The 72089-nt window shown below is 39.8% G+C and overlaps 3 protein-coding genes across 7 annotated transcripts in view; 1 reads left to right on the top strand and 2 right to left on the bottom strand.

Moving 5' to 3' along the window:
- LOC121884480 (keratin, type I cytoskeletal 13-like) overlaps positions 1 to 8608 on the bottom strand; it is an 8826-nt gene extending 218 nt beyond the window's left edge. The window contains exons 1-8 of one of the 4 annotated variants that reach the window (XM_042393323.1): positions 8382 to 8608; positions 6054 to 6340; positions 3962 to 4044; positions 3269 to 3425; positions 1978 to 2139; positions 1162 to 1287; positions 835 to 1058; positions 1 to 137 (exon numbers count right to left, since the gene is read on the bottom strand). The exon at positions 1 to 137 is cut by the window's left edge and continues 218 nt beyond it. In XM_042393323.1, the coding sequence (XP_042249257.1) occupies positions 1 to 137; positions 835 to 1058; positions 1162 to 1287; positions 1978 to 2139; positions 3269 to 3425; positions 3962 to 4044; positions 6054 to 6224 (1060 nt within the window). In that variant the 5' untranslated portion in view covers positions 6225 to 6340; positions 8382 to 8608. Of the gene's footprint in view, positions 138 to 834; positions 1059 to 1161; positions 1288 to 1977; positions 2140 to 3268; positions 3426 to 3961; positions 4045 to 6053; positions 6524 to 7800; positions 8116 to 8203; positions 8320 to 8381 lie in introns of those variants that run through there. The other 3 variants (XM_042393322.1, XM_042393321.1, XM_042393324.1) reach the window with 3 other exon arrangements.
- A 14924-nt stretch (positions 8609 to 23532) lies between these two features.
- LOC121884722 lies at positions 23533 to 39950 on the bottom strand. The gene is made up of 9 exons (XM_042393694.1): positions 39753 to 39950; positions 38914 to 39042; positions 36285 to 36367; positions 35907 to 36066; positions 33999 to 34154; positions 33705 to 33821; positions 32587 to 32810; positions 23972 to 31647; positions 23533 to 23881 (listed from the first exon to the last, which is right to left on the bottom strand). Exons 1-9 carry the CDS (start codon positions 39948 to 39950, stop codon positions 23793 to 23795), a joined length of 8832 nt encoding a protein of 2943 aa, XP_042249628.1. The 3' UTR covers positions 23533 to 23792.
- A 6162-nt stretch (positions 39951 to 46112) lies between these two features.
- On the top strand, positions 46113 to 67418 carry LOC121884459 (MBT domain-containing protein 1-like). 2 transcript variants are annotated; one of them, XM_042393294.1, is made up of 18 exons: positions 46113 to 46300; positions 48826 to 49087; positions 49525 to 49658; positions 52107 to 52218; positions 53579 to 53658; positions 53750 to 53867; positions 54489 to 54623; positions 55316 to 55404; positions 55930 to 56022; positions 56941 to 57076; positions 59417 to 59472; positions 59841 to 59945; positions 60073 to 60220; positions 61168 to 61250; positions 61977 to 62214; positions 64591 to 64662; positions 65400 to 65588; positions 66283 to 67418. In XM_042393294.1, the coding sequence occupies exons 1-18, from the start codon at positions 46280 to 46282 to the stop codon at positions 66390 to 66392; spliced, it is 2181 nt and encodes a 726-aa protein (XP_042249228.1). In that variant the 5' UTR covers positions 46113 to 46279; the 3' UTR covers positions 66393 to 67418. The 2 variants fall into 2 exon arrangements, with proteins under 2 accessions (XP_042249228.1, XP_042249227.1); XM_042393293.1 differs by having other exon boundaries at positions 46114 to 46300; positions 55924 to 56022.
- The last annotated feature ends 4671 nt before the right edge of the window (positions 67419 to 72089 follow it).

The following is a 72089-nucleotide window of genomic DNA, read 5'->3' as shown; positions in this document are numbered from 1 at the left end:
CGGAGGCAGCAGAAGCGGCAGAGGCGGCGGAGGCGGCGGAGACGGCGGAGGTGGCCGAGACAGCGGAGGAGGCGGAGGAGGACAATGCGGAGGATAAGTTGGAGGATATGTTGGAGGATATGTTGGATATGGAGATACTGCAGGACAAAAACAAAAAGAGGGCGTTCAGTCACAAGAATCCAAACCTCATCTGTTTGATCTCATACTAAAAAATTCCCTTCAGAGACAAACATTTAAAGCATCATGGGACACTAAAACTCCCAGCTGATACCCAAGAAAATCATGTTCTTCTGGGTTTTATGAATAATAAATAATATATATTTAAAAAATAACTGAATTGCCCAAAAAATAAACATGATCTTGTTGCAGGTTTCATAACCTGGCTAAATTATTTATTTACAGAATTTAACACCTAAAGAACTTTTTTCTTGATGTTGTTTCAGAGGTTTTTCCAACCTGATAAAAATACAATCCTGTCAGAACACTAAACATCTATACTGTGCTTTATGTTTATAAGTATGTTCACGATGTTACGCACTTTGTAAACAATGTTTTATTAGATTATAATTACTTTTGAAAATATATGTCACCCATTCAGAAATGCCATCATTTTGCATGTGAGTAGAACTATACATGCTCTAGGAGACTTTTTACGAACACAAAAAACACACAAAAAAATTCTTATGTGCACATGTTCTCAATCCAGCACAAATATCCGTATATGAGTGGATAGAGGAGATTAACAAACGCTGGGCCTAAATATTTTCTGCAGTTTTGTTTTTATCTACTTCCAGCACATTTTCCTTCCTGTAAATAATCTTGTCATTCTCTCACCTGCCGCTGGCCTCTCCGTCCAGCAGCCTCCTGTACTCAGCGATCTCCATCTCCAGCCTGGTCTTGATGTCCAGCAGCATCTGGTACTCATATCCCTGACGCTCCAGGTCGGCTCTCAGCTGGGCCAGCTGCTCCTCCAGCATGCCCACCTGACTCTGGAAGCTCGACAGCTGCATGCCGTAGCGGTTCTGAGTCTCAGCCAACGTGGACTCCAACGACGCTTTCTGCAGGAGAGAAGAGAGAAGAGAAGAGAGGGTTCAGCTTCTTTATCACCTCAAAAGAAGAACAAAAAACGCTGGATATAAAAGCAGCAGATGTGATGATGACCATGCTGATCTGTGACTGCAGCTCGATCTCCAGGCCCTGCAGTGTTCGTTTGATCTCTGAGATCTCGGATCTGGACGTCTGGAGGGTTTCTGTGCTGACGGCGACTTCTTTGTTTAGTGTTTCTGTCTGTGGAGAACAAAAAAACATCATGATCACAACATATTAACCTGCAGACGGGAAATAATACATGGAAATACACATTTAGTAATCCAGAAATGAAAAGTAGTTACACCAGCTTCATTTTTACTTTTTACCCCCCTACTTTATGTATTAGAAGCTGTAATTACTTGATATATTTTTAGACAGCATACAAAACGTACAGCGGAAAAACAAATACAATAAAGCTAATTTCTTTCTTTCTTTTTCCTTTAATTGTATTTCCTTCATTTCCTCCTTCAGTTTATCTGAAAGCATAATTTTCATATTTGCTAATACTCTTTTTTTTTTTTTTTTACACATAATGGAACAGAATAATAGATTCCACCTGCAAAAAAACACCACAAAACAGACAAAATTAAACTTTTGTAATTTGACTATTTGCCCTTTTTGAAATAAACTCATAAAATAAAATCTTCATAAAATCATATAAAAATAAAATGATACCATGATACAACATTTGAAATGTAGTCACCATCTTTGTGGTTATTAAAGTCAAAAATAAATATATAACAAAAAGTTCTGAGAAGAGTCAAATTCACCCTGATTTGACCCAACGCCACTTTTTTCCTGAACTGACTCTACTGAATTAATAGTTAACTGTAATCCTCCGGCCTCTTTGGACAAAATTTGTAAAAATTCTTTTGTCCGTGTCCTCACCTTGGCCTGGAACCACGCCTCCAAGTCTTTGCGGCTTTTGGTGGTGATGCCTTCGTAGTGTTCTCTGATTTCCTCCATGACCTTGTTGAGGTCGACCTGAGGAGCAGCGTCCACCTCCACGTTCACCTGGCCGGTCATCTGACCCCTCATCGCCAGCAGCTCCTACGAAAAAACAACGAGACACAAGAAAAGTGAAGATTCGCCTCCCTGCAGCTGCAGCAAGTTTAACTTTCATTTAAGAAAGACAACACAGACGTGCATTATAAGCCTGTGTTGTATAGTTAATGTTGCTGTTGACTCCACAACAAGAACTAGTTTGACGTTTCAGCCGCTAATCGATGCTACAAATGCAGAAAGCAGCAAATACAGAAGCAGTGAAGTTCAGCACGGATGGAAAACTGTAACAAATAGAAAAGTTGTAATGTTTCATTTTATAGGACACAGGATTATTTGACCACAAATGACCTACATAACACCTAAAACCTTTAATCTTTGTTTTTGTGAATGTTTTCAAGAGAATATTCAGGATCCACCGACAACATGTGTTCTTTCAGCTTTCTGCTCCATATTTACAACTTTGTTTATGAAAAACTTGAATTAGATTATATAGAGGTGTGTCAGTCAGTCTACTATTTATATTTTTATTGAAATCGATATTTAAAGCGACCTTAACCACCAAATCACATTAATTCCACTGGAGTCAAAAGCTGAGCTAGCATGCTAGGCTAATTAGCATTAGCAGGAGTTTGGCTTTATTTGTATTCTCCATCGTGATTGGATTTAGCCTTTTTGTGGAGTAGTTGACTGATTTACCAAGATTACAACAGCTGGGAAAAATCAATAACTAATACAATTAGTTTTAGTTTAAGCTAAGGTTAGCTGTAGCTATCTCAACAACTAGCTTCCACTTGATTGAGCTCTGTTGTTTTAGAGCGCAGAAAATGCATAGTTACTGCTGTTAAACATCAGAACATCAGATTTTGGTCTTAACTCAGTTTTGAGTTAAATATGTAGCTACTGTGTTGTGTTTTTGTAGGACTTTAATCTCTTCACATTGCCTGAAATCTGTGTTGCAGATATTGTTTGGACTAGACAGGCACCAATTCTCCTGATACAGATTCTGATTCCTCAGCTCAGGATATCTGCTGATATTGATTATTGATCTGATACCAGTACTTTTTCACAAATTTAAAATCTGTGACTTGAACACAGAAATGTAATCGATGTGGATTGGTGACTTCTTGTTAATACCCGATCTGCTTATTAAGATCAGGATCGATAGCCCACTGACCTCCTCGTGGTTCTTCTTGAGGAAGATCAGCTCCTCCTTCAGGCCCTCAATCTGCATCTCCAGGTCGGCTCTGGACAGCGTCAGCTCGTCCAGGACTTTCCTCAGCCCGGCAATGTCAGCCTCCACCGACTGACGCATGGCCAGCTCATTCTCAAACCTGCAGCACAGCACAAAGCATTTGTCTCAAAACTGTTTTTTACAGAAATAAAACTGATTTAAGCAGGCAACAGAGAGGGGGAAATGGTGAAAATGTGCTTGAAATATTTCATGAAAAGAAGCTTATTCACTGAAATAATAGAAACTTGATGCCATTGCCTGAATTTGTTAAACAAAATAAGGGGCATCAGGCAGGGATGACGGTTGGTGTCAAAGCTGTAGTGCTTCAAGCTGCACTTCCTCCAACTGCCACTAGGTGCTGGCTGGTAAACTCTTTACTGAAGTAAACTTTCATCATAAAAGAACTGTTTTTCCTCAGTAAAGTACAGTTTCGGACATATTTTAAATGCAGCCTGTCCTCTTACTTTTGATGACTTTTGCCTAAAGTCAGATTTTGTTTTGGTTTCCGTGTGAATACTGCCATGTCAGACTCTAACTAACTCTAACTCTAAATCTTTTGTTTTCTCAGATGTCGACATGCATGCTTATTTCTGTTTCTTTAAATTTTAACTCTACTAATCAAATTCATTCACTCACTTGAGCCTGAAGTCGTCGGCGGCCAGCTTGGCATTGTCGATGGCGAGGTAGATGCCGCCGCTCATTCTGGTGGCATCTTGGATCTGAAAGAAAAAAATGACATAAACGTGGTGAGTGTTTTATGTTTTATGCATTTGTTTAATCTAATATTTTAAGTAGTAGCTAAAGGTGTTAGTAATAGTAGATTTATCAGAGATAGATTTGTATTTGTTCTCAGTCAGCTTGTGATGCTGATTTGTCGACTGCTGGTGATTTTTTGTGAATTCTCCAGGATTATTTTGGTGACTTTCTCTGCGTTCATTTTTGTCTTTATTTAAAGGTTTACTACGCAGGATTTTCCTAAAAAACAAAGTATAGACTCATACAACAGTAATCCCTCTCGATCATCACTAATCACCCACTAGAAGTGTGTGGTGGTGTATATATCTACAGACTCTGCCCTCTGCCTTTATTTTCTTATTTTCTCTTTTTTTTTTGCTGTGTTCGGGACATTTCTGGGCGTCAACCTTTGAGCAGTGGGTGTGTAGCTCCCAGCCAATAACAGCCCTGTAACCACCCTGTGTGCTGTCTCCGTGTCTCTCCTCTGCTCCGCTCTGCTCTCTGTATCTGTGTCATAGATGTATAAAGAGCAGCAGGTCTGTGTGCCTGTTGACCGAGGGCGGGGCTGAGATACACACACACACAGAGCAGAGAGGCCACAGCGGACAGGATGAAGCTCTGCATTCACACAAAATCTGGCAACGCAGTGTTGTGCAGAGGTGTGGGCGTGTTTATTTGTGCTTTAGAGCGTAACCGCCATGAAACAATCAGAAAATAATGTTTTATTTATCTCATTCACAGCTTTGTTCTCTCTCTGAGTCGCGGAGGAGAGGCCAACTTTGAATGCTGAGTTTACAAACACCAACTGACAAATCCTGCGCAGTGCACCTTTAACATTTTGCACGTGCATGGTGCCCTTTTTTTCAGTACAAACTCAGCTATCAGTCTAACTTATAATTTTATCAATTGTCAGTGTCACAAAGTATGAAGCTACCAGGAACACAAATTATAAGAAAAATGACACAGTTGCCTATAAAAATGTAAAATATTATTATAGAACAGCTCAAGGTTGTAAAAAGTTTTTTTCACCGTTCAAACACACAAATAAAGCAGCAAAAATGAAAGAAATATAACTATAATAGAGTAGAGCTGCAACAATTAGTGGATCAACTGAAAATTAATCAGCAACTATTTTGCGTATCAATTAATTGTTATAGTTGATTTTATGTTTTCTTTTGTTAAATTTGCCAATGAACTGAATATTTTGGGGTTTTGAACTGTGAGTACATTATCTTGGGCTGTTCATAATGGGCATCAATTTCAACAGTCTATTTACATCATTCAAGTCTTTTTCATTAAAAGAATGTGTGTCTTTAAATCACTGAAAATATTAAGTTTTATTTTAGTTTTATGTTCTACCAACTTTCTCAGTTTGTCCCTACATGACGTATAAATATTATTATTATAAATTCTTTTCTTGCAAGCTTTCATCTCTTGTTCTTTTTGCTTAAAGTGGAATATTTGTATGATGACTTTGTGCAGATTAAAGCATGTTTATATGATCCAGTTACATGACTGCTTCAAATTTTAATTTGTTTTGTTAATATTTATCAGCCATGTACAAATATTTCCTTGATGACCTCTGACCAAACTTCTGCTGTCTCCTCAAAATAACGTTCATATTTTAATAAAAAACATTTTCCAATTACTTTGTGTTGGCATCGTGAGTCCTGTGTGTGTTTTAAGGTTTGGTTAAGGTCAGTGAAAGATGGTGGTTTCATTTAAATGTTAATAGTCAAAAAGTCACTGCAGACTTTTTTTGTGTTAAGCAGAGACGGTGATCTTTCTGTGACCTTAACCAATTCAGTCTTTACATAAGTGTTTTTGTGTGAAATCATAACTTGAAAAGTAACTACTAAAGCTGAATGTAGTGGAGTAGAAGTATAAAGTACATGTATCTTAAAACTGAGTGAATGGGCTTTTTGTTTTCCATCACTGCAGGTGAATCATGTGCTTCCTGCTGCAGAGGTCACGTGAGTAAACGTGAGCTTACCTTGGCCTGCAGCTCTGTGATGGTGGCACAGAAGGCGCTGTAGTCTCTGGCGGCGGGGGAGGCCTTGCTCTCCAGGAACAGTCTGATCTTCAGCTCCAGGTCGGCGTTGGCCGTCTCCAGCTTGCGCACCTTCTCCAGGTAGGAGGCCAGACGGTCGTTCAGGTTCTGCATGGTGGCCTTCTCGCTGGCTGAGATGTCCAAGCTATCGCCACCGCCGAAGCTGAACCCTGCACCGCCAGCGCCGCCGCCGTAGCTGAAGCCATAACCACCTCCACCGCCACCACCTGCTGACATGGACATGGAGGAGCCACCGGAGGAAATTTTGACATGGGAGCCACCGGCGCCGCCATACATGGACCTGCTGCTGCTCATGTAGGCTCCGCCACCCATTGACCTGGAGCTTCTGGAGCTAAAGCTCATCATTTTGTCAGTTTACAGATGCTGCGGTAAAGGAGGCTGTTCTGCTTCAGCTGGAGAGGAGAGAGTGAGGAGCTCAGAGAGAGTCTGATAATTTATACTGTTAGATGAGGAGGAGGAGGAGGAGGAGGAGGGGGAGGGGGAGCTCATGCCAAGCCTGGGAGGAGACACCTGCTTTGTTTAACTCACAACTCGCAGTAATGAACCTGTGATGTGGGTGTGTCTGAGAAATTTGCTACAGCGTACTTGCACCTGCAGAGGCATCATCACGCCACTCTTACTTTACAATAAATATCAGAGTACCGCAGGACGAGTCCAGACCTGTGTGACATTTAATGAAAATGAAAAAAGTTCCTTCCCAGCAGGAATTAAAAATCAATCAGAAGCGTAAAACTATGGTCATGCTTAGAATCATCTGTTAGGTAACTGTTGGCCGCAGATCTATTGTGCTGTGAAGCAGGAGCCAAACTGGTTTAAAGAGTAAACTACTTGTTTGACTAGGATGAGTCCTCGTCAGCTGCTTAATCTTGAGTAAACAGATTAGAGTATTAGAGGCTAGTTTGACAGAATTAAATCATTACATGAATCGTTTTGAAACAACTAAATGATTCCTGCTGCAGCTGACAATGATCTTAATTCTTTTTTTTTTTTAATCAATCTATTAACCGTTTAGTCTATAAAACATTAGAAAACAGTGTAATAAATGTTCATCACAGCTCAGATGTCTTGTTGTTGATGATTTAAATGATATAAAACAGAATGTAGGTGGTCACATTTTTCTTTGATAAAATGTTGCAAATTAATTAATTAATTGGTCTAATTGGTTTCACATCAAAGTTTTAACCATTTTAATCCTGACAAAACCTGAGATACACAACTTTTGACAAGCATGAACACATATTAAACAGAAACAGTAACTTAATATAGGAGGAGGTGAAGGGAGGCTCTGTCTCCCAACATGATTAACTCGTCAGCTTGACTGACACTCAGGACTACATGAGGTGTCTTCTGTAAGTCTCCTACAACCGCCAAGCCTCCATTTTGATTGGTGCGAAGGGATTTTACGTAAACACAGACAGAGGTAGAGACATGAAATACTGTACTGTAGAAACAGATACAATAACATTTAAACAGAGAAAACGTGACAAAAACCAGACAAAACTAAAAATAAAATACAATAAAAAATATAAATAATAATAATAATTATAATATATGTGAGCCAGTTATCTTTGCTAGGAGTGGTTATAATAATATTACTAATGTTACTATTGTTTTCATGAAGTTACTTTATTGTTTTCATGCTAATTATTATTTTCTATGCTAACGTTACCTGTTTGAGGGGGTTTCTGTGCTGCCGGTTGATGTTTGGGACATTCACAGTTAATTTCTCACTACCTGTAGAGCTAACGTTATGTAGTCCGCGTTAGCGTTGTCACTGCTACTGGTGGCTGTTTCTCACTGGAATACATGTCATATGTTGCAAGAATAGATGTGTATCAAAGGTAGTGTGTGGTAAAAAAAAAAAAAAAAAAGCTTGCAAGGATAGGTGTCACATACAAATTCACCTGTAACAGTAATATTACTGGTTTCCAGCAAGTTGATTTATTGCTAAATACTGAAAAAGTTCATATATAAGCTGTCAGATCCAGGTATCATCGGATAATTCGTAATTCATTTGTAATTTAAAAACCAAAAGGTAAAGACAGAAAAGTACCAGCAAAGACGGAACCTACGGCTCCACGATGTCCCTGGAGACAAACAAGAAAACATCAAAGACAAGGTTGCCAACATTTGTTGTGCTGTTGTTAGAGAGACCCTACAAAGATCAGGGAAGATACCAACATCATTCATTGTCTAGGTTGTCATAACGATAAGCAGCAGAGGCCGAGGACGACCAACAACACTTCTTACATTGTCTTTATCGGTTGTTTCTCTCAGTGCCAGAGGATTAAGAGCGAATATAAAGCGTAAAGCTTTGTCTTCTTTTTGGAAAGCTCAGTGGGTAAATGGCATATGGTTCTCTGCAGAGGTTGCTATCTTAAAGAATCACTTTAATGGAGTTATGTGGCACTTAGAAAGTGACCCTAAAGGCTGTTATGTTCTATTAATTCTTAATGTTGATAACAGCATTCTCCTTGTTGCCAGTTTATATGGATATATCTCTAAACCTAATGACAGGAAGGCAGAGGCTCATATCCTGACTTACTGCAGCTTTTATCTCTAGATGTGAACCAACAGACCACTGTGGCCATTGATAACATGCTTCATAGTTTTATGTGGAGAAACAGAATATCATATCATAATACATCATAATACATAATGTTAGAAAATCAGTCTTAATGAACTCTCGTGAACATGGTTTCCACCCTTAACACTACTTTCAAGATAAATTGGATGAAACAGTTTCTCAAAACTTGGAATCCTTAAATTTGTTTTTATTACAACTACAATGTTGAAAAAATTCCTTTAAAATGGTCACATTTTCACAAACGAATGCTCCTATCCTGGTCTTTCATTTATAGACATCTGGAACAGTAGAGACACATTATATAAACATAACTCCTCAATTCTAGTAACACATTAATGTAATAAATACTCTGAACTTCTAGACAAGTATGGTATTACTTTACCACCGATGGAATATGCTTTATTTATTGATACAGTTCTTTCTGGTGTCATAATGCTTCTTAGAAACTCAGTGGGGTGGTAGGGGAGGTAGTGGTGTGACTGAAATGATTCATCGTTTTAAACACTTTTAATATAAAGACAACATTGATATGTGACCTGCTCGTTTTGTCAACTGGTTCCAGAAGATTTATGTAATTTATTTTGGTGTCATCCCAACTCTTGTATCTGTTGGCAAGATGTCTGTCCATTCATTTCCCAACATATTGATTCTGAATTATTTTCCCTTTCCTATGAAAATGTATTGTTTGGCTTTTTTATTCAAAGCTCAAAATCATTCCATGTTTAAGAACTCAAAAGACTTGACAATTAAAAATAATTAGTTTAGTTTTCTATTGAGCCATGTTTAGTCTTTATAATGTTTTTTTTTCTTGGCTAATAAATCAGATCAGATTCTGAGTTTGACAAATCTGGAGCCGATTTCAACAAATTTGCATCATGCAAGCTACGACTAACAAGATTTCCTCTCGTGTTCATTTTGACATGTTAACTAATTAAAAGAAATGACGTACTCAGGACTCATGCATGAGCATGCAGGAGGACGGTAAGCTCAGACCCCAGCCCTGTCAATAGGAACTGAGGTGAAATGGCAAATATATATCATCTTTTTAATAGCAGCAGAATATTGTGGATTTAAACAGCTTTTCAGAATTTCAACCAGCAGTTTATTTGCGTGCAGTCATCAGATGTAATAACACTGATTACACTGATGAGAGGCTCAAACTGAAGTGATGGCATGTCACGTAGTGTTACTGATTTGAATGTTAAAGCGTTTCTTGGGTGGGACATAACTCTGTGGTATTCTGCTGCAGGCGTGTTCTCATCATCTGCAGCTGCTGCTCTCAGGCTGCGGGGGAAGCAGGCAGGTAGGTACAACACCCGGACCTTTATCTTCATTGAAGGTTAATGTCGGATTTCACCGTGAAAAACACCATGTCGAACACGTTTCTGTGAGAGGGGTGTAAAGAAAGAAACATTTAGTGACAGTTGACGAGGACAAACTTAAGAACGTGTTTTACAGGAGTTAACATACAACTGTGACACAATGACATAACTCACACTGCACAGTTTTCATTGAATTGTTGTTGAAATTTCCATTTTTCCTTCTTTCAGGACATCTCATCCATGTCAGATTGACAGCTGACAAAATAATCAGTGTTACTCCTTCATAAGTTGTTTCCAAGGTTAAAAATGACCTTCCAATCTTAAAGAATATCTTTAAGTTAGCAATGTGATGTACTCACAGCAAAACTTTGTGCCGTTAAAGTTAGAAAAACTGAAAATCTTTGCTGAAAGTGGCACTTTCACAAAGACTTGATCTGTACACCATTTTCATAGTGCATGAAAACAAGTCATTTAAGTAAAAAAAATCGAAATAAAAGGAACCCTAACTCATGTTTGTGCGTCTGTAAATATTATAAACTCAGTTTCATTTTGAGTAATTCTGACTTTCATATATGATATACTAAACTGAAGAGAAGAGATCAGGACTTCAAGAGGAACAAGAGTCCTTTTATTGTAGGTCAGTCTGTCAGGTTTGTGCACAGAATGAGGTGTAAGACACTATATGGCCAAAAGTATGTGGACACAGTTCCAATGAAGGGAAATCTTCATGCTACAGTAGACAAGAAGACCTTCGCAAAGGGGTTAATAGACAGATCAGAGGTATTGAGATGAATAACAGGAAAGGAAATCAGAATACGTACGTGTATATAGACATATATATGCAGTATGTAAACACTTTTAATCTTAAAATATAAAAATCTGAGGAAAAAATCATGATACAGTCTACTTTCAGGCAAGTCAGCAAATGTATATTTTTTCAATTCTATCTTTTCAAACAGACAATTCCTCAAGTCATTGTACAAAGGGCAATGAAATACAAAATTCATCTGCGACAACACCAAGATCACAAAAAACACACACAAACGTATGTAGAAATGCTGCCTGCAAGTCAAAAGTCAGGGCTTCAACCTGTCCTGAACGCTTCGTTTGTGACGTTTTTTTCTACCTTGCTGACGAGTTTACGTCATCCACTGCACATGTTCATAAAAGGCTGTCCGATCTGTAGCCTTGGTTGCTAAGGTGGTTGCTAAGGTGGTTGCTAAGGTGTTTCCATGTGTTGTCCACTCTCATATTTCAGATGTGATTCAGCTCCAACATGTACAGATGGATTTGAAAAGTTGACATTTGGAGTAAAGAAGGAGAAAAAGAAGTGAAATCCTGCTACTATAGTTTGTTTACGTAGCCTCCGGAGCCGGAGGAAGCTTCCTGAAGCTGACCAATCAGAACAGATTGGGCTCATCAGGAGGCGGAGCCTTAAAGAGACAGGAGCTAAAACGGCCTGTTTCAGACAGAGGCTGAACTGAGGGGCTGCATAAAGGACCAGTAGAAGATAAATAAGGAGTTTTTAACTGGAAATCATGCAAAGATATTCCAGTAGAGCCCCAGAATATAAATATAGAGCTGAAAATCATGCATGAATAAGGAGAGCTGGATACAGGAGGAACATCGGGCCAAACTGTAATTACAACATGGGCCTAAAAACAACTTTTTCCCACAGATTAAATTGTAAAAGAGATGTCTGTAAATCAGCAGATACACTTTTTGAGGATCATAAACCATGAAAGAAGAGCCACACGACTGAATTGTTTTATCCCCACTCAAGTCAGCTGGAGGGCTAAACAGGAAGTAGCCGTCTCGGCCACATTGGGCCAAAAGAGCAACTGAGCAACTGTCGTAGGAAAGAACGGGGCCCCGCCTCTGATGCTGTATCCAGTTCTCTTCATACAGCCATGCTGGGAATGTGCAGAATATGTGTACTTCAACAAAACCTGACTTTATGAGTTTGTCCTGATGAGCCTCAGATTGTTCAGATTGTTCAGATTGTTGGCTGCTTCACCGTCAGCAGCGACAGTATCAATAAAGAAGTGAAACATGCTGCTGTATGTTATCTGAGGACACTTCAGAGGTCTGATCACATGATCCTGTTTAAGGTGTGACAGGTATGTTCACACATTATTTATTTTCCCCACAAAGAAAAGAAAAGCATACCACAAATTCTCACAGTTCAGTGAAAAGAATAGTTACACCCATAATTCATGCAAGGCATCATGGGACTACGAATAAAGTGGATTTAATTTATGATACATTTTTTACGTTTGTGAACGTGAGCCCTGATTGTATCTATTCATGCAATCATTCTTTTGCTGTACATATCCTGCAGGTGACAGTGATAAAACACCTGGACAGATGCTCATAAACAGATGAATCTGTGTGTTTGTGTTTGTTTATTTGTTTTTTTAGGTGAATATGTGTAAATGTGAGTTATGTGAAGGTTGTTTTTCACTAACTAGCAGGCTTACAGTTAAACTATTTAATCATTTACAGACACATTTCTTTAGGATATTTTATATTTGAATGTACTGGAAACCAGAGTAAGATTCGTTTCACGTGTCAACACACTTTGTAAATGAAACGCATAAAAGCAAAGTGACTTTTCTATTTAAACTTATGTGAATACAGGACTAACATACTGGAGCTGAGGCCTACATTTACTAATATAAATTGATGTAGACACCAGATTAAAAGTTACAGATAATAACAGGTTGCAAAAAAAAAAACCCTCCATATCCACCAGAATACCTGTGATAAGCTTTTAATACATCGACACCGAGCTTCTCTTCGTCTGCTGTGACGACCACAACAGACAACGTTTCATCACCAGAAAACAGGAATAAAAACTGAGCAAATACATTTAGAGTTTGTTCTCTGATTTGAATGATGACATCACATCCACATGCAGAAAACATCATCATCAGTTCTCCTACTAACCTGTATTACTGATGCCAAATAAAGATCAATTGCTGGATTGATTGAATGATTGATTGCCTCCTCACTCACACACACACACACACCTCCCCCCCCGCCACAGGGAAACACAACCTGCTCCAGCTCGCCCCTCCCATCATGACCCTGTCAGTCACCTGAATCCTCCGCCTGCAGCACTAAAGGTTGTATAACACCTGCGCGCGCGCACACACACACACACACACACACACACACACACACACACACACACACACAGCCCACCTCCACCTGAGCAGTGTGTGTGAACTTGATAATGGCTTCAATAACAGAAAGTTTCATATCATTTAATTATAAATTCCATTTATATTTAGTTTAGACAGAAAAAGGTTAAGAAGTACAGTTGTGAAAAATAAATAATATGTGAGGTGAAAGCGGGTATGGTGGTGTCTGGTTGGGGATACTTCTGTGTCAGACACATACACTCCTCACACAGAACGGGTTCTTTTATTGATTACTGATTACTCCGCCGGTTAAACCCTGCTGTCACCGCTCCGAGTGAAGAAAATCCCTCCAAACAAGGCAAACAAACCTCTAAACTGTCAGGAGGGAAACTGACAACAAATAAGGAAAATAAAAACAGTGAATCTCTGTCTGGAAGTAGGTGAAAAGAGAAAAGAAGCTCCGTGTGTCACCGACTCTCTGCGCTGGAGTTCCCCGCCAGAGAGGCTCCCCGCCCCGGCTGCGCTCCTCAGGCTGATCACACCACTGACACCTCATTTTTTTCATGTCTGTGACATATTCTACAGATATGGACCTTCAAACTATAGTAAAATGTGTAATGTTTCTGGTATTTTGTCAATGTGACTGTCAACAGATCATTTTCACTCTGTTTTTGCTGAGAAATGCGGAAACAGAAGTCATGCGGTCATGCGGAAAGAATAGGCGAGACCCTGAAACTGTAGATGATGTTTGCAGCTGATTTAATCTGTTAACTTTGGCTCCGAAATGAAAAACAAAAAGAAGAAGAACACACGCACACACGCGCTGCTCACAGCCTTCACCTGGTGAACAGGTACACAAATGGTCAATGAACCACATTAAAATGATATTTCTATTGCTATTATTTATTTGTTTTTATTATTTTATAGGAAAGCGTCTTTGTGGAAAGTTCACAAAGTCCAACATTCAAACTGACAGAAATCATCTTCACTGTTTTCATTGTACAACGTAAAAAAAAACTTGTGTTATATATAATTATATATATATAATAATTATATATCACGTTATATATAAAAAGTGCAATTTGGGAATTATTCATGTTTGAAAGAAAAAGAATGACTTCCGTATCTCATAATTTTGCTTGTAGCATTTCATATTTGTGAGGAAAAAATGAGTATTTTTTGAGCATTTTTTCATGTCAATGAGAAACTGTTTTAGAAATCTTGAGATTGTTAATTCAGAAACTCCAGATATTGATGTTTTATGCAAAAAAGATTTATTGACAAACACAAACTTGATTCACAGAGAGTCTGAGGGAAAAGAGCTCTCAGTTATTCATTCAGCAACCAGACAACCTTTATAGTCACAACATCATTATTAGATTATTTACCTTATTGCTGTCTCTATGGCAACAATCATAAAGCCATGCAGACAGCTGTTGTCCTTCACTGTCTGCACAGAAACGTCTCCTGGTTATATGACAGTTTTCACATAAATATGAGATGTAGATTCAGTAATAATGTTTTGTCATTATAATAATACACTGTTTACCAAACCCTGTATTATTTATATCTTTGCATGTATGTATTGTTTTATGACAGAATAAAACCAAACATATGTCTTAAGTCTTTCTTAAACATTTTTAAACAATTGTAAAGACATTTAAAACTATGGAAACAAGTTTTTTCTTAACTTTTAGTGTTTTTATACTGTGTCGTTCTTCAATTTTATGTTTGTATTATTTTAATCGTTTCTGCACGTTTTATGTTGGACTGAATATGTGGAGATGTGTATTATTTGATGTAAATCCATGTATCAAAGCAAAGACGTTATTACTGTTATATAAAGTTATAAACTCACTCTGTTTAACAGACACAGTTAGCTGAGCTTCTTCCTGTAAATAATGACAACGAACAAGATAATACAGTTATTATTTACTCCTGCACGAGTGAGAATGTGCAGGTTTCCTTTCATATGTTCAAATATAAAAGTTAAGATCACACCAGAATGTTTTCTTTACATCGATGGAAAACAAAAAAAAACTTGTTTTCTTGCAGGATGCTATTTGTTAAGGATACCCAACACATAATACACTGTTTTTGGACTATATTATTATATTATGTGTTATAGATATTAATGCATCGCAAAGTGCAGACAGGAGCTTTTGCAGTTGGTGCAAGTTGGAAGAGGTTCTACAAAACGATGCTCTAAATTAAGTTAATAATTAAGATTAAATTAAAAATAAAATTAGTTTATTTTCAGGTAAAAAGATGTGGTAAATGTAATAGTTACTACATTGTATTATACTAAGGTCAGAATTCCTTAAATTCAGTGTATTTGCCTCCTTGTCTGCTGGAAATGAATGTTCAGTGATTGTGTAACTCGTGCTGCAGCCTCTCTACACACTCAGGGACTCTGCGTTGTGTTTTTGTTTTGTTGTGTGACTTTTCTGTCACAACGAAGGGCGGGATTATCTTGATTATCTTGATTATCTTGCAGACAGACTGAATATAAGCAAAAACCCTCCTTGTTCTCATCATCCAAAGTGAAAAAATCCGCCAATCAGAAAATTCTGCAGATCGGAGGTTTTTGCACTTTGGCCATCGATATCTGCCACTTTTTTTGAAGTATATAAAATGTTTGCTCTCATGCATCATAAATCTTTGAGATGTAATTACATTTCACTCATAAAAACTACTAGTTTCTAAAAAGCTGTAATACAAATAAACACACCAAACACTACAGCTGCAGTCTGCTGGACATTATGTAGCTCTTTACATTTACATTTTACATTTTTCATCTTTCTTTGATGCATTTTTGACAGTCGTTCAAAGTTCCTACAGACGTTGAAAAACTTCTACTACCACTGAACACCTCTTCCTCCTCCTCCTCCTCCTCTTCTTCCTCCTCCTCCTCCTCCTCCTCCTCAGGGTGTGACAGCAGCTGAATTCTTTGGGAGTCTTCTTTAATCACCTCGAGGCTTTCCCTCCCTGTTGTAAATCATATTTTCTCTCTCTCTCTTTCTCTTTCTGTCTTTATCCGACCATCAATCATTCACTCAGCTATCTTCTCTCGTTCCAAACTGTCCATCAACGCTTTGCACGGAAACCTCAACACGCTGCCGCTGCATGACCTTAAATAAATAAACAGCTGAAGAACTTTTAGGAAGATAAATCCTCACTTTTTATTGATGATGCACCTCAGTATTTAAAACATCAAATCTGTGTTTTCATCACACATTTCACCAAAGAGCCGAAGACTTTTGTCTTTCTGTCGTCCTGCAGAATTTTTTTCACATTTTTTGAATCTCACATCGTCTCTGTGCAGCTCTGACTGTCGACTCTCAGCAGATAAACTGGGTTTTGTTCCAACCTGCCCTCTTCCTCTGTTTCAGGCTTTTTACTGCACATGTTTACCATAAAAGGAAGTGTGAAGCTGATCCTCACCTGGAGCTGCTTTTCTTTTTTTCTTTTTGACCTTTAAGTGAAGCTGAACTACAAGTGAAACAAGTTTGACTCTTGACAGTCGTGGTGGTCTCTAAAAGGCATTTTGACATTTTAGGACCAAAATAAACAATTTATAACTTTCATTCATTTTTAAATTTGATTTGGGATATTTGGGCCATATTTGCTATTTTACATGCGGACCATTTCAGGCTCACATCCATTTTGTCTGGGCCAGAGGAGGCCAGCAGTGCTGCATCATTGCCTGAAGTGGCCCACTTCCATATGCTATGTGGGTTGGTACTTTTACTGCAGTAAAGGATCTGAGTACTTCTATTGAAGGAGTCCGATCAGGGGCCAGAAAAACTTAATCAAGACTTCTCTAATTGTTGTTTCTACAGCAGCTCGACCTCTCAGTTTGTGTACTAGTTGGTGAAAAACAGCAAAACCAGATGTGAGCCTGTAGTTTGAGCTGATGAACAACAGAAAAAACATCACCTGCAGGAGTCAGTGAGGTTTCCTTGCAGTCTTAAAGTTTGTTACCACATCAGAAAGTGTTTTATTATCTAATCTTGGATTCAAATGGCTTCAGGCAGCTCGACAACACAACCAGAAGTGAGTCAGTGAGCAGAAATTAGCCGATATATTCAGTTTAAGGCTGTTTATGTCGTTAAGTGGTTTAATGATAGTAATTACAGTTTATCAGTTTACTACCAACCACAGATCATCAGAAGACGAGAGAAAACGGAGGAAAGCTGCTGCAGGAGGACAGTTGATGGATTCTTAATGTACGATTTGAACATGTTGTACCATCGCACACCTGAATACGCACAACCTGAGCTGAATCAAACCTGAAAGCAGATCTGTTTCTATTCATCCGCTGCCAAGTTCCTGCTCGCTCTGTGATGAGAATCTGTCGTGTTATTTAAACTCAGTCACTGCAAACATGTTCCAGTTCAACCACCACTCTGATGGCAGGTTGATCTGGTGTCAGTTCTCCTGAAAAACAATATTAAACCAACAGTCAGGAGCCCAAATGAACATTAAAGCTGTTTTTCTTGCTGTAATCATTCCTCCTGTTCATACTGACCATTAGAAGATCCCTTCATAATGACCTTACAATGGAAGTGATGGGGGACAAAATCCACAGTCCTCCTTCTGTGCAAAAACTGTATTTCAAAGTTTATCTGAAGCTAATATGAAGCTTCAGCATCCAAATGAGTCAAATCAAGTAGATATCTTTCAATGTTACAGTCTTTTTAGTGCCAAAGTCCCTCTTTTTGTTACTATACTTCCACCGTAGAAATGTGTATATTGTGTTTATGTAGTTTTAATGGTTGATAGTGTATAAATGTGTATGTTGTGTAAATACAGTCAGATGTGTAGCTCTCTATAGAACGTACTACAGTGTATCTACAGGAACGAGTCATAGAAATGCAGCAGGAAAGCTTTCAGTGGGCTTTATTTCTGACAGCACGTCTTGTTTTTTTGGTTGAATATAGATGTATTTCAGTGTGGTTATGATCCATATGAATACATGTGCTGGAAAAGTATTGAGGATATTTGAAGGCTGTAGTCACTGAATGCTTTCTGTGTGAAAACTATGCAAATGTGTCACAGTTTGCTTCATAACTGTCACTGTTGTGTCGACTGTGTGTGAAGATGTGGACTCAGTGTTGAACTGTGCAGGTAACCAATGGTAAAAAAAAAAAAAAAAAAAAAACTAATTCAGAAACAACCACAAATTGCAAGTTAATGACAGAAAGCTGTTATCAAGTCATCAAGAAACCTCTGAAATTCAGATTAAAGGTGATCACTTGTCAGCGAAATGTTTCTGATCCTGTTTAGAGGCTGCAGGAATAATAACGTAATAGTTAAAAGCTCAGCAGGAAATAATTACAAGCTCAGTTTCTGCCAAAACATTAACCTTCTGTCTGATTTCTGGAACGTATAAGTCTTTATTTTAATTTACTGAGATTAAAAAAACCTCTTTTGTGTTTGGATCAGATTTGGCTGAGTGTCATCTGAAAAGAATCTAAAGTGGTTCGTGTTGTGTTTGATCCACGTCCAGGTGCTGTCACTGTACGTCAAGGGCGTTGGCATGGCGACGGCCTCTTTATCTCACCTGTGTGAGAGTAAAACAAGTAACTGGAATCAATTAAGCAGACATTTGACATTAAATATTTTGAGGGTTTTTTTTTCATTGCTCATTTATGGAAGGCTCTGCTCCAACAGGCCTCTGGGAAATACCAGCGATAACAGGTTCTTACATGCACACACAGGAGGTATTTGGTTGCGTAACAGAACACGGCCCAGTGACCTACACACTCACATATTATGTTGCATTTATAGTTTTTTTAGTATATTACATAACGACGTGTTAGTTCTGGCCTGCGGGGCCCCGGGGAAAACGTTTTTTTACTGGGCCCTGGTTGATTCCCAGTGTGCCATGATAGTAAATTTAACATCTTTGTGTTTCTGACTGTTGCTCAGACAAAACGAGTCACCTGAATATGTTCACTTGATTGATAATGATTGACATTTTATACACTGAACAATCAATGGATTAGTAAGGATAATAATTGCAGTATTTCTATGATGGAATAATACGTCCTGCCCCTCAGTTTGTTCACAACTTTATAACAAATGAACTCAATAGAAACACACTAGAGTTTGTCCCTCTTCAAAACCAGCAGTAGTAGAAGAAGTGAGATCCTTTACTGCAGTAAAAATACCAATACAACAATGTAAAAATACTCCATTACAAGTAAAAGTCCTGCATGAAAAATCCTACTACAGTAAAAGTACATAAGTATTATGAGCTTGATGTAGTTTAAGTATTGCAGTAAAAGTAGTGGTTCGGTCCCTCTGACGGTTTCAGGTATCTGATCGTCCTCCAGAACTTTCTCTGCTCAGCTGCCAAACTCCTGTCAGTCACACCACACCTACCTGTAATCATACACTTCAATTAAAACCCTCCAAACTACAACTGAGAGTCCTCAGGAGGGCAGAGTGCAACATCTGACTTAACGAGGTCTGTCAGACAAAGCTGCAGCTCTGAGAGGTTTACTGCTGCTGCAACGAGGCCACAAAGATCCTGAATGAGAACATGTTTCATTTGGAAAATAATAAAAATGTTGTTGACGTACAGAACAATGTGGTTTTTATTCACAGACTAACAAACTGGATGCTTCAGCTGCCAGTTTATGAGCTTCACTTAAACCTGCATTCACTGATGTTTAGTTTCCATCAGAAACACGTAGTGAACAAAACTCTGACGTACCATCACATTTAAGTTGATATGTTGAACTTGTTAGCAAACAGTTGCTTATTTCCACATCCAGCAGTTACGGAGCAACATTATCATTCATGTGGAGTCATGTGTCTGTCCACCCGGTGAATGTAAGTCCAATATTCACTCTCTTTTAGCTCTGTTTTTACTCTCTACCAACTCCTGAGGGAAATATCTGGCTCTTTAGCTGCTAAATGCTCCACTATGTTCACCAGCTAGTCTACAGCTAACTGTGTCTGTTTGCCATTTGGTGCTGAGCAGGTAGTGTACAGTGACTTTTTACAGCTTTTTCACTGAAAACGACACTATGAGAGTGCTGAGAGTGAACCAGAACAGTAAAGTTGCAGCCGGACAGATAAACAATGAGCTGAAACTCACTATAAAGCTCCGTAAAGCCGAGAGGAGCTGCAGAGTCACTGATAATTCTCTGTAGGTTCATCACTACGAGCCACAACTAACACATTACACATTGACAGATCAGACTGTGCAGTTATAGAATATGTATGACACTTAAAGTAAAACTAGTGCAGTCTGATCTAATGATCAGTTTAGTTTTTATTTCATAGGCTTGTTGCACTGTTGATTTATTTTGTGTTATTCTAAGAGAGAGGTGCTTCTAACATTTGCCTTCCTTATTTCTATCAATTAGGGTGAACTAAAGAGAGAAAGAAATGTTGTGAGAAAATGAAGTGTGGATTGGAGAGTTGCACACTTTGTGCAAAGCAACCAAGAAAAAACTGTAATGAACACAGAGTCACATATGGAGGGAATACTCAGCTGTTTACATAACTTTGGCCACATAGTGCATGATGTAAAAATGCAGCAACATCCCAAGACACACCTTGTTTCTGTTGAAGCCTTTATCTCTTCATCTGTGTGTGTGTGTGTGACCTTCACATATCTACAGAGGGAGAGGCTGCAGTGTGGCCTTATAAATCTTTACTCAGTAACCTAATTGACTGATTCATTATGTCAAGACAGAAAGGAGCCAACAGGACAAGCAGAAATGACACTAAATCCTCTAATCTGATGGCAGTTTAACGTCGATCGGATGTCTGAATAAGAGTCTCTTTTATGTAAAAGTCATGACATCAATCTGACAATGATTTATGTATCAGTTTTACTACGAAACAAGTCTGAACTGAAAGTCATCAAATTAATGAAAAGGCTGTAGCACAAAGTCAATCATGCAAAGAGAGAGAAATGCACATCTTGTAAAAATGTAATATCTCAATTACAAAGTGAAAGAGCAGTGAAGTACTCAGATCCCTTTCTTCAGTAAACGCACAAATACAGCGATGTAAAAATACTCCATTAATAGTAAAAGTCCTGCATGAAAAATCCTACTGCAGTAAAAGTACATAAGTATTATGAGCTTGATGTAGTTAAAGTATTGCAGTAAAAGTACATAAGTATTATGAGCTTGATGTAGTTAAAGTATTGCAGTAAAAGTACATAAGTATTATGAGCTTGATGTAGTTAAAGTATTGCAGTAAAAGTAGTGGTTTGGTCCCTCTGACTGATATATTATTATATATGACATCATTAGATTATTAATAGTGAAGCATCAGTGTTAGAGCAGCATGTTACTGTTGTAGCTGCTGGAGGTGGAGCTAGTTTACACTACTTTATATACAGTTAGCTAGTTTAGTCCAGTGGTTCCCAACCTAGGGGTCGGGGCCCCTCCAAAGGGTCAGCAGATAAATCTGAGGGGTGGTGAGATGATTAATGGGAGAGGAAAGAAGAAAAAACAAAGTTCTGATACACAAATCTGTTTTCAGTTTTTGGACTTTTTCTCTAATCTTTGATTTTTGCTGAAATATTGGATCATTTGAACATTTATTGAAATGAAAGCATGTGAGAAGTTTAGAGGGAAAAATCACTATTTGGTGGAGCTGTTAACAACTCATAGACATGTGAAATGTGACCCCGACTACACACTGCTTTTTGTAAGACGTCAAAAGACAAAAAGGTTGGAAACCACTGGTTTCATCTTTAACAATGTGTTGTATTTTAAAAGCTTGTTATATTATCCATTGTGTCAAATCTTCATCTGAAAAGTAACTAAAGCTGTCAAATAAATGTAGTGGAGTAGAAAGTACAATATTTCCCTCTGAAATGTAGTGGAGTGGAAGTATAAAGTAGCACCACATGGAAATACTCAAGTAAAGTACCAGTACCTCTAAACTGTACTTAAGTACAGTACCTGAGTACTTAGTTACTTTCCACCACTGAAGAGAGTGTAGAGGACATGATGGAGTGAACAGTATGGAGTAATAAGACTGGATATGTGGGGGGAGCCAATCGGGTTAAGGCCTTGTAGGTCAAGAGGAGGATATTTGTAGCCAAAGCATTGACATCAGGATAGTAGAAATGTGATCAAACTATTTTCTACTGTATTTCTGTGTTTTAAATGTGTCATTTGACCTCCACATTATCCTCTATTGCTTTGTTTTTTAATACTATGTGGTGAAACCAAAGATAATTTTCCACAATGTAGACAATAAAGTTCCTAACTAACTAACAGACCCCTGCAGACTGACACCACACTGAGCTGTTTTCATGCTTTCAGAAGGGACCTGAGCAGCTTTTTATTGTATGATTTAAATGCTGTTCATCTTATTACCCAGCTTGATATTATTAAAAAGTATTTTGTCTTTGAGAATCCATCATGATTATCATTGATGACTGAATGTCATCAGCCCTGCTGAGGCTTTAGTTCAGTGTCATTTTCACTCTGCTGCCACCTGCTGGTGAAACACTTCAAGCTGCAGACTGATCCAAATAAGCCTGTCAGGGTTTAGTTTAGTTAAATATATAAACCCCAACATTATGTCATTTAAATATATCATTGGTGCTGTATATTTATTCATTGTTGGATTTAAATTGGTTTAAAATTACCTGGTATTTGGCTCCCACCATTTTCCCCAAGGTTTATTCTATTGTTTACATTATTGTAGAGAATAAGGTTAGCATTAATCAATATTTTCTTGTTGTCAACAAATCCCATGAAGCCAAGCCCAAGTTTACCATTGGCTGCTTGAAGGTTTTGTTCCTAAAGTACTTTAACAAAAGTTCTGCATAGATATAATAGAAGTTTTAAAAAATAATAATAATAACAGCAGTAAACAGGACACAAAGTATTTATCAGGTTAATTTGTCAGAGCAGAACTCTCTTTATTGAAGACAGAGGCAGGTAGCTAACAGACATATAAACTGAGTTAAATCATCTTAACATGTTTTTTGATTTTAGTAAAATGTATTTATGTTTTTTCCACAAAATATACCCAAAACCAACATGAACACAGGTATAAAATGGGTTACAGTTTCATATTTTGGAGATTTCCAATAAGTTGAACTTCAGGTTGTTTAAAGTTGAAAGAACCGACATGGATGTTACAAGATATGACATATATGAGTGTTAGTTATAGAGACAAATAACTGAAAAAACTGAAAAAATATGTCTAAACCAAACATAAAAACAATGAATTTCAAAGGTTAAAATGTACACACACAAAATAGTTTGACTAATACAAAATGAACACAGAAATCGCAAAAATGAAAAGATGAAATTAATATGAAAAAAATATATACAAAATATGAAGAACTGCTGATTATGAGCTAAATTCTTTCAAAGACATTTTTAAAAGTCAAGAAAACATTGAACTACAGTGTTTGTGATTCAAACAAATTGTATTTTTAAAATAAAACTTGAATACAGCAAGTCTATTCCTTATCTCCTTATTCAAAAACAGACATATTTTTTATGTAAATTTTTTTTACATAAAAAATATGTTTGTGTAAATCTGTTCAGAGACTATAACTGAATGTGAATGCTGCAGCCTGATAGCCAGCCCCTCCCCGGTTATCCAATCAAGGATGAATGATGTCATCAAGGCCATCGGGCTCAGCTAATGGGACCTCATCAGTTGAGGTCAGCCAGCGCTGGATGAGAGGAGATGCTGGAAGACAGGACAGAGAGCAGGTTGATGTTTGTGTTGTTGTTGTTGTTGTTGTTGTTGTTGTTGTGAATGGAAACCACTTGTTCTTACCTGAAGCCTCCTGCTTTGCGGACCTCTGCGCTTGTCTTTGTCTCTCCTGACTTCTCTCCCTCCCAGCCGCCGACATTGACAGTGCCGCCATCTTACAGACACTGATTCTCTCATGATTGTTTCCGGCTCCACTACCAGTACTCCTGACTGGCCCGTTGCTGCTGGTGATCACCCTTCCCCCTGCACTATTGGCCCTCCCTAATCTGGGGGAGCTCATGCCCCTTCCCCCACCTCTGCTGTTGATTCTCTCAATACTACCTGACCCGCTGAGTTTAGACCCACTCCCAGTGCTGCTAATGCGATTCCCACCAGCAGAGGAACTGCTCAGCCACCCACCGCTACCCCCGCTGACACTCCTCCTCTCTGCAGGGCTGTGGGTTCTGTGTCTAGTGGTTGTTTTCCCTCTGCCTGGTTGTCCCCCGCTCCCCACGCTGCTCTTGTGGCCACTAGCTGAGCTGTAAACGGGTTTACTTTCGCCGCTGCCCGTACTGAATTTCCCAGAGCTGCTAATCATGTGGTTTCCAGATGAACTGCTGAGCTTGCCGCCACTACCTGAGCTACTTAACTTTTCAGCGCTACCTTGGCTGTTACTGCGTCTAAGAACACTACCAGCACTACTGACTCTGTTTCCACTACCCATTTGGTTACCAGGTGTAGTAATTATTTTGCAACTGCTAGTGCTAACACGGACCCTCTCTGAGCCACTGCCACTACTCAAACTTCCAGTACTCCCACCATAAACTCTCCACTCCCCACTCCCTGTGCTGCCAAATCTCCCTTTTCTTGATGTTTTTGTTGCCAGTTGCGTGGCCACTGATGGGCTGTCTTCACTCCCCGTGTTAGGTAAGCTACCATTGCCATCCAGGCTGCTCTTACGTCCAATAGAGCCCCCATAAACTATCCACTCCCCACTTCCTTTTTTGCCAAACCTCCCTGTCCCTGGTTGGCTTGTTGCTGGGAGTGTGGCTACTGGCGAGCTTTCTTCACTCTCTTTTCTGGGTAACTTCGACCGTCCACGATTGCCACCCTGAACCATCCACTCCTCACTGTCAAGCCTGATTTCACCCTGTATCTCTGATGTAGTGACAGCATCTGTATCACCACCGACTGTACCTGCTGAATTAGCAGTCGTGCCATCAAACCTAGCTGCCATACCTCCTCTGCTGCAATCCATGCCACTCATTTTACCTTCTGCATCTCTAAAGCTGGTTCCTCCAGGAGCAGGGACATTTCCAAAGCTGTCATCTGCCTTGCTATCAACCAGACATTCACTGCTTATCTGCCCCCTCTCCTTACTATCCATATTGGGAGTCTCTGTCTGGTCTTCTGAACCATGCCTGGTTTCCAGACTGCCAACTGAACTGCCATCGAATGATTCAAAATGCAAACTGCTTCCATTTTTCACTGATGTGGTAACTTTTCTATTTCTGTCAGTGTCTAACAAAGCTTGACCTCGACTAGATGATATGTACTGGCTTTCCTCTTTTGTTGAAAGAATGTATTTCTCAACTGGTCTCACACATACACTTGCCTCAGTTAGATTCAGGCATACTTTGTCATCTTCTTCTTCACCAGTCAGACTCAGACACACCTTGGCCTCAACTTTACTCAGACATGTTTCTGGGTCATTTTGGCTTAAATTCATTTTGGGGTCAATTGGACATACTTCTGTCTCTATGGGACATGTGACAGGCACTGTTGTGCTCAGAGGCTCCTCATCATCACATGAACTCAAGATCACACCACAATCTGTTAGACTTGCCAGCTTTACCCCATTCGTAACATGGAAACCAGTGACTACCTCTTCCCTATTCACCTCTAATTCTGCTTCCTTCATAATCTCTGTACTCTGTACAGTAGTACTCTCTCTGACAAGGATGTCATCACTGTTTGCCTTGCAGGATGAAGCAGTTGGAAGACTGAACCCTACATCTACATCCTCCTTCACCTCGTTTTGTTTACTGTTGGACTCATCGCATAGGGAGAAACTCTGATCTAATCCACGGACAAGCGAAGTGCCCTCTACCTCTACCTCTTCTCTGTTCTCGTCATCCATCAAGGTCACCTCACAAGAGACTTCACCCTGAACCCCTTCAGATCCAGTAACTTCGAATGTTGTAACAACAACTTCACCTGCATCCCTGACCACTCCTGCTTGAGTCTCCAACTTCAAAGACACAACCTGTGCTGGATTTTCGTTCTTAGCGTGGACGTAGTCCTCAGTGCAATCTATTTGAGCAGTTTCTGTCGCTTTAACTTCCATGGTAGTTTGTTTGAGAAAAAAAGACTCTGGTTCATCCTGAACACCAGCACTCCCAACAGGTTGTGTGTTAGGAAGCGAACTGGTAATTCCTATTGTCGTATTTATCTCAGTTTTAGAAGACATGACAACAGATCTTTCCTCAACACCCTGGCTAATCTGAGTGCCAACAATCGATTTGTTAAGCAAATCAGGATCTATAGAGTGGACTTTAGGCTCTAAAAGGCTACTCCACCTGTTTACAGTTATTGATTTCCTCAAAGTCTCTGCACTCGCATTTATACTCTTTGTGTTAAGGTTATCATTTCTGTCTGAGATACAGGGTGAAGCAATAAGAAGGCCAGGCCCTGCATCTGCATCCTCCTTTATGTTGTTTTGTTTGCTGTTGGACACATCGCAAAAGGACAAGTTCTTATCTAATCCATGGACAAGCGAAGTACTCTCTACTTCTACTTCTATCTCTTCTCTGTTCTTGTCATCCATCAGGGTCACCTCACAGGAGACTTCACCCTGAACCCCTTCAGATCCAGACACTTTGAATGCTGTAATAGCAACTTTATCTTCATCCTTGACCACTTCTGCTTGAGTCTCCAACTTCAAAGACAGATTAGATCTTTCCTCAACACCCTGGCTAATCTGAGTGCCAACCATTGTTTTCTTAGGCAGATCAGGATCTACCGAGTGGACTTTATCTTCTAAAAGGCTGCTCCACCTGTTGATTGTCATTGTTTTCCTTAAAGTCTCTGCACTTGCAGTTATACCCTCTCTGACAAGGATGTCATCATTGTTTGTGCTACAGGATGAAGCAGTTAGCAGGCTGGACCCTACATCTGCATCCTCCTTCACGTCATTTTGTTTGCTGTTGGACTCATCACACAAGGACAAACTCTGATCTAATCCATGGACAAGCGAAGTACCCTCTACTTTTATCTCTACCTCTTCTCTGCTCTTCTCATCCATCAGGGTCACCTCACAGGAGACTTCACTCTGAACTCCTTCAGGTCCAGACACTTCAAATGCTGTAACAGCAACTTCACCTGTATCCCTGACCACTTCTGCTTGAGTCTCCAACTTCAAAGACACAACAGATCTTTCTTCAACACCCTGGCTAATCTGAGTGCCAACTATCGATTTGTTAAGCAGATCAGGATCTGTAGAGTGGACATTACCTTCTAAAAGGCTGCTCCACCTGTTGATAGTCATTGATTTCCTCAAAGCCTCTGCACTTGCAGTTTTACCTTCTCTGACAAGGATGTCATCGCTGTTTGCACTACAGGATGTAGCAGCTGGAAGGCCAGACCCTACATCTGCATCTTCCTTCATGTCTTTTTGTTTACTGTTGGACTCGTCACACAAAGACAAACTCTGATCTAATCCAAGGACAAGGGAAGTACCCTCTACTTCTACCTCTACCTCTTCTCTGTTCTTGTCATCCATCAGGGTCACCTCACAGGAGACTTCACTCTGAACCCCTTCAGATCCAGACACTTCAAATGCTCTAACATCAACTTGACCTGCATCCTTGACGACTTCTGCTTGAGTCTCCAACTTCAAAGACACAACAGATCTTTCCTCAACACCCTGGCTAATTTGAGTGCCAACAATCGATTTGTCAAGCAGATCAGGATCTGTAGAGTGGACATTACCTTCTAAAAGGCTGCTCCACCTGTTGATAGTCATTGATTTCCTCAAAGCCTCTGCACTTGCAGTTTTACTCTCTTTGACAAGGATGTCATCGCTGTTTGCATTACAGGATGTAGCAGTTGCAAGGTCAGATCCTTCATCTGCATCTTCCTTCATGTCTTTTTGTTTACTGTTGGACTCGTCACACAAAGACAAACTCTGATCTAATCCAAGGACAAGGGAAGTACCCTCTACTTCTACCTCTACCTCTTCTCTGTTCTTGTCATCCATCAGGGTCACCTCACAGGAGACTTCAGCCTGAACCCCTTCAGATCCAGACACTTCAAATGCTCTAACATCAACTTGACCTGCATCCTTGACGACTTCTGCTTGAGTCTCCAACTTCAAAGACACAACAGATCTTTCCTCAACACCCTGGCTAATTTGAGTGCCAACAATCGATTTGTCAAGCAGATCAGGATCTGTAGAGTGGACATTACCTTCTAAAAGGCTGCTCCACCTGTTGATAGTCATTGATTTCCTCAAAGCCTCTGCACTTGCAGTTTTACTCTCTTTGACAAGGATGTCATCGCTGTTTGCATTACAGGATGTAGCAGTTGCAAGGTCAGATCCTTCATCTGCATCTTCCTTCATGTCTTTTTGTTTACTGTTGGACTCGTCACACAAAGACAAACTCTGATCTAATCCAAGGACAAGGGAAGTACCCTCTACTTCTACCTCTACCTCTTCTCTGTTCTTGTCATCCATCAGGGTCACCTCACAGGAGACTTCAGCCTGAACCCCTTCAGATCCAGACACTTCAAATGCTCTAACATCAACTTGACCTGCATCCTTGACGACTTCTGCTTGAGTCTCCAACTTCAAAGACACAACAGATCTTTCCTCAACACCCTGGCTAATTTGAGTGCCAACAATCGATTTGTCAAGCAGATCAGGATCTGTAGAGTGGACATTACCTTCTAAAAGGCTGCTCCACCTGTTGATAGTCATTGATTTCCTCAAAGCCTCTGCACTTGCAGTTTTACTCTCTTTGACAAGGATGTCATCGCTGTTTGCATTACAGGATGTAGCAGTTGCAAGGTCAGATCCTTCATCTGCATCTTCCTTCATGTCTTTTTGTTTACTGTTGGACTCGTCACACAAAGACAAACTCTGATCTAATCCAAGGACAAGGGAAGTACCCTCTACTTCTACCTCTACCTCTTCTCTGTTCTTGTCATCCATCAGGGTCACCTCACAGGAGACTTCAGCCTGAACCCCTTCAGATCCAGACACTTCAAATGCTCTAACATCAACTTGACCTGCATCCTTGATGACTTCTGCTTGAGTCTCCAACTTCAAAGACACAACAGATCTTTCCTCAACACCCTGGCTAATTTGAGTGCCAACAATCGATTTGTCAAGCAGATCAGGATCTGTAGAGTGGACATTACCTTCTAAAAGGCTGCTCCACCTATTGATAGTCATCGATTTCCTCAAAGCCTCTGCACTTGCAGTTTTACTCTCTTTGACAAGGATGTCATCGCTGTTTGCATTACAGGATGTAGCAGTTGCAAGGTAAGACCCTACATCTGCATCTTCCTTCATGTCTTTTTGTTTACTGTTGGACTCGTCACACAAAGACAAACTCTGATCTAATCCAAGGACAAGGGAAGTACCCTCTACTTCTACTTCTATCTCTTCTCTGTTCTTGTCATCCATCAGGGTCACTTCACAGGAGACTTCAGCCTGAACCCCTTCAGATCCAGACACTTCAAATGCTCTAACATCAACTTGACCAGCATCCTTGACCACTTCTGCTTGAGTCTCCAACTTCAAAGACACAACAGATCTTTCTTTAACACCCTGGCTATTCTGAGCGCCAACTATCGATTTGTTAAGCAGATCAGGATCTGTAGAGTGGACATTACCTTCTAAAAGGCTGCTCCACCTGTTGATAGTCATTGATTTCCTCAAAGCCTCTGCACTTGCAGTTTTACTCTCTCTGACAAGGATGTCACTGCTGTTTGTGCTACAGGATGAAGTAGTTGGAAGGCCAGACCCTACATCTGCATCCTCCTTAACGTCTTTTTGTTTGTTGTCGGACTTGTCGCACAATGACAAACTCTGACCTAATCCATGGACAAGTGAAGTACTCTCTACCTCTATCTCTTCTCTGTTCTTGTCATCCATCAGGGTCACCTCACAGGAGACTTCACCCTGAACCCCTTCAGATCCAGACACTTCGAATGCTGTAACGGCAACTTTACCTTCATCCTTAACCACCTCAGCTTGAGTCTCCAACTTCAAAGACATGATAGATCTTTCCTCAACATCCTGGCTAATCTGAATGCCAACAGTCAATTTGTCAAGCAGATCAGGATCTGTACAGTGGACATTACCTTCTAAAAGGCTGCTCCACCTGTTGATTGTCAATGATTTCCTCAAAGCCTCTGCACTTGCAGTTTTATTCTCTCTGACAAGGATGTCATCACTGTTTGCACTACAGGATGAAGCACTTAGAAGGCCGGACCCTACATCTGCATCCTCCGTCACATCTTTTTGTTTGCTGTTGGACTCATCACACAAGGACAAACTCTGATCTAATCCATGGAGAAGCGAAGTACCCTCTACTTCTACCTCTACCTCTTCTCTGTTCTTGTCATCCATCAGGGTCACCTCACAGGAGACTTCATCTTGAACCCCTTCAGATCCAGACACTTCAAATGCTCTAACAGCAACTTCACCTGCATCCTTGACCACTTCTGCTTGAGTCTCCAACTTCAAAGACAGATTAGATCTTTCCTCAACACCCTGGCTAATCTGAATGCCAACAATTGATTGGTTAAGCAGAACAGGATCTACAGAGTGGACTTTATCTTCTAAAAGGCTGCTCCACCTGTTGATTGTCATTGATTTCCTCAAAGTCTCTGCACTTGCAGTTTTACTCTCTCTGACAAGGATGTCATCACTGTTTGTGCTACAGGATGAAGCAGTTAGCAGGCCGAACCCTACAACTGCATCCTCCTTCACGTCGTTTTGTTTACTTTTGGACTTGTCGCACAAAGACAAACTCTTATCTAATCCATGGACAAGCGAAGTACCCTCTACTTTTACCTCTACCTCTTCTCTGTTGTTGTCATCGCTGACCACTTCTGCTTGAGTGTCCAATGTCAAAGAGACAACCTGTGCTGGATCTTGGTTTGAATCATGGACGTAACCCTCAGTGCAATCCAGTTCAGCAGTTTCTGTCTGTATGACTACCTCTGCAAGAGTTTGTGTGCTGGGATCAGTTACGGTTGTCTGTGTGATGAAATGTGATTCTTGCTTTACATCTGCACCAGTAACAGTCTCTGTGATCTCTGTGTTAGTGTTTGTCCCTTCTTTAAAACCAACTTCTATGGTCTCCAAATTTATAGCATGGACTTTATCTTCTACAAGACTGCTGAACCTGTTGATCATCATTGATTCCATCTCGGTCTTATCAGAAAGAGCTCCTGTTCTCTGGTTTTCAGACTTGTTTTCAGACTGATAGCCAATCAGTTTTGAAGTGTTAATTGATGTCAGTGGTGAGTTGTTTTGGACTCTAATTGACCCAAATGTGGTCACTGTTTCTGGGAGTGGGTAGAATAGGGGTGTTTGTTGGACAGTGTCGATGTAGCTTTGAATCTGATCTGCACCCATATTTAGATTTCCTTCCTGAAAACTGACTGTTTTGTCCTGTATAAGTTTTCTCCTGAAGGCAGCAGTATTGGAAGGAGCACAGAAAGACATATCAGCAGGCTTGGAGACCCTGTGGAGAAAAGGTTATACAATATTAAAATTAATATTAAACATTATGTATTCAGGAAATCTCAAGGAAAGTGTCTCTAACTTGAAGCTGTGTTGCAGTTCATTCCAGCAGTGAGGTGTTACTGGAAACCAGTCTGTCCCAGTTCAGAGTTTGTATGGGGAACTTCTAAAGCCAACCTGCTCTGTGAACAGGTACAGGTATGCTGCTGCCTTCTGGATGCCAGTGACGACCATCCAACCTTTTCATATAACTCACAGTGGTCAGTGTGGTAGCTGTCTGCTGTAATGAATCAAATGGCACTGTGGTAGATAGTGTTCAGGGGTTTAAGGGTGGCAGTAGCAGCATGAGCATACAGAATATGTCCATAATCCACCGTGGACAGTATGGCAGATTGTATAATATGTTTTCTGCTTTGAAAAGAGAAACAAGCTCTGTTCCGGTACAAGAATCCATTTTGAATTTTTAGTGTTTGAGAGAGATATTCAACATGAGTTTCGTAGGACAATATGCTGTCTTACACAAGTCCTGAGTATTTATAATGCTGCATTGTGTCAGTTAGTTCTCGATTTAGAGCATGAATAGGTGTGGGAACATCAATGGTTTTCACTCTTGTGAAATGCACACATTTTGCCTTTTCTGAATATAGAACATGCTTTAAATCAAACAGAAAGGTCTGGAGGTCATCAAAAGCAGACTAACCTGATTTTTTTGGGGGGGAGTTTTGCCTTATTTGAATCATGGGTCTAAGGGTATATATGCTATATAAGAGGATAACTTAATTAATTGTCTGTCATATTAATTATGAATGATTTGTAGCAAAAAGGCTAAAATATGCAAAACCTCAGTCTGGTGCACTGAGGTGGATGATGATGGTCAGGTAAATGTGTATGTCAGACATCAGAGCTCTGCATTTATCTGTTTTATCTCCATTATCATTACCACTGGCAGCCTCGTCCGTCCAGCAGCCTCCGATAGTTCTGTATCTCAATCTCCAGCCGGCTCTTGACGTCCAGCAGGTCCTGATGATTCGCAGCCTGCTGAGCTGCAGCCTGCAGCGCCGAGTCCAGATCACTGCACAGACTGTCTGCTCTCTGCTGCAGGAACTCCAGCTGCAGGGCAGAGGACTCCATCTGCTGCTGCCCATAACTCTCCAGCTGCATGTTCTACAGACAGACACACATGATTAGTGCTGCAACCAACCATTATTAGTCATTTGGTTCAGAAAATGTCGATTAGTGTTTCTCAAAGCCCAAGATGACGTCCTCAGATGTCTTGTTTTGTCCAGTACCCAAAGATATTCAGTTTACTGTCATAGAGACTGAAAAAACAAGAAAATATTCAGATTTAAGAAGCTGGAATCAGAGAACATGGACATTTCATTTTTTTCTTAGAAAAATGACTCCAAACGATTAATTGACTATCAGAATAGTTGGTGATAAATTCAATAGTTAACAACTAATCAATTAACTGAGTAATTGTTTCAGCTCTACATATGATGCTGCATGTTAGGCATCTTATGTTAAGACTTTACTTCACAGACTTTACAACTCCATTTTCAAAGATTTGACTGTGTCATCCAATATAAAGTCACCACAAGCTCAACACCTCAAACACAGCAGCTTACATCTACAACCTTCACTGGACAATAAAAGCAACATTTCAACACAAGAACTTTAAATCCGGACCAAAAATGTTGGAATAAACAAACGAATCGGTGTGTGAATGTCTATTTTTAAAGCCACCAGGCTTAGAACTTAAAAATGATACTTTGGCGCCATCTGGTAGTAGAATCAAGAACAACACACAATGAACTCAAAGAGGAGGCAGCATCACACGCTCACATTAAATTTGGGTTCAATTTGTATGGCTTTAACCAGTAACACATCCATCCTTCCATGACCTTAGTGCAGTCAGCGTATTTCTGCGTTTTTTCAACAAACTGTGTGAAGCTTTTACAGCATTAGAGAACATATCATTTTGGATAAAAGAAACAGCTGTAGTGTACTTTCATGTCATTAATGTAAAATCTAAGGAGCAGTGATGTAGTTGTATCTCACCTGAGCCTGCAGTAGCATCAGCTCTTCCTCCAGACTCGCTGCTGTTGCCCTCAGCTGCTTCAGCCCAACTGTGGCGACCTCGGACACCGCCGGACTGTCAAAGGTCAACGTGGGCACCTGAGCAAGACAAACCTGCTTTAATGACGTCTGTACTCATATGTATATATATATATATATATATATATATATATATATATATATATATATATATAAACTCGGATTACAGAATTTAAAAATAATACCAACGAATCATTTCCTCACTCCACTCGTGTTCCCTGTTCTAGGTGTGTCTACCTGATTGTTGAAGCAACTCTCATCTAAGTTGTGGTCGAACAGCGTCACACTTGTGTGTCTGCGGTCGTTCAGCTGCAGTTTCAGGTCTGCTGACTGGCCAAGCTGCATCTCCACGGCGACGCCCCTTGACGCTTGGGCCAGGAGACCCTGCACATTCTGGAAAAGTGGACAGGAAACAGTAAGGAGATGAAGTACATTGTACATTTTTAATAACCCAAGTAGTGCTCATTTTTTTAGCAACAACTGTGATGAAATATATTCAACATGATGAAGACGAGATGAAACTGACATCATTAAAGAAAAATAAAATCTGCAGGCAATAACAATAAAAAAGAGGTTCATAATCCCTTATTTATCAATTTAAGGTTCTTAAAGGGCAAAAACTAAACCCATTAAAAACACCTTAATTATTAAATTAATTTTTAATAATTTTAAGTGTGCAACAGGATGAAGCAGTTAGATTAATTTTAAGCAAGAAGTCCTCCAAATGAAACTCCAGATACGTGGTTTGATCATGTGACTCCGGAACGATTCATAGCAGCGTTTTCTAATCTGGCGGCTTTATCAGCAGTAATCAGCAGGACGACATGTCTGTGGTTTCCAAAACCGTCACACATCACTGTTAAACAAAAATGATGTTTTATGATGTGACGACTCTGTGGTTAAGGTCTCACTTTGTTAGAGAAAAATGTGGTGTGGGTTAAAGTTACTACTTCCGTCAAGTTAGGCCACCTTCGTCATCATGGCTACAATAATAACCACGGGGTTAAGGTCCTGACTGGCGGTTGGAAACAGGAAATGAACAGAAGTCCTCTGCTGGGTTAAAACCTCCATGCACCCTCCTTCTCTGAAATATGTCCACATATATATAAACGTCATCTGAACTGCACCACTGCTCCACCTCACAGTTACTACGACCGCTAGATGGCAGCTGTCACTCAAACTAACTATAGGTCATTTTTAGGCAACAGACATTACCACCTGTCAATTTAAAAGATACAAGACTTTTCATTAATTTACACAATAATTTGTATTTGTACATTTAAATTTTCATAATTTTTACCTTAATTAGAAAATTATGGTCTTTCAAGATATAAATTAAGGGATGGTTTTCATGGTTTTTGGACCATTTTAGGGTTTTTTTCTGATTAAAATTCTTTTAAAGGTTTGTTCTGGCAATTTTCTATATTTTTCTTATCGTCAACAAATCTCATGTTTGGATCCATGTTTGTGTGTGTATCAAAGCCTGATATATCATGAAGAGTTTGGTCACATTAGTTTTTTTAGAAACGACTCCAAAGACTAATAACAGCATCATGTTTTCAGTCTCTGGAGAGTAGTTCTGTGTAAAGCAGACGCCTTTTTACTAGACCTTCAGTACAAAGTCAGAGGTTGTGATATGCAGCACAACAAGCTAGTGAAGCTGTAAACAGAACTGTGTTCCTGCACATGCTCAGTGGCGTCTGCCTTACACAGAACTACTCCCTGGAGACTGAAAACGTGATGCTGTTATTAGTCTTTAAAGCCGTTTCTAAACAAACTAACGTGACCAAACTCTTCATGATGAAGGAACATGTGACCCAGTGCAGTGATGTGACTCACTGACGTGTTTTTAATAGTTTCTGAACAACAACGGAGGAATAAGATATATCAGGCTTTAAACTGTGGAAATAATACATTGAAAATACTTTAATTTTTATCATTATTAATGAGTAAATTAATGGAAATTTAAATTACTAAATCAATTGTTTTGTTTTCATAGTGACTAGTTATAAAAAATGGAGAGCATATTAAATGGAAGATTGGTTCAGAGTAACAACTAAATGACTAAAACTCATATGAACGTTTGATCTCAGGACTAAATCTAATTATCTGACAGAATCCAGGTGAGTCTGGTTGTAGTTTTACCTGCTGGTGTTGTATCTGCAGCTCCATCATCTGTTGTGTTTGACCTTTGAGGAGATTCTGGAGCTCCGGCAGTTTGTGCGTCATCAGCTCTTCGTCCTGCAGCCTCAGGTTGTTAAGCTCCGCCTCCACACGGCCGCGGTTCTCCTGCTCATTTTCACACCTGCCCACACAGCAGGGGATGATGGGATATGTATGCATATTCTTGACAACTTTGTGTTTGCTTTCACTGTATGTTTGTATTGTTGACTTACTTTACTTAGTTTCTTGTTTTATTGATTGATGTGATTTTAAATTGTTTGTTTCATTGTTGCGGTGGAAGACCAAAGAATAAAGAATCTACACTGTGTGTGTGTGTGTTGCAGGTGTGTGTGGATCTACCTGACTTTAAGGTTAAAGGCTTGAAGCTCTGCAGTGAGCAGCTGCAGCTTCAGTTGACCCTGAACCGAGAGACTCTCAGTGATCTGTAGGAGACACACAGATGTTCTATCTGTCAGTTGTAGCAGCAATATCTGTGGTACAACCACGTGTTTAGTATAGTAATAGAATCTGTAGGAGGTTTCCATCTGAAGGTAGTGCAAATTTTAACCAAATTGTCAGAAAATCATCAAAAGAAAATGGTGCTGTTACTGTTTATCAGGAGATAAACAGTAGGTGGCACTAACAGCCAACCATAATTAACCCAAACATTCTGCAAATCAGCCACCGAATTTTCTGTTTTAGGGGTTAAATCATGTCTACTTTAAATCCTGAACTAGCCGCTCCAAACCAGAGGGTCCAGATGAGTCTAAAGGATCACAAGATGATTAAAAGGAATACGAAAGAAAAAACAGATTTACACAAAGTTACATAAAGAGTGCAGAATCGATGCCATATAAGTATCAAATATAAGCAATATAAAGTATAAAATGCAATTAATGATAAAATAACACAAAAATACAACTAACGAGGTGCAAAAGCATCAGCAGCAGAAATAAAAGGTGTGATGTACAGATATGGTGTGATGGTGTGTTGAATGACGTGTGGTTGGTATAGAAATACTGCACATGATCAGTGGCTTATAGTGACATGTAAATAAATAAATGTCGCACACCAGAATATCAGTCTAAAATATTGTACAGTGGCGTCTAGCAGTGAGGTTGCAGATTGCAACCAGTTGAATGACCCCTCCCCTTCCAAACCTGTAGGAGAACATGCAAAAAACGTGAAAAACATGAAAGGTCCTCTCTAGAGCCAGTGTTTGGTTTGTCTGTTCTGAGCTACTGTAGAAACATGGTGGTGCAACATGGCGGCTCCATGGAAGAGGACCTGCTCCCTCTGTAGATATAAAGGCTCATTCTAAGGTAACGAAAACACAATGATTCTTATTTTCAGGTGATTATATACTAATTAAAACAAACTTATGAATATTATATTCCATTTCTGCCAAGTCAGTTCTACTAGACGCCACTAAATTCTACACACAGGAATAGTACAGCTCTCAGTAGTAATGACTTTATGAGCTCCTCTCCTGTGGAACCATCTTCCTGATTCGGTCCGGGGTGCAGACACCCTTAAAACTTTCCTTTTTGATAAAGCTTATAGTTAGGGCCGACCAGGCTCGCCTTGGATCAGCCCTTAGTTATGCTGCTATAGGCCTAGACTGCTGGGGGACTTCCCATGATGCACTGAGCCCTTCTCTCTTCTTCCTCCTCTCCATCTGTATGCATTCATGTAACATCAATGCATGTCACTAACTTTGCTTCTTCCCCGGAGTTTTTTGTGCTTTCTCATCTCGCAGGAAACCCTGGGTTGCAGGCTGAGCCTTCACGGTCCTTCGCCATCCTGTTGGCGTCCTTCCCTGGCTATTGCTACTTATTGTTATTGTTATGATTGTTGTTCTTCTGTCCCCCCTCCCCCTTTCCCTCTTTCTTTCTCTCTCTCAACCCAACCGGTCAAAGCAGATGTCCGCCCACCAAGAGTCGGGTTCTACTTGAGGTTTCTACCCGTTAAAGGGAAGTTTTTCCTTACGTGCTGCTCATGGGGGAATTGTTTTGTCTCTATAAATTAAAGGGTACGGTCTAGACCTGCTCTATGTCAAAAGTGCCCTGAGATGACTTTTGTTGTGATTTGGTGCTATATAAATAAAAATTGATTGATTGATTGATTGACACTGGTCCTTTGACCCGTCGCAAAAGAAGAGGACACGAGATGACGCCATTAAATAACAATTAAATGAAATGTGACGTTTCTGTTAGTTTCATGTATTGATGTGAGGAAGGTTACAGTCTCCTCATCATCGCTCCACACAGATCTGATGTTTTCAGCTCTTTCATATACGTCATCATTTATTCACTCACAACCTACAAATCTCTGAGACGAATCATCTTCTGTTCTTTGGTTTTGTTCTGTTGTTTGTTGTTTTTCGGTTCAGGTTTCGTCTCTGACATTTCAGATGTGTGTCAGACTCGTCTCAGCCTGTCTGACCTTTAACAGGTTGATGGGTAAAACCGGTCGAGATGCTGCATCTAAGTCACTTTACCTCCTGCTTTGTCCCTGATTTTTGGGGCAGAAGAGTTTCACTTATTTATTTGATTTAGCGTCACTGAGCAGTATGATGTCCTCTGTATCATCTCTAATTATTGTGCTCCTTAAAGCTGCATGTATGTGTTATAAATGTACAGCACCTCTGTGTAATTCAACAGCAGATGTTTCTGCAGGTTGTTGAGACTGAAAACATTGTTGAGAAAGTTGAAGAAAAGCTGAATTATTAATCATGTAATATGTTCTCTGTCCTGCATTAACTCCAACTGTAGAAACTGATGTGTTATAGCATCCTTTGGAAATATTTTATATATTTTAATAATTTCATTTAATTTTATTTCACATATAATCCCACATTATTCCTCAATAAATTTATTTGATTTAATTTCAGTTCATTTGTTTTATTTTAAATATTCCACTTCACTTTATTTATGTTATTATTATTATTTGTGTATTATCTGTGTGTTTAAAGTTTTTGTGTCCTCACCTGCTCCTGCAGCAGCGACACCATCTTCAGGTATCCGTCCAGCTCTTCGAGGTCTCCGGGACACTTCCTGTCCAGCTCCTGCAGGATCTGACACTCCAGCTTCTGATTGGACGCCTCCAGACACTGCACCTGTATCCACCAATCAGAGGAGAGGGGCAATTATGAACTCTGGTGGTTTCTCACAATCACCTGATGTTTCCTCTCGTTTGTGGATGATCTGTCCGTCTTCAGTTATCCAAGCGTTTATATTTTAATCTTTAGAGCAGCAAATAACAATAATACTGAAAATTTTCTATGAAATATAGATTATTCACTCAATGATTAGAATAGTTTTAAATTGCTCAGAATCAACTTTATTGACACATGCAGGGATTTTGAATAACATTCACATTCAACACAAAATATCAACAAATTATAATTCACATTTAATAAATATATATTCATATAATATAATTAAGTGCAATTATATCTGCAGTAAATGAAACTACACATGACTTATCATATTTCATCGTTATTTACCTTTTATCAACTCTTAATGAAATTAAGTGTTTCAGTCAAGGCAGAATTCCACCGAGAAATCTGTTATTTTTATGTTTTCTTGCTCTTTAACAATAATCAATAATCACTTATAAATATCAGATACATTTTTGTATTCCTATACTGCTGCTGGATCAATCGAGGAGAGAAGAAAAAGGTTTTACTGTGTTTTCATCTCATGCAACAAAGAATATGAAGTAAAAACAAACACAGTGTAATAAATCATCACTACATCAATACATTCTTAACTCCAGTGTTCCTGTGCTGCTGCTGGCTGTGTTTATACTTCATGCTTCTCCTACCTGCTGCAGGTACGATGCCAGCCTGCTGTTCAGCTCCTGCATGGTGAGTTTGTCTGTGGACATGCAGAAACTCCTGCTGCCATCTGGAGCTGCAGCATCAGTGCTGTAATGCACCGCGACTCCGTGTCCATGATGAGCTGGGTAACCTGGAGCCGCCCGGGACGCTTTGCTCGCATGGAGAATCTGCCAAGGTGTCATCTCGTCTCAGTCACTGACAGCTGCTTATTTATGTCTATATCACATTTGGATTCTCTATTCTCTCCACATACATTCTCCTGCAGCTCTTTAAAGCAAAATTTAAATTCAGGTTTTGCTGCTTTGTTCTGCAACTGTGTTTCTTTTACCTCATCCTTTAGCAACTATCTAAACTCCCCCCGCTCTGGATCTGAAACCTTCAGGTGTCCCAGAGGGCGTTTCTATCGCAAGTGTGTCAGGACGTGATGGAGCTCACATCTTTAATTTGCATTAACCTTTAAACAGTGATGTTAAGAACAGGTTTTGGCAGGAAGACAGCTGTGACCTTCATGGCATTTAAGTTTAGAGCTCACAGCACACATTCATTTAAAAAGTACAAGTAGAAACCTGAATGTTTGAATCCTGTTACCTGAGGGCCAAACAAGACCTGTTCAGTTAGAGAAGCATCATCCGGTGGAAAATAAAATCTTTTGTGATCTTTAAAGGTCAGAAGCGACGCCTTTATTTCAACACTCAGCGTGGAGTTTCTCTTAAACACTGACAGTATTTACAGTAGTACGCTGGCTTTAAATCTTACTCTGGTTTCGATCATTTATGTGACATGATAAACCTGGTTATTACAGTATCCAGATGTCTGATTATCGACACCTGAAGATTTACCTCAACGTGAACTCTGGCTGGATCTAGGCGGGTGCAGATTCTTGTCACGGTATCAAACAAACAAGCGAGTAGGCAGCTAATTAAGGTTATATAAAGACAAGTTTTCCTTTTCTATCATCTCAGTTTCTCTGATCATGCAGCCTCAACAGTGACCAAAATCCACAGTGTGTCCACACAGTCATTTAAAAGTCTGTGTGAAGCTTCTATTCAGCTTCATCAGTCTGAGTTAGTCATATCAAGTGGATATCTGACACATTTACAGTCTTTTTTAGCATCAAATTCCCTCTTTGTGTTTCCTCGGACAGTGTTTCCCTGTTGAGCTGCAGGTGGAAGTATAGTAACAAAAAGAGGAACTTTGGCACTAAAAAGACTGTAACGTTGAAAGATATCTACTTGATTTGACTCATTTGGACGCTGAAGCTTCATATTAGCTTCAGAAGGAGGACTGTGGATTTTGTCCCCCATCACTTCCATTGTAAGGTCATTATGAAGGGATCTTCTAATGGTCAGTATGAACAGGAGGAATGATTACAGCGAGAAAAACATGCAAACAAACTGCAACATGTGCAGAGATTTAACTGAAATGTCGGCCACTTGTGTACAAGAGTAACGACAATAACATCAGATCATTAACGTGGATGAGATGTGCTGCTTGCAAACAGTTACGATAAGTTCCTCCCAGTTTGGCTTAAATAGAAGCTTTTCCATAAATGTCCAACAAATGTGAAACTTTCTCGTCTCTTCATCGTCGCTCGTCGCTGTTGTTGCTCTCCTCCATGTTTATTGTTACCAGACTGTAAGGTGCTACATCACATGACCTGGCCTCCACAATCACCTGACCTAAACCAGCAGCATATGTGGGAATTCCTTCAACACTGTTAACTGTAAACCATCCAGGTGACTATTTAATGAAGCTGGTTATGACGTTGCCAACAGTGTACAAAACTGTCATCAAAGCAAACAGTGACTACTTTGAGAAATCTAAAATATGAAGAACACTGTGGTTGGTTTAACACTTTTTTGTTTACTACATGATTCCATATGTGATATTTTATCATTTTGACATTTTCAGTTTTGTTCTTCGATGTAGAAACTATTAAAAATAAAGAAAAACCCTTAAATGAGAAGCTGTGTCGCATCGTTTGACTGGTGCTGTTCATGTTGGTGTATGTTTGTGCTGGAGTGTGTTTCCTCAGTATCTCCAGTGTGTTGGGAAAGCATTACGTAACGTTTTATTGATCACAAACCAAATACTGTCCCTGTCTCACATCCAAACAGCAGCTGCCACATCTTCAGGCTGAAGTACCTTAAAGTGCCACTGACGTCTCCAACTGACTCCCATTCAAAAAGCCTCAACTTCTCTCTAGAAATACTGAGTCAATCATTGTTTTCAACGAGTCATTCTGGTCTAAATCTCTGAATTCAGACCCTCTAATAAGTGTGCTGGTGGTCATTTTGGAAATTATACACCTTAAGATTTGAAGACTTATAGTAGCCTTGATGTCCGCTGTGTGGCCGTTGATTGACAGCTGTGATTGACAGTTGGCTCATCAGCTGTTCTCATCGGCTCCGGGACTCACACTGAGTCGGACTATCATTGCAATATTTCACTAAATTTAATATTACTTGATTATAATACCTGCCCTGTTAGCACAGTTTAGCTAAAGTAGCTAACGTTAGCGTTCAGTGTTTCCAGTAAGCTAACGATAGCTTGTGTCCGAGGCAGACTCCTTATCTGGAAGGTCCTGGCTCTAAGATGGCGCCAACCATAAACTGCAACTGTGAATGTATAAAGAGATCTGGATAACACCACTCAGCCTTGCTGCCAATTTCTACCAGTGGCCCCTGCAGCCCAAAAGGCATTTTCCCCAGAGACTTCCATAATAAAAGAGACATCTGCTGACAGGACGCCTCCAACTACAAATAAGGTCAATCATGACTCTTTCTATTATGAATTTTTAATCCATGAAGGTTTTAAATTTGTAAAACTTTTCTTAGGCTGAGAAAAGTGATTTGAAAATCCATGACATCATCCTGATGTTAAGTCCACGGGCCAAATGGGAGAAACTCTGCTGCACATATTCAGTGACGCTAGAAACCTGGAAGCTAGCAACTTTTTTGGCTCATGTGCCAGGCGAGCAGGATGTACGCTGGGCTGTGAAGCCAATTTAGTTTAGCATTTTTTCTGAACAAAAGAATTGGAAAAGGAGCGGCTGTAAAATATTGAATAAGTGTTTCTGAGTGAAATAACTCATTTTATTATCCATTTGGTCCGATAACATTAGGAAAGTCTAAAAGAGACGCACGACTAAATTATTTTATCCCCAGTCGAGTGAATGAAGAGCCAACAGGAAGTCAGACGACTCAGCCAGCAGAAGTCTCTACTGAGCATGCTCTGTGGGCCCAAAAATAAGGAAGCATGAGCAACATTTGTTATTTCTTTACAGCCAGAAGTCAATTTCTTGGCTCCATGCACTACTGAGCAACTTTCAAAGGAACTGATGGGGTGCCCTGTTTGAATCTGGTATCCAGTTCTTATCATCAATAAACTGCAACTCTGGATTTCAAACCGGGTCCAATGCAAACCAACAGGTGATGTCACACCTCGCTACATCCATCTTTATATATACAGACTGTGAACACAACTCAAAACTGGACAAAGGACGTGAGACCACACATGAGCTGTAACTGAAAATAGGTTTATTTTATATAAATAAAAGATAAATTAAAAACCAACTAAACACAACAAAACTAAACAGGATGGAAGCCGGGAGAGAGGTCTTTTTTTTATTTTATTATTTTTTTAATACACACATATATTAAAAACAAACAAACAAACAAACAATGACAGCACCTAAATCAAAAATCACAGCCATGTAAAAATACTCACAGTAAAGGTTCATAAGTATTATGAGCTTGATGTAGTTAAAGTATTGCAGTAAAAGTACATAAGTATTATGAGCTTGATGTAGTTAAAGTATTGCAGTAAAAGTAGTGGTTTGGTCCCTCTGACTGATATATTATTATATATGACATCATTAGATTATTAATAGTGAAGCATCAGTGTTAGAGCAGCATGTTACTGTTGTAGCTGCTGGAGGTGGAGCTAGTTTACACTACTTTATATACAGTTAGCTAGTTTAGTCCAGTGGTTCCCAACCTAGGGGTCGAGCCCCTCCAAAGGGTCAGCAGATAAATCTGAGGGGTGGTGAGATGATTAATGGGAGAGGAAAGAAGAAAAAACAAAGTTCTGATACACAAATCTGTTTCCAGTTTTTGGACTTTTTCTCTAATCTTTGATTTTTGCTGAAATATTGGATCATTTGAACATTTATTGAAATGAAAGCATGTGAGAAGTTTAGAGGGAAAAATCACTATTTGGTGGAGCTGTTAACAACTCATAGACATGTGAAATGTGACCCCGACTACACACTGCTTTTTGTAAGACGTCAAAAGCCAAAAAGGTTGGAAACCACTGGTTTCATCTTTAACAATGTGTTGTATTTTAAAAGCTTGTTATATTATCCATTGTGTCAAATCTTCATCTGAAAAGTAACTAAAGCTGTCAAATAAATGTAGTGGAATAGAAAGTACAATATTTCCCTCTGAAATGTAGAAAGTAGCATCACATGGAAATACTCAAGTAAAGTACAAATACCTCAAAATTGTACTTAAGTGCAGTACTTGAGTAAATGCACTGAGTTAGTTTCCACCGCTGCAGATCGAGGGGTTAAGATCAAAACCTTTTAGCAATAATCTCAGATTGTTCAGAACTCTTTTTAAAAAGTATTTTTCCAGAAACATGAGATCATAGGTCACTGTCACATGAAGTGAAAATAAGTTCCCACCATCTTCTCACATGTTTTGCACCTGTTGAGCAACTGGGGTGTGCACTGTGACCTACAAAGTATTTGGTAATGACTCTAATTAAACAGATTACCCGAAAAGATTTTACTTGGCATTGAAAATACATCAAACCAGTCTGGTTGGAGTTCAAAATCTTTCTCCCATGAACTGGTGATTATATTGATCCAGAGACTGAAGCTTCGGATAAAAAAGACAAAAGTTGTTGACAAGGCTCCTAACTGCCTGCCATTAATGTACACTCAGCGTGCACTTTATTGGAACACCTGTGCAATCTGATGCAATCTTATACAACAGCTCTGCCATAAACTTTATGAAGCTTGTAGATTTTCAGTTTTTGTTGACGTTGCCAGAAAGTTGATAATTCTACTGTATGTTTATTATTGAGGTCATAATGGGTGCTGGTGGTGTACTGGAATGCGTCCTGATCCAGATTGATTCAGACCTCAGTTTAAACACAATCACACAGTTGCAGCCTGCTGAAATACTACTTAAATAATAACTCTGGCGATTTTCCATATTTTTCTTCTTATCATCAAATCTCATGTTTGGATCCAAACCAACAATGAACTGATCTACTAACAATTATTGTGTGTGTATCCAAAGCCTGATATATCTTATTCCTCCGTTGTTGTTCAGAAACTATTAAAAACACGTCAGTGAGTCACACCGCTGCTCTGGGTCACATGTTCCTTCATCATCAAGAGTTTGGTCACGTTAGTTTGTTTAGAAACGACTCCAAAGACTAATAACAGCATCACGTTTTCAGTCTCTGGAGAGTAGTTCTGTGTAAGGCAGACGCTACTGAGCATGTGCAGGAACGTACTCTGTGGCGTCATGGAAATACACAAAATTAAAGAATAGAAAAAAAACAATGCAGATAATTTAAATAGAATACAGAGAAAATGACTCATACAGTGTGTAACAAAGGTAACAACATTTGTATTTTCCCTGTCAAAAATGTTGTACTCACTGTCAGCTGATGGTCTGTCAACACTCAACTTACCAAATAAATTAAAAGAACATTTTATGTATTTTATTCAATATAATTTAAAAATATTAAATTATAAATGATTTATTGGCTCAAAGGTTATTGGAATTTCAACCTTCTCAACACAGTTGACCTGTCAAAGTCTAACTAATCAGATTACAGCTTAACAAGGGCTTAAGAAAAGTTTTTTTTTTCATTTTTATTATTCAAATAATAATTCGTATGAAATAAAAATGAAAAAATGAATTAATTAATTTAAAAAATAGTGAGTACAATTTTTGTCCAGCAAAAATTCAACTAACCTGACGTGCCAGACGGTTTGTTACATAGAACCATCTGAGAAGTCGTCTTTGGAAACTGTTTGGAAAATGATAATAATGATAATAATGATGATAATAATAATAATAATAATAATAATAATAATAATAATAATATTAATAATAATAATAATAATAATAATAATAATAATAATAATGTATGTTTTTATTGATGGTGTATTTGCATTAATACAGCTTTCGTTTTTTAATATTAGGAACTGAATGAATAAAGATTTGAATTAATAACGTGATCAATCTTAATCAATCATACTCTGGTTGTTCAGGTTCTGTCCAGCAGGGGGCGCTGTCGGCATCACAGTCTCATCGGTCCTCTACACGCGAAGAAGAAGCAGCAGCCAATGAGAGATCAACGGCTGCCGTTCCGGCGCATGCGCATTGGAAGTATGATAATTTTGTTGATACGTCTGCCGCTGGGCTTTAATGATTATTTCTGCGGGTTTTAGTGTTTCGGAGCCAGTGTCCCCCCGCGGCCCGAGCTGATGGAAAACCCCAGAGATCTGGTGAGTTTTTCGGCTTGTCTCCTCCGCTGGAACCCGCATTTCCCTCCTTTGTTGTGGTTGTGAGAGCGGCGTTAAACGCTGCTTCAGACACCGCTGACAGCCAGTCAAGCCGAAACTCCGCTGAGAAATCTGGTACTTAAAATTTAACTTGCGCTTCGGCAAGAATTACCAAGTCACTGAAGTATACTTTAAACCGCTTACTTAAAAGTACAATATAAACCTTTAATCGGCGTATATACACTGCAATAAATAGTTTTTAATTTAGTCAAAACATAGCTTTGTTCGCCTGCTGTTCCCAATCTCGTCTCGAATCCCCCCATGTAAAATCCTGCGATATTAGGTTTCCTTTCTTGTTGACAAAGGCACACATCTCACTGACCACAACTGTAAATTCTGTATTCAACCGGACACGACACCCTTTAATTCGGCATATACATACATCACCAAGCAGGTTTGCATTTAGTAAAAAATCACTTTTATTATCGCTGTGCTGTTTTTCCGCTACATTTATATTTATGCTCGCCTCAGTACACAGTGGAGAGCGGCGGCTGGAAGGTGAATAAATCCAAAAAAAAATGCGATTTCATCAACAATCTGTCCTTTTAGGTGCATTAAATGTGCGCCGAAATTAAGTGTGTTTTTAGCTGAGTCACAAACAGCCCGGGTTATATTATAAGAGCTACTCCTTGTTGTCTTGGCTTAAAGAAAGTTAAAATTGACAGAATTGTGGACGTGATCTGGTGTCTGATCCAGTCCAGTGTTCTCACGCTGATACAGCCGCCAGTTGTGGCCGCTGAGTCTCTCTCTCTCTCTGTATTGTCTGCCAGCCTCTCTCGCCCTCTCTCTCCGCACTGCAGTGGTGCTGGCAGCAGGTTGCAAAGCTGCAAACTCAGTGATGTAAAAAAAAAAACACTGAATGCAACAGCTGTCAGGTTGGCACGGTTCAGGTTCAGCTGTGTGTGTGTGTGTCAGGTGCAGGTGAAAATCAGATGATAAATGAGCTAAAGTGACTTTGTTGACTCCATGGAAACAGATAACAGATTGGGATAAGCAAAGGTCCATTAGCTTCTGATGGTCCTGTGTAAGTCACCTCCAGTGTGTGTGTGTGTGTGTGTGTGTGTGTGTGTGTGTGTGTGTGTGTGTGTGTGTGTGTGCAGGTGGATCTATTGAGAAAGAAACTACATATTGATCTAATGAATAAACAGACTGTTGAAAAGAATAATTAAAACCATTCACTCTCCATTTCAAACTTCCCATGTGGCATTTTGACCAAATAACCTGAAATGTTATAAATATAAATATACGCTCAATGAGATGTGACCTCGGGGTGGAACTTTGATCATGTGATACCAGTTAATCAATAGAAAATTCATAATTTTGATTACAGATTTAACATTTTAGTCATTTTTAAAGCAAAAATGTGAAGATTTATGAATCTTTGTCCTACGTAATCGAACAAACTGGATTTCGGACTGTTGGACAAAACAAGCAAATTAACAAACAACACTATTGATTAGTGTTGTTAAACCCTAACAGTTAGTTGCAGCACTAGACTAATTGATTAATTGACTAATCATTTGTGTCTGTTATAATTAGTGTGATTGTGTGACTGATCTGTGGTGCTGTGAACTTATATATGTGTAATTTGTTCTCAGGAATCAATAAAACATTTAATTTTTATTTATTTGTATAAATACAAGACTAGAGTTGCAATGATTGACCTATTAATTGATTAGTCAATTGACAGAAGATTTTTCAGCAGCTATTTTGATGATTAAATAATCATCTGAGTCATTTTTTAAGCAAAGATGCCAAATATCTGCAGATTCCAGCTTCTTAAATGTGATGATTTGATGTTTTTCTTTGATCATACATGATAATAAACTGACTATGTTTTTGGTTTTGGACTGTTGCTCAAATAAAACAAGACATTTAGAGACGTTTATTTGAAATTATGATGGATTATTATGATTTTTAACTAAATACTGACATTTTATAGACAAATACTGTAGATTAAACAAGAGAATAATCAGCAGATTAAACGATAATGAAAATAATTGTTAGTTGCAGCTCTAAACAAGACTCACACACAGAAACTTAATGCTTTAAAGTAGTAAAAAGATTTGTGTTGGTAAAAATTTCAAAACCCAAAAGGGCTTTTAAAGACCAAATATCTCAAATTTTAGATGTTCTAAGTTCAAGTTTACCAAAGAAGAAAGAAAATATGTCACCACAACATACAGAAGAAAATAGAAAAAAAGAAAAATGTTTCAAAAGTTCATAAAAAAGTAAATAACCAATAATAATATATGTGCCAAATGTTAATAACAAACACAGTATATTATACAACAGCTAGAAAAGATACTCAGAGACAGAAAGGAAGGAAGAAGGCCACAAAATACAAAATTTAAGTACTTTGTCTCCCCAGATAAGCTCTAAAATTACAGTTTAATTGAAACATGTTGATCTCATTGAGACTTCTGATTAAACAAAACATCACTGATTAACACTGACTGCACCCTCAGGTGGAGCGCCCGTCCAGGAAGCGCCGTGACTCCTTTGGGATGCTGGACGGTGCGGAGGAGGACCGCAGCAGCTGCAGCACTGAGTCCAGCGGGGGGAGCGGCGCCTCCAGCCCCGAGGACAGCGAGGACGAAGAGTTGGGAGGAGGAGGAGGAGGAGGAGGAGTACCTCAACTCTCCTCCTCCTCCTCCTCCTCCTCCTCCCTGACTCTCATCAAGACCAACGGGCAGGTGTATACCTACCCCGACGGCAAGGCAGGCATGGGTCAGTATGACAGAGAGAGGGGTCAAGTTTTAACTGAATGTTTAGGAGATAATGAACACAAACGTTTTAGTAAATCAGCCACCGAATCCATCAATAGATGCTGTTCCTGCTTTAGAGGTTAAATCATCTCTCTTTGGATCAAACCTGATCCTTAAATCTTAAACAGTTAGTTGCTAATGGAAACAAGACTGTGAGCATTTAGAGAGTGGTGTTGTGTGATTAATGAGCAGTCAGGTGCTGTTGCTGCCATCAGACTGCTGGTAGCTGGAAGGTTTTTATTGTTGTTTACTTCAACTTTTCAGTGTCTGACAGAGAAAGAAATGTTGGGACCACAAGAAGTCTTTAATGTGCAGTTTGTTTCATCATCACTCTTTCTCTGTGTGTGTGTGTGTGTGTGTGTGTGTGTGTGTGTGTGTGTGTGTGTGTGTGTGTGTCAGCGACCTGTGAGATGTGTGGTATGGTCGGTGTCAGAGATGCTTTCTACAGTAAAACCAAACGTTTCTGCAGCGTCTCCTGCTCCAGAAGTTACTCCTCCAACTCCAAGAAGGCCAGCATCCTCGCCAGACTGCAGGTATGAACACACTCAGAGCAACACAGCGTCTGCCTGATTGGATCCTGCTAGCGACCTGTACACTACCGCATGTTCATTCACATACATAACGCCTGAAGACCACCTTACAGGAAGCTGCTTTCACAAGGAATCATGAAAAGAAATCTACTGAGGAGTGATTAGACACAGAAAACATCCAGCTTGATTATGGTTCCTTTTGTTTATCAGGGCTGCTGATCTTAACTGGTGTCGGTTTCTGTAATCGATTTTTACGGCTGGGTGGGTGATTGGCCCGAGCAGTCTGTGGAGTTGGTCTGTTAACAAACCAGGAAAGCACAGCTATCATCATCAAAAGGAGAACTAGATAGGGCATACCCTGAGGAAGGACTCAAACAACATCACTAGACAGGCCCTGGATTACAACCCTGCAGAGGAAGAGGAAAGCCGGTAGGCCGAGAAACACCTGGAGACGTTCCACAACTCCAAGACCTGAAGAACATCAGAGTGAGCTGGCAAGAAGTAAAGGCCTGGGCGCAGAAGAGAGTGAGATGGAGAGCTCCGATGGACGCCCTATGCCCCTCAACGGGGTAAAGAGGATTAAGTCAAAGTAAGTCACTGATCTTAACTAGATGGCAAAACTACAGTGGCCCTGAAAGCTCAACAAAACACAAGCAAATGAAGAAAACATTGACAACACATGCAAATGCAGCAAAGATAGAAAACACAAATGTCATCAAATGCTGTTCAGATAAAGATTATAATCTAAAAAACATTCACTTCCATTTATCCATCCATCCATTTCCATTGCTTCTCCGGGACCAGGTCACGGTGGCATCAGACTAAGGAAACTCCCTCACTTGGGGCAGCAACTCACTCCCAACCCAGAGGGGTCACTCCACCTTTTCCTGGCAGAGCATCCTGGCCTCAGGTTTGGAGATGCTGACTCTCATCCGGCCGGCTACAAACCATCCCAGTGAATGCTGGAGGTCACGGTGTGTTGAAGCAGAGAAGCAATCCTGAGGTCCCCAAACTGGACACTCTCCTCCCCCCCGGGCTGCACCTTGAGATTCTGTCCATGAAAATCACAAACAGAATCGGTGACGAGGGACAAATCTGGCAGAGCCCCATTGAGAACAAGTCTGACTTACTGCAGTTATATAAGGACTGAATGGCTCACAGCAACGGCCCTGGTACCCCGTACTCCCCGCAGCACCGCCCACAAGGTTCCAACACGGTTATAAGCCTTCTCCAAGTCCACAAAGCACATGGAGACTGGATGTGCAAACTCCCATGACCCCTCGATTATCCTTGCAAGAGTGAAGAGCTGGTCTGCTGTTCCTCAGCCAGGATGGAATCCACATTCTTCCTCCTAAATACGGGCTTCAACAATCAGCTGGAGCCTCCTTTCCAGCACTGTGGCAGAAACTTTCCCCGGGAGGCTGAGACGTGTTGAAAATATGTTGACAACATACACTTTTGAACAAAATCTAGCCCCTTTTTAACAGACGCTAGATGTCTTTTCTGTTCTGTTCTGTTATCAGCTGCTCCAACAGTAAATTCAACTACAGAAAAAAATAAATATATAAATAATAATGAAAGTTAATATTGTGGCAAAAGGACAGAACTCCCCGTGCACAGCCAATATTTTCAGACAGGTGCTGGTCGGTTGCAGGAACATATAAGGTGAAAATCAAAATGAACCACTGCACACTGTAATGACTTTACTGTGACTTTATTAAGAGTGAACAACACGTTTCACCTGTAGCTTCTTCAGGTTCGCTCAGTACAACTGCTGAGTACTCACAGGTGTGATAAATACATCTGAGTCACATGACTAATTATCACAGTCTTCATTTTCTCAAAGTGAACATTTTTACAAAGGGCACGAAAATGAAAATATACATATTACAAAAAACATGACGTGATTAATGTTGCACAAAGTTACAAGAATTACACCATTTTATATAATTAAACTTCATTACATCCCGTAAACAACTGACTGAATAGGATTGGTAAAATTCCCTAAGCAGAATGGACTACAGGTCCTACAGCTGTCCCTCTACATCACTAAATGGGAAGGGTGAGTGCCAGGGGACCTAGTGGCTCATCTCTCCCTAAGAGTCCAAATAGCCTGTGGAGAAAAATACAAGTTAATATTTACATATTCTCCTTCTACTAATTCAAAGAAAATCATTTGAAAAAAGTGCCAGAGATGGTTTTGAAGAAGGCCATTCTACAGCAATAACCAGTCTGTGAAGTGTCTCCTTGTCTCCTCCGAGACACATTCAGGGGTTTGGAACATCCTCGATGATGGCGGACCTCGATTGATTTCTGGGTGACAGGAATTAGCAGAATAGAAACCGTCCAGTGTGTCTTTGCTCCTTAAACATGAAACAAGCCAAACAAGATGCAGAGTTCGTGTCTTTTAAAGGGGAAGTCTAACCTGACGTCTGTCTCTGTGTCTTAAAGGGGAAGCCTCCCACTAAGAAGGCTAAAGTTCTTCAGAAACAGCCTTTAATGACCAAACTAGCGGCGTACGCTCAGCACCAAGCCAACCAGCAGAGCAGCGTGAAGAAGAGCGGTGAGTCCACAAATACGCAAATGTGGATTTGCACAAACTATCATGAAGAGCTGAATGAGCTTTTGTTATTTATGACAGATTATCTTTGGGTTTTAGACTTTTGTTAGACAAAACAAGACATTTTTAACATTTCAGAGCTAAATGACCAAATGATTTATCTAAAAAATAATCTGCAGATGAATTGATTATGAAAACAATTGTTGTTTGCAGCCTCAGATATTTAGTTACACTCAGCTGCGTCATGTGAATGAATGTAAATGTTTATATTTATCAATACAATAACTGATAAGAAATAAGTGTTTAAAGATGCAGTTCATTTATTACTGACTTTACATAAACATCAGCAGAAGGAATGATGCAGTTTTCCTTCAACTAATGTTCTTTATTGAGGAAATACAGACACAAAATAAAGACGTGTTCAGTCTGTAAAACCACTAAAGTACAGACACAAAGTTTCTGTCACCACATGATCAGAGACGTAGTGCAACAGCATCTGTTTAGCAATTGTGAAAAGTAACTCAAGTACTGTACTTAAGTGCAGTTTTGAGGTACTTGGACTTTACTTGAGTATTTCCATGTGATGCTACTTTCTACATTTCAGAGGGAAATATTGTACTTTCTACTCCACTACATTTATTTGACAGCTTTAGTTACTTTTCAGATGAAGATTTGACACAATGGATAATATAACAAGCTTTTAAAATACAACACATTGTTAAAGATGAAACCAGTGGTTTCCAACCTTTTTGTCTTTTGACGTCTTACAAAAAGCAGTGTGTAGTCGGGGTCACATTTCACATGTCTATGAGTTGTTAACAGCTCCACCAAATAGTGATTTTTCCCTCTAAACTTCTCACATGCTTTCATTTCAATAAATGTTCAAATGATCCAATATTTCAGCAAAAATCAAAGATTAGAGAAAAAGTCCAAAAACTGAAAACAGATTTGTGTATCAGAACTTTGTTTTTTCTTCTTTCCTCTCCCATTAATCATCTCACGACCCCTCAGATTTATCTGCTGACCCTTTGGAGGGGCCCGAGCCCTAGGTTGGGAACCACTGGACTAAACTAGCTAACTGTATATAAAGTAGTGTAAACTAGCTCCACCTCCAGCAGCTACAACAGTAACATGCTGCTCTAACACTGATGCTTCACTATTAATAATCTAATGATGTCATATATAATAATATATCAGTCAGAGGGACCAAACCACTACTTTTACTGCAATACTTTAACTACATCAAGCTCATAATACTTATGTACTTTTACTGCAATACTTTAACTACATCAAGCTCCTTTAAAGTGACCTGTGAGTGTTTTTCTTTGTTTTTGTTGTTTTGTTGATGTTGTGTTTCCTGCAGTTCCCGTCGAGATGTTTGACTGGGGCCGTTACCTTGGAGACGGAGATGTGGCGGGAGCCCCAGTCAGCTGTTTCAAACATGTGAGTCCAACACACAAACACCTCATACCTGCGCTGCAGGTTTTCTCTTATTGTTTATAGATATATATGTAAGTTGTGTTCGGGTGTTCAGGTGTCGATGGGGAAGTCGTGGGGCGACATCAGCGAAGGCGTCCGAGTCGAAGTCCCGAACACTGACAGCAGTCTGCCCATGAAGGTGTACTGGATCGCTGGCATCATCAAACTGGCTGGTACACACACACACACACACACACACTTAAAGCCGATTAAAGAGGCTTATAGTTGTATGAGAGAATTGACAAAACTCAATTTCAGCTTCTTCATATCGGCTTCAAGTTGATTTAAAGGTTTTTATTTATCACTTTTAAAGCTTCTCATTCTGACTCCAGCAGATGTTTGTGAGTTGTTGTGTCCAGACGAACACACACGCTCACCCTCCAGTCCTGCGACTGAGCTTTGCTCTTTACATGTCGACTGAAAACTCACCTTTATTCACCAGTGTTTCTGTGTTACGTGGAGCCCTGTCTCCCTTTGAATTCATTTCATTCATTCGTGTTGTCTTTTTGGATCAAACTTCTTCTTTGTCTTGTCCAGATGATTTCTCTCATTTGTTTTGTTTTATTTCATATAATTATTATTACCATAAAGATTATTATAGTGGCCTTTATTGACCTCAGCTGCAGAGTGAAGCAGGTTTTTATTAGAAACAGTTTTACATCAGAGTCAGCTACTGCTTTTATATTTAATCATATTTTAGTAAGAAGCCTGTTTTCAGATCTGATTTGCTGTTCGACTTGAACGTGAACATGGATTGATGATGATGATGAAGATGATGATGATGATGTGTGCAGGTTTTAAGGCCTTGCTGCGGTACGAGGGTTTTGACAGCGACTCCACCAGAGATTTCTGGTTGAACCTGTGTGTGCCGGACATCCACCCGGTTGGCTGGTGCGCCGCTGGAGGAAAACCTCTGGTTCCCCCTCAGAGTAAGAGACAGAGTCACTGTTGGTCACATGTGCAGACCGTCAGTGGAACCAGGTGAAGGAACGTGAACCAGTTTAGACCTTCAACATGTCAACAACCACTAAAATGTTTTATTTTCAGTAGTTATGATGCAGGCAGATGTTGCATCATGTCAGACTAGTGCAGGAACATCAGTTAACTCTGAAACATCTGCTGTTCACATCTGGTCAGTGTGAAGCTCTGCTGACGTCCACCAGAACAACCAGAACCAGAACCAGAACCAGAGGAGGAGGGATACGTTTATATATGTCTGGATGTGCTGAAATTCAAAATGCCAATAAATATATTTGTCAAAAAAAGTGATGAGGAGTCACAAGCAGACTCTCTCTCCTAAACCACCTGCAAGGAAACACACAAAACCCCAGAGTGTTTCATCTTTTGTAGTAATAACCTTTAACTCAGCATCACAACAACAACAACTACAACAACAACAACAACAACAATACACATTTTTAATTAAAGCAGGTCGCTGCTGTGTTTCTGTTACCGGAACTAATTAACTTCAGCAGTCAGAGCTGCAGATGGAGGGAGGAAACGATGTCTTATGATTGGCTGGTGAAATGAAGATGGTGATGATGTTTGTTTGTGTGTGTGTGTGTGTGTGTGTGTGTGTGTGTGTGTGTGTGTGTGTGTGTGTGTGTGTGTGTGTCCTCAGCCATCCTGCACAGATTCACCAACTGGAAGAACTTCCTGATTAAAAGACTGACGGGATCCAAAACACTGCCGCCAAACTTCTCCTCCAAGGTCACACACACACACACGTCAGATCATGGTCATCTTTGGGGACATTACATAGACTTACACTCATTTACTGGACACTTACCTGAACCATAACCACTGACCCAAAAATCAGCTTTTTCCCAGTTGGGGACACGACTTTTATCTCCAACTGGGCAAACCGTCCCCAGTTAACTGGTCCTAAGTCTGAAATTTGTCCCCAGAAGTCGCCTATGACAGACCATACACACACACACTCAAATCTTTGGCCATTGTGATATTTTATAGATTTTCTTCTTTACAGATGGCTGAGAGTGTGTTTTCGAACATTTGACTTAATATTTGTGATCTTCTGATTGGCTCATTTACTCAGCATCTGTGCTCATGTCTGACACTGTTGTGATGATGTTTTATCCATAAACCTGATGAAGGTCACACAGACTGAAACGTTACCAATGATAACACCAGCAGGAAGTGTGTTGTGCACCTGCGGAGACGTCAGAAATGTCCTCACTGTCTAAACACGTCTTCCTCTCTGGTCCTCAGGTGCAGGAGAGCATGCAGTATCCCTTCAAGAAGCAGATGCGGGTGGAGGTGGTGGATAAGACTCACCTGTGTCGGACTCGGGTCGCTCTGGTTGAACAGGTTGGACTGTGTGGAAGGTTTACAGGTGTCTGTAGTTCATCCAGGTTCAAAGAAAACACAGAAGTGGAAATTAAACAATTTCAGTAATTTAAATTGTGCTGCAACTAACGATTATCTCTGATATCCATTAATCTGCTGATTATTTCCTTCATTGATTGGTTCTTCAATAAAATGTCAGAAAAAGTAAAATTTATAACCTGTTATAATTCCATAAATCCTAAATTAACATTTTCAGATGTTTTATTCGACCAACAGTCCAAAACCAGAAATATTCAGTTTATAATCAAATTGTCACATTTGAAAGGCAACTGTTGAAATTTTGGCATTTTTGCATGAAAAATGACTGAAATGATTAATCAGTGGTCAAAATAGTCACAGATTCATTTGCTGTTGAGAAATTTAAGTAATTAATCAAACAGCAGTTTGGTGATTTCCAGGTAAAAAGATTTTTTTATTTTGTTGTTATTCGATACGAAATTATTCAGTTTTGTTGTTATATCACACAAAACCTTCTTTATTTTACAAAAATCAACAAATAGCCGATATTATTTCTCACAGCACAAGATGACGTTTCAAATGTTGTTAGTCCACAATCAGAAAATCCTCAGTTTACTGTCATCAAGAAAATCATCATCATCCTCAAATCTGAGACACTGAAACCAGCAAACATTCCTCATCTTTCTTTAAAAAATGACTGAAACAATTATTTGATTAGTAAAATCATTTTCAGCTGATCAGCTCGACTAATTGTTTCAACAGTTTGAGTTCGACCTGCTGACTTGAGTCACATAAAGAAAGTTTCTGGAAACGCTGATTTTCATTTCACATCAACAACATCTTTTGGGTTTTGTTCCTGCTGCTTCTGGTGGGACAGTTTATAAATAAATGTCTTTATAATATTTCTGTGTGTTTGTGCAGGTGATCGGTGGACGTCTGCGGCTGGTGTACGAGGAGTGTGACGACGGGACGGACGACTTCTGGTGCCACATGTACAGTCCTCTGATCCACGGCATCGGCTGGTCCCGCTCCATTGGACACCGCTTCAAACGATCCGGTGGGTCAGCTGATCAGTCAGCTGATCAGTCAAGTGGTTTTTTTCCACCAACTCCTGAGAAAATATCTGTCTCGTTTGCTGATACATGTTCCACTTTTTAAAGCAGACAGGAAATGTGCCGCAAAACTAAAACTAGGATCTAAAAGAGGCTAAAAATCTCTGTAGAGCAAAATACTGATTAGTGCAGCTTTAAAGCCAATACATTGAATGTATTTATACACACAAATCTGGTATTTTAATTAGGGATGATATTATCGGCACGTCATCGGTATCGGCCGATAAAAACTCTGAAATGAAATATCGGCATCGGCTAATTCTGCCGATTATGAGAGGCCGATATGTCGCCTTCTCCTCCACCTGACTGTGCTTCCCATCATTCCCGTCACTCTGACGGTTGTGGTGTTTCCTCTGCAGGCTGCACTTCACTCAGCCGCCCGTCAAATCAGCTGCTTCTTCCCACTTTAACCTGAATAACAAACCAGGGCTCAGTGGTCCGGTTGGGTCCACATAGAGAGCCGAGGCTAACGTTAGCTGGGAGGCTAGCTGGCTGTGCTTCCCTTCGGTCTTGCTGTGTCTAACGCTCCGCTAGCCTCCCAGCTAACGTTAGCCTCGGCTCTCTATGTGGATCCAACCGGAGCTATTCGGTTCGTTATTCAGGTTAAAGTGGGAAGAAGCAGCGGGTCTGACGGGCAGCTGAGTGAAGTGCAGCCTGCGGAGGAAACACCGGGACCATCAGGGTGAAACAGTCCGTGGAGGAGCTGCTGTGTTCGGCTGCACAGATAGGAAACACCTCGGCTGACAGGATGTACCACTCTGTTTGGAAAAAAAGATCTTCTTTTTGGTTTATAACGGCGGTTGTCAACCAGCGTATTAGGTGCATTAGCGCCACCTTCTGCTCCGGAGTGTGGACCAGAGATTAAATCCTACACATTAATCCTGTCTGTCTAATAAACTCAAAGAAAACTCTACTGCTGCTCCCACTTGGCAGGTTCATTAAAGTTTTAATGCTGAGCTCCTGAACTCCAGTCTTCCTGAGTTCTTCCTTCATATATTGTCTTTCCTGATCAGACTTAGTATAATCTATGCTTGCATGCATAATAGTCTCCTCAGCCAGCTGGAAAAAAATAACTGCATATATCGGTATCGGAATCGCCAATCAGCCACAATGAGTTGGAAATATCGGCATATCGGCATATCGGATATCGGCAAAAAATACAATATCATGCATCCCTAATTTTAATGTAACTTGTATCTGTGTTCATCTGTTATAGCCTTATTTCTATTTTACCTTGTCTTAAGGATATTATTATTTTTCTGGGTCACCAAAATCATTAGAATTCATCTTAAAGCTGAAAGATTTGAGGAAAATATCACATTTTTCTGACCAGTTTTGCATTTTCTGAGTTTCTATTGAATGAAGTCCAGAACTGTATTTATGGTCAACGTGTTTTAAACTTTCTATGTGCATAAATAGAATCTGTTTGTTATATAAGTTATAATGAAACCTGTGGCTCTTACATCTGAAAATTGCATTATTTGATATAAAAATTATTAATTTTGGCCTCATTTCGTCTTCTAGAGCAGGAGTTAAAAGTCCGACACTGTGGCCCCCCAACACCCTCCGTCTCAGTTATCTGTTAGCCCGTTCCAACCAAGGCAGTTCCAGGACCAGTTTGGATCCAGTGCCTAATTTCGAACCAGTTCTTCGTGTTTGACAGTCAAAGAACCGGCTCCCAGCCAGGGAACCTGGTTCCAGAGTGGCGCCGAGTTTTCACTGGTCTAGAAGTTAGAACCGCTTCCATCAGGGACTGAAAACAGGATTATCATGACCAACCAAAACCAGATAGTCTCCATTAACAGTCGTGTGAATCAGCTGTTTGCAGTGTATCATGATGTTCAGACAATCATCACTGATCACTGTGATACTGAAGAAAACAAGTTCTGCAGCTTCTTTTTTCTCTGGTTTCTAAGTGGATTTGTGGAGGTTTATTGGAGATAATGATCCAGTGGGGAAGTGTAAGTCACACTGAATGATATCAGTATGTGTTTTATGTCTGTGTGTCCAGATTTGACTGAGTTATGACGGCAAATCTGGACTTAATTACCTTAATTGCAGCCACAAGCTGTGAGTCACAGCTGCAGCTCCAACTGCTGACCATGATGATAAGCCGCCAAATCAGCGTCCAAACTACAATGACTTCCTGTTGTTTTTAGAGCACAGGCATGCGTCTCTCACACCCCCCCCCCCCAGACCTCCTGAGCCCCCCTGAGACAGGCAGCTCACAGTTTGCAAACCTCTGATTGTTCGACTGAAGATGGTGTGTGTTTGTGTGTTTCCAGATGTGTCGAAGAAGCTGGACGGTCTGATGGACGCTCCTGGGAAGCTGTTTGCAAAGGTGAGAACTATGTTTTAGCTATTAGCAATTAGTTGTTTCTCAAAGTCCAAGACGACGTCCACAAATGTCTTGTTTTGTCCACAACTCAAAGATATTCAGTTTTTTGTTATGGAGACTAAAGAAACCAGAAAATATGAACACAAAGTACAGCTGAGGCTGATTTTTAATGTCATTAGTTTTGCAGTTATTTAGCACAAGTTATTATAATTCAATTTAATGAAGAACCTGAATATGCTCTCATGTGTAGAGTAGCTGACCTTTGACCTCTCATTACAACCTCAGAGGTATCGTTAATATTTTGGTGCAAACTACAGATGTTTTTGTGTAATTACAGTAAAAAGTTAATGTTCTGTGTGTTTCCTGCTCAGGTGAAGGAGGTGGATCAGAGCGGCTCCTGGTTTGAAGATGGAATGAAGCTGGAGGCCATCGACCCGCTCAACCTGTCCGCCATCTGCGTGGCCACCGTCAGGAAGGTGAGGACAACCAGGAGCCAATCACATCAAAGCAAAACAACAGGTCCATGAAACCAGGTGCAGGTGCTCTTCAGTAACCAGGTACATCCTCCCTCTGTTACTCCACCCTCCCTCCTCCACCCTCCAGGTCCTGGCAGACGGGTATCTGATGATCGGTATCGATGGTTCGGAGGCGGCTGACGGCTCCGACTGGTTCTGCTATCACTCCACCTCTCCCTCCATCTTCCCCGTCGGCTTCTGTGAGATCAACAACATCGAGCTGACCCCACCCAGAGGTACAACCTACACCTGCACCTGCACCACCTACACCACCATCACCCCAATCACCTACACCTCCATCACTTCCACCTCCATCACCTGAACCTACACCTCCACCTCCATCACCTGAACCTACACCTCCACCTCCATCACCTGAACCTACACCTCCATCACCTGAACCTACACCTCCATTATCTGAACCTACACGTCAACCTCCATCACCCGAACCTACACCTCCACCTCTTAAACCACCACCTCCATCACTTCCACCTCCATCACCTCAAACTACACCTTCATCACGTTCATCTAAACCTCCATCATCTCCAGCTCCACTTCCTTCATCTACACGTCCCCCATTGGCACCTGCACCACCATCACCCCAATCACCTACATCTCCACCTCCATCACCTGAACCTACACCTCCATTACCTGAACCTCCACCTCCATCACCTCCACCTCCATCACCTGAACTTACACCTCAACCTCCATCACCTAAACCTCCACCTCCACCTCTTAAACCTCCACCTCCATCACTTCCACCTCCATCACCTGAACCTACACCTCCACCTCTTAAACCTCCACCTCATCACCTCCACCTCCATCACCTGAACCTACACCTCCACCTCTTAAACCTCCACCTCCATATCCATCACCAGAACCTACACATCCACCTCCACCTCTTAAACCTCAACCTCCATCACTTAAACCTCCACCTCCCCCTGCATCACCTGAACCTCCATCTCCTCAAATTACACCTTCATCTAAACCTCTATCATCTCCAACTCCCCTTCCTTTATCTACACATCCCCCATTGCCACCTCCACCACCTGCACCACAGGGACTCACAGCTCTGACTGAAACCTTAGCTACATACATCTTTAATCCTTTAAAGGTTTAATTTTTCAGTCCTGCACGTGATTAAAATAATTTTTTCTCCACTTTTGTCTCGATCTTTGTGTCTCAGGTTACACTAATCTTCCCTTCAGATGGTTCGAGTATCTGAAGGAGAGCAAGTCAGTGGCTGCTCCCGTCAACCTCTTCAACAAGGTGAGACTAAACACACATACAGGAAACACACACTTTATCAAGCTTATTTAATGTTTTTGGCTTTTCAGTGAGGACATTTCACCAAAAATGAGTGTAAAAAAAAAAACAACATGAAAATGTTATTTTTCACATCTTTGTATGAGATTAATTTGCTGATTTTTGCGATCAATCGTTGTGATTCATACCTTCCAATTTTCTAAAGCCCAGTGTAGCATCTTAAAAAGTGTTTTGTGCGACCGACAAAATATTCAATTTACTATAATAAAAGACCAATAAAAACAGCAAATCATCATATTGGAAAACCTGAAACCATCAAATATTTCTCATTTTTGCCTGAAAGATTACTTTAACAAATAAATCATTTTCAAAATACTTGTCGGTTAATTTTTTGTCAATCAGCTAATTGATTAATCATTTTGGGCTCTAAAAACAATAAATATGATCCATAAAAGGAACAATTCTGTAGAAAAACTTTACATTGTTGTCTCACACTGTAACATAAAAAAACTTCTTGCAAGTTTTCCGAAAATTCAGATTTTTTTAATGTTCTGCTTTTGTTTATTTGCATAATTAAAATAATGATAAGAATAATAATTGACTAAAGAACTCGAATGATGTGAGAATGTGGAACAAAATGAAGAAACATGCAGATATTTTTGATGTAAACGTGAAATAAAAATGTAAATGAAACGTTCAGTGTTGAGTTTCTGCGCTCACCTCCAACAGGAAGTTCCTAACCACGGTTTCCGTCCCGCGATGAAGCTGGAGGCTGTGGACCTCATGGAGCCCAGGTTGGTCTGCGTTGCCACAGTGACCCGCATCGTGCACCGGTTGCTACGGATACACTTTGACGGCTGGGAGGATGAGTACGACCAGTGGGTGGACTGCGAGTCACCTGACCTGTACCCGGTTGGCTGGTGTCAGGTGACCGGGTACCAGCTGCAGCCTCCAGCTGTCAACGCAGGTGAGTCTTACTAACGACCCGAATCCAAAACTGTAGAAGAAGAAAGATTTATGGCGTAAATTCATCCATAATCCCACTGAAAAGTAAACATGAAAGCATTTATAACAACACTGAGGGTCTACAGTCATACCAGAAGCTCTGTGAGGCTAAATGCAAACAGCTGTTGCAGGTATTTGGTCATAAACCAGTTAAAATGTTGACCAGATGAGGATCAAAGTTATTACAATTCATCCTGACAGGAACATGAATGTTTGAACCAAATTTCACAGGAATCCATCAAACAGTTGTTGAGATATTTTAATCTGAACCAAAGTGGTGCCATCCGTAAAGCTACTAGCATCAACATGAATGTATCACGCTAACGCTGCTGTCCGTAGAAAAGAGTCCAGTATTAACATCTAAACCTAAACAATTTATTATAACTTGAATGTTAAACGCACAATATGTAATTTCAGCCGCTAGGCGTCTCAATCAAAACAATAACAAAAGACAGAGTATGATGACGGTGTGAAGTAGCAAGGGATCATGGGAGTTGTTGTCTTCGTTGTTAAATAACCAGCTTCACCGGGATAGGATTACTCCAGTGTTCATCATTCAGGATGTTTTTACCCGCAGAGGTCTCCTCCTCTCCAGAACGGACCCGGAGATTACAGGTAAAAACACTGAATAAACCTTTTTCACCTAAAAAATCAATATTTCTCCGACGATGTTCGGCGACCACCAGACTTCCTGGAGGGGCTGTTAGCCGAGCTGCTGCTAACGTTTGCCCAGTTTATTTCTCTGATAACTTAAGATCCAGATGTCCAATGACTAAAATCCTTCTTCCGGCTAAAAGATATAGTTAAAAACGACCTCAATTTATCATGAAAATGTGTCTTAAAACTGAATAAAAGTCAATTTATAACAGTTTGTGTGGAACAACCACAACGCCGATGTATGATCTTGTATGTGTGTAAGTTACTCTTTGGTAGACGCCATTGTAGCGGACAAACACAGCGCCGCCGTATGCATCTAGTGTGTGTTTACTCTTTGGTAGAGGAGGTATGACGCCATCGACAGGCGACCAAATGAAACGGTCCGTTACTTTGATTAAATTACAGATTTCTCTGGGTTTGAAAATTGTTGGAAACATTTGGGATAATGTAAGAACACAACTCAACAACATATATAACATAGGTCTAGTTGTTTTTAGACTTTTTAATGTGGAATAATTACATATTATAGCTTTAACATGGATTCTTTCATTCATATGAAATCAATAATTTAAACCTGCAGTGCGGAACGTCCGTTAAATTCAAGCCAAACGAGTTCACACAGTGCTGATTAGGCCGATCAGCGCTGTTTTTGAATTTTCCATCTTTAGGGGTTACAAATTGGGTTACATTGGGTCAAGCTTGGCTTTGAGGTCACACTGTAATTCTTAATCAGAGATTAAGATATCTTCTCCTTGAGACTCCAGCTGTCTGTGATGTTTTGGGGAAGGCAGAAACCTCTCTGAGGTTTATCATCATTGCCATGGTTACCAAGGTCAGAGGAGGCTTTCCTTGACAACACAGATGGGTGGATGACACAGTCAGACATTCAAACCAAAACTGCTGAAATTACATGCAACGTGACATAAACTGTCACAGGTAAAGTGCAGTCCCTTGTTTAGAAACTAGTGAACCAATCAGACTAATTTTTCATATTGTAGGCTGATAAAGACCAGGACCTTCAGAGGGCAGAACGGAAAGAGACAGCATCGGAGCAGAACACTCTGGTGTTTACTGTGCTTTCAAAAAAACATTTTCAGCATTGAGTTTTTAAATCTCACGTTGGGGCTCGACATTCCTGCGCTGGCTGTGCAGCTCCTCTAGACTTTCCAGACGTTAATTAAGAGAATGGATCAAATTTCGCGGGCGTTGAGTGACGCTCAAAACTTTTTATCCACCATTTTACAGCCGCAACGGTAGGTTACAGCCTACTGACCATCGGGCATACTGGGACAAATCCCAGTGGGCCGTCAAATCATATCCGTTTTTACTGGCCTTCTCCATGTGTCTGTCATTCAGGGTGAGCATGAGAGCTGAAATTTAGAATTTTACAGCTGTTATTTCAGTGTGTAAGTTGCATATTTAATCAGCATTTAGGTAAATAGAAGTAAAAGGATCAAACTATTATTGTGTTGGCAGATTGTCAGTTTTATAGAGTTTGGATTGTTTTTCCTTCAGTACGTGAGGTAACGTTTAGACAAGGTTTGTAAAACTTAATATGCACATTGTTCTGCGTTGCTCTGTAAACAAAGACAGGTGGTGGCCAAACTCAACTCACTCCTATTATTATTTACCTCGATGAGCATATCTTAATGAATATAATGTGTTTTAATGTGTTTTTCAGGCTCCAGAGATCTACAGTCAGCTGCGTCCAAACAGAGGAAGAAATCCCAGCAGTACAAGGGACAAAAGAAAAGTACGTTTTTCTCCTGAACGTTCAAATGTGAGATAAGTTTTAACATTAAAAATATAGATGATGATAATGCACTTTTCAAAACCCATGTTACACAAGGCAGCAAATAGAAATCAACAAATTATAAAATCATTAGGTTTTATGCAAGATAAGATTAAGCCAGATAAAAGAAGTTCATACTGGATGTTGAAAGATCCTTCAAGTGTGCTTTCAATGGAAGTGATGGAGGATAAAATCCACAGTGTGTCCACACAGTCATTGAAAAGTCTGTGTGAAGCTTCTATTCAGCTTCAGCAGTCTGAGTTAGTCATATCAAGTGGATATCTGACACATTTACAGTCTTTTTAGCATCAAATTCCCTCTTTGTGTTTCCCTGTTGAGCTGCAGGTGGTAGTATAGTAACAAAAAGAGGGACTTTGGCACTAAAGAGACTGTAACGTTGAAAGATATCTACTGGATTTGACTCATTTGGACGCTGAAGCTTCATATTAGCTTCAGATAAACTTTTAAATACATTTTTGCACAGAAGGAGGACTGTGGATTTTGTCCCCCATCACTTCCATTGTAAGGTCATTATGAAGGGATCTTCTAATGGTCAGTATGAACAGGAGGAATGATTACAGCAAGAAAACCAGGAAGAAAAATACGAACCTGTCCTTTAAGAATAAAGCGTGAGTTTCCACCTGTGACAGAAGCTGAAAACATTAAATGTTTCATCATCTTTAACCTGCTTCTCTCAGAGAGGAAGCTGCCCATCGCCAAGCGACCAGTCAGTCTGTCCGGTGCCATGGTAACAGGCGTACCCAGGAGCCTGTCGGGTGATGAGAACGAGAGTCCGCCTGATTACCCATCACCCCCTACCCCTGCCTCGGCGGCCCAACCTGCATCTGCCGACCCAGAGAGCAGCCCGAACACCGAGGGAGGGGCAGGTACGCACACACCTGATGTTTGTGTCTCTACTAGTTCTGCAGTTACAGCGAGCGTCTTTTTTCTATGATTCGGTGAAAATGAGTTTGACACCCCTGATCTAGAGTCCTCCATCATCATTAACGAGCACAAACTCTGGTTCATCTCTGTGGTAGTTGAATGGTTAAACTGCTTATTAAATAACCAAAATCCTCAATTCAACTCCAGTGAGAAACTTTTGTTGCATCTTGTTCCCGTATCTATCTACCCTCATGTCCTGTCTGCTTCTATTCTGTCAGCTGAAGGTGAAACTTTTGAATAATGATTATTTTCACTGCAGATTATTTTCCAACTCATCCAAGAATTCATTTTGTCTATAAAATGTCAGAAAATTATCCTGTCATGATTTCCCAAAACTTAAGTTAACATACACAAAAGTGTTGTTTTATTTGATGAAAAGACCCAAAACCCAAAAATTATTATACATGACAAACAAAAGCATCAATTAATCACATTCCAGAAGGAGGAGCCGGTGAAATTTTGGCTGTTTTGCTTGAAAAAACTATTAATCGGTTAATTTTCTGACAATCGACTAATTGTTGCAGCTCGGTAGGAAATCCACAAAAGAAGGATCTCAAACTCCACCCGGCTGTGACACATCACCGGCAGACCGGGAGCTCTAACCGAGCGCTCCTAATGTCCTCTCTGTTTCTGTAGGTTCACAGATGAAAGAGGAGAACACTGAAGCACCGGAGTTACCGTCTGATAGGACTGAAACGGAAACCAACGGATCGTCTGGAGAATTCTTTACCAGCCAGGACCCGTAGGCCTCATCCATCCCTCTCTGCCTTTATCGCTCCATCCATCCATCCATCCATCCATCCATCGCTCTACTTCTCGACAGTTATGAGTTTCAGGTCTCATATAATCATCTACTCTGATTAATTCAGATTTCTAGTTTATGGAGGAGGGAATACAGTGTTTCTACAAGTAGGAAACTGACTATCCGACGTTGTTGACGGTCTGTTTTAAGGCGGTAAACACAAACTTTGAATGACTTCAGCTGGCTGGAGATGGAAGCTAAATGAGGCTCTTCATTAATAGTGTCCAGTCCTGCCTTCCTTCCTTCCTTCCATCACAACATCCACGGTTTTTACTCCTCAGTCTTTCTCACTTCTCTTGGTGCCCCGTCAGACCAGAAACTAACAGCAGAATTCATCCACATGTGATAGTCAGGGCCGCAGCTACTATTCATCACACTAATGTTTGGTCCTTAATGTTTTTCTGGCAATTTGGGGGTTTTCATAACCTGTATACTTTAAATCTAACACCGGCTGGAAATGATGGCTGATTACAATATGTTTAGATTTTATATTTAAACTACTTTTAGCTATACAAAAAAAATAAAGAAATAATTTTATTCCTAAAAGCTAAATGGACATGCTTTAGATCCTATTTAGACAAAATAATGGAACAGGCAACTGAATAAATAAAATATAAACAACTTGGACTCTTGACCTCAGCTGTACTGTAGCTGGCAGGCAGACGCGGAAAGCATGAATTGGCCTTTAGTCACTAAACGGACAATAAGTTAAAGTTAACTCAAGAGACGTATTTGTAGCATGGCATCCTGTCTGACACTCCACTGCAAGCAAATCCATTAATCGCGGCGATTCCATTAAAATGTTTTGATTTTTTTTTTTTGCGTAGAAAGTGATGCTGTCATAAATGCTGGTCTGACCAGGCGCTTATTCTTCATTTCCCAAACTCTTTCTCAGATCTCCATTTTTTAAATTTTTTTTTTACCTTTCCCAAGAACAAACCAGACTTTTCTTAAAGGTGCAGTGTGTAGAATTTAGTGGCATTTAGCAGAACGGACTTGGCAGAAATGAATATAATATTATAAAAGTATGTTTTAATTAGTGTATAATCCCATGAAAAAATCTGTTGCCTTAGAATGAGCCTTTTATATCTACATAGGGAGCGGGTCCTCTTCCACGGAGGTCGCCATGTTGCACCAACAAGTTTCTACAGTAGCCCAGAACGGACAAACCAAACACTGGCTTTAGAGAGGGACTTTCAAGTTTTTCACGAGTGTCGCAGCCACCGTAGGTTCTCCTCATAGACTGTATAAAAATATGGACGTAGCTACCGTGACGTCACCCTTGGTTTCTGAAGAGCGGTTTTGAAGCTCAAAGTGAGCCGCTTCGGCCGTCGCCATCACGGCAGTGCGTGACGCTGCCTAACTCCCAGCCAATCAAAAATGGGCAAAGAGGCGGGCCGAATGGCTGAAACAAGCCACCTAGCGGCTGGCGGACCTGTCACTCAAAGCAGCCATGTCCTTCATTATGCAGAACTTTACGGCTTAATAAAATTTAAATAGGTGAGTTATAAAAAAATTCACCCCCCTGTACAGTTGTCATGAAAGGAGAAATTAGCTACAAAGACATAAACCATTGTTTGTACCAGGCTGTAAACATGTTTATTTCTGTTAAGTTGGGTATTTTAACATGGGGGTCTATGGGGATTGACCAAGCGGCAACCTTGGGGGCTGTAAAATGAAGCCAAAAACTGCAGTTCCTTGAATGGCCACTTGAGGCTCCAAAAGCGACAACAGAACAACAGAAACAACAGAAATAAACATTGTTGTTTCAGCCATTCGGCCCGCCTCTTTGACCATTTTTGATTGGCTGGGAGTTAGGCATCGTCACGCACTGCCAAGATGGCGACGGCCAGAGCGGCTCACTTTGAGCTTCAAAACCGCTCTTCAGAAACCAACGGGTGATGTCACGGTAACTACGTCCATATTTTTGTACAGTCTATGGGGATTGACTTGCTTTTGGAGCCTCAAGTGGCCATTCAAGGAACTGCAGTTTTGGGCACTTCCACATTGGCTTTATTTTACAGCTCCGGAGGTCGCCTCTTGGTTCTCCTACAGGCTTGGAGGAGGAGGGGTATTCAGTTGGTTGCAATCTGCAATGTCACCGCTAGATGCCACTAAATCCTACACACTGGTCCTTTAAAGTTGATTTAATAACCACGTGGGGTAAAATAGCTACTGTTGTCCCAAATATCACTACGCACCTGTCGGATGCCGACTGAGAAAACTGGACAAAGACCAGAATACAGAAACAAAAGAAGAAGATAAAGGAGGACAGGTGCGTCCAGAACAGTAGCATTTGGAGCATTACTCGTCTCTGGTGCCTCTGAGAAAAGGGAAGTAACACAAAAAACAAAATATGAAAACTTTTGTACGGTGATTTTTTTTTTTTTTTTTAACGCCAAGATGTTTGTTGTTTGTACATGTTTGTGTGGTGTGTTCAAGGGTCAAAACTCTTGACGTAATAATAATGTTAATGGATGCTGTGTAATGTCACGTTGAGATTAGCAGTCATTTAAAAACTCTGTGTATGTGTGTGTGTGTGAATGCTGTGGATTCTGGATTGACGAGTTGTCCGGATACCGCAAATCAACAAGAGCCAGCACTTCATGTTGTTTTTTGAGCCGTTGCCAAAAGTCTGCATCATCACAGAATAATGTAAATTCTACTAAAAGTGACAACAGGCCACATCTGCAGTCAGAATTAAGTGCAAATGAGATAATATATAAGCAACACTATATTGTTACTGTGTTTAGCATCAGTATGGTCGGAAGTTAAATACCAGCAAAATGTGAGTGAAGTTTGGCTGAAGGGGTTTTATCCAAATTCTTTATGTAAATAAGGGTGTTGATGAAAAATGGCACACAGTCAGACTTCCCTCAATAAATATCAAAAATACTTCCTGAATACATTAATTTGTTTAACAAGTTAATAGAGTAATGTTTGTCGTCACTCACTAACGATTGATACCTCACAAACAATGTTATTAGCTAAGGATTAACAGAATATTCAGCATTTAAGAGTTTGGAAACAAAAATGGTATAATAGAAATTATTTCATAAAGAGTATATTCAATTCAAAGAAGATTCTAGTAATAAAGATTATCACATTCTTAAAAAATAATGATAGATTTGTAACACAAAGTATAATAAACATAATAGATATGTAACAAATGAGTAAAGTTAATTTGATGTTTTTTATTCATAGCAACCGCGTAGCTTCACTGAGCTACAGGTTCACGAAGAGAAAAGAGAGTAAATATGTGCTTCAAATTTAATACTACAAACAAATATTATGAACAAACAAATATTTAGATTTACACACCTACCCACCTAATATCTTCAGACTTGTTCAGCTGAAATGTTCACATGCTCACATGGTAGCAGTCTCATTGCAGCCCTGTGTTACAGTATGCTAACGTGCTAAATTAGATGTTAGCATTCTCATGTTTCACGAGCAACAACTAATGATTATTTCCATGAATCGGTCAGTCTATAAAATGTCAAAAAACAGAGTCGTGACGTCTACAGATGAAACTTAAAGATATTCAGTTTACAATGAAGTAAAAGAGAAAAAAGCATAAAATCTTCACATCAGAGATGCTGCAACCACAGAATGGTTTGTGTGTTATTAATTACTTAAACAATTCATCGATAATTGTTACAGATACGTTTTTGGTGATCAACTAATTAGCTCTACTCATGCTAGCATAAAAGATTTAAACATAACGCAGCTTGTTAGGGTCACATTACGCTCCCGACCTGCAAGTATTCGCTCCATCTCCCATGTAATTGAAGACTGTAAGACTAAGAATGCATTCAAGTATGTGTTTAGTGTTTTACTTTGACCTCTTGGTCTGTGGTTTTTTCGTAGGTTTATGAACCACATTTGAAACGTGACATCAAATCCCTTTTCATGACTGACTGCAGGGAATTTTGTTGGATGTAAAGCTAATGTGACAGTACCTTTCTAACATGAACACTGTTAGCATCTTCTTAATCTCACCGCTGATGATGACAAGAGTTTGGTAATTAGTTTTTGAGCTATCTATGCCTTTTTCACCAAAATCATTTCATCCTCTTGGGAACATGAATGTACCGCATTTCATGGATGTCTGTCTAATAGATATTGAGACACACTCTTGACCTTGGAAACAACAAAAACAATTCTCAACACAAGGCCCAACTTACTTGTTGTTTCTGAAGTAAGTGAATTAGTAGTACATGAGAAGTTTTTAGATTTTTTTCCACTCTGGAGGGCATTTTAGAAACACTCGGTTTTTGGCGAGGAAAGTGTGGAGTGAAAGCCGAAATGAAGAGAAAAGATGCATTTAGAAGTATTTGTGTTCTTCGCTTTAGATCACATTTGTTGTTGCCAACAATAATTTTCTGTGATGTTCAGTGGTTTTTTTTTTTTTTCTGTGCTTGTGTCTGAAATATCAACAGTTTGTAGAGAAAAGATGGCAATAATTTAATGCCATTCACATGACGAATGTGAATGCGTGTGCGTTCTCTAGTTTGTGTGTGTTTGTTTCGAATCACAAGCCCCCGTCATTTTATCTGTCATCAAAACCTGTCCGACATGACTAGGGGGGCCTTGAAAATCCCTTTCAGTATCTAATATTATTATTATTATTATTATTATTATTATTATCATTATTATTATTATTATGACCACAGAGCTAACAGTGCAGCTACATCATAGAAGTGACAATCTAATCTAGTTAATGGTGTTAATTTCGTCAAGGAAAAAGATAAAAAATATTACACCCATTTTTTTTCCACAGCAAAATTAAGACTAAAAATAAATAAAAAGTAACTTTGAAAATGAAAACAAAGCATCTTGTTCTTCAGTAACATTATGTCTGTCAGTAACGTTAGCAAACGTTAGCAAACGTTACTGACAGAACAAAAAAGTACATATAGATAAATTCATCTACAGTACAGTTTGGACAAACCATGAAAACATCGAGCCCAGCATACTGATATTTATGAAAAGATGGGCTAACATGACATTAACAAAACATTGGCAAGCACTGTGGACGTAAAACTCAGAATGCTATTTACAATTATTAATGATTAAAATGTGTGAAACGTAATATACTTTCCCCCAAAAGACTAAAATTGAAAAATCATGTGCCAAAAATGAATGCTGATAATAAGTCTCTAATCCAATTTTATCCGGTTTAATGTGGGAGCCCATGTCAGCCATAAAAATAGTTTGATGATGAGTTAGACTTGATAAAAAAAAAAAGAAAAATACAAAATACACATGGTAAGTCAAAATTCTGACTTCATATCTCATAATGTTGACATAATGTCACAGAATTTATATAATTTCTACTTTGTAGATCATTTTGACTTACAAGTTTGTAATTGGAACTTAGTAACTCAAAATCTTGACTTTCTCATCTTTTTCATTATTTTTTTTTACTGTAATTTTGACTTAATTTTTCATCATTTTGATTTGCAATATCACAACTGACCTAATATCTTAATTTTTTTACCTAGTTTCTCACAATTTTGACTGAGTTTCTTATAATTTGGACCTACTATTCACAGTTTTGATATACTGTTTAATACTGTAATTTTGACTTACCTTGAGTGTTTTTGTTTGTCATGTTTAACTTTTTCATTCATTTAAT

Source organism: Thunnus maccoyii, chromosome 18 (genome assembly GCF_910596095.1).
Source record: "Thunnus maccoyii chromosome 18, fThuMac1.1, whole genome shotgun sequence".
NCBI lineage: Eukaryota > Metazoa > Chordata > Actinopteri > Scombriformes > Scombridae > Thunnus > Thunnus maccoyii.
The sequence above is the reverse complement of the archived record's forward strand: the minus strand, read 5'-3'. Positions and strand labels throughout refer to the sequence as shown.

Bases quoted from the DNA above. Each gene is read 5' to 3' on its own strand.
- LOC121884722 (XM_042393694.1), bottom strand. From the start codon at position 39,950: ATGACACCTTGGCAGATTCTCCATGCGAGCAAAGCGTCCCGGGCGGCT. The intron at 34,155-35,906 runs GTAAAACTACAA...CCACTTTTCCAG, and splicing joins TGCAGATACAACACCAGCAG to AATGTGCAGGGTCTCCTGGC. The intron at 31,648-32,586 runs GTAATGATAATG...TTTTCTCCACAG, and splicing joins GACGGACGAGGCTGCCAGTG to GGTCTCCAAGCCTGCTGATA.
- LOC121884459 (XM_042393293.1), top strand. From the start codon at position 46,280: ATGGAAAACCCCAGAGATCTG. The intron at 52,219-53,578 runs GTGAGTCCACAA...TGTTTCCTGCAG, and splicing joins GAGCAGCGTGAAGAAGAGCG to TTCCCGTCGAGATGTTTGAC. The intron at 65,589-66,282 runs GTACGCACACAC...CTGTTTCTGTAG, and splicing joins GAACACCGAGGGAGGGGCAG to GTTCACAGATGAAAGAGGAG.